Source organism: Ipomoea nil, unplaced genomic scaffold (genome assembly GCF_001879475.1).
Source record: "Ipomoea nil cultivar Tokyo-kokei standard unplaced genomic scaffold, Asagao_1.1 scaffold1110, whole genome shotgun sequence".
NCBI classification, from domain to species: Eukaryota; Viridiplantae; Streptophyta; class Magnoliopsida; order Solanales; family Convolvulaceae; genus Ipomoea; species Ipomoea nil.
Genome location: NW_017617538.1, coordinates 774,043 through 846,131, shown reverse-complemented (window position 1 = coordinate 846,131; position 72,089 = coordinate 774,043). Strand labels below are relative to the sequence as shown.

The following is a 72,089-nucleotide window of genomic DNA, read 5'->3' as shown; positions in this document are numbered from 1 at the left end:
TGTCCTGTGTGAGAGAACAAATTTGTTATTCCATTCTATACTTGCTCAATCTATTCCAATCTGTCTTCCCCACCGGAATTTAATTTTGTAACCACTTATTTGAAATAGTAATAGATGTGTGGTACAACTCTTTTAATTGTGAATGAATTTCATTGTTTCGAGCAAAAAAAAGAAAAAAAGAAAAAAGAAATGAACTTACAGCGGGTGAGGAACGAGTGCCACAACACAATGCGAATGTGATATTTGGATCGAGGGAGCCTAGACAATAGAGTGAAGGAATTGTGCTCCCCTTCTCATCTTGCTTACCCTTTACATCCCCCAAATAAATTTGACATTAATTAATCCAAAATATATATAATTAAACCCAAAAAAATGAATTTGTTAATAAATTAAAGCATTTTCCTAAATTAAGTTACCTCTTTTCCGAGTGGTTTTCTCAGAATATAATGCTCAATACCTTGAGCGTTTATTGTATGACCTCCGATGTTTAATGTCGCCTGAAATTATATATATATCCAACGAGGTTAATTGTAAAAATTCACCTCCTAAAATATATATATATAGTAAATATTCAAAAAATAATAATAATTAAAATGTACATGAATTACCTTGTTGATAAGTGATGCCAGTTTTTCTGGCGTAGAACTAGATGGAGCTCCATATTGAAGAAATCCCTGCAGGAGACAAAATGCATGGAGAATTAATTTTTTGCGAATATCTTCCTAGTCGAGCTCATGTTTTTCCGATTATTCAAAAAGGTGGAAAAAAAAAAGATTTAATCCATTATATATACATGCATGATACAAGCATTGTACATGTTGATCCAGAATGCTAACTTCTGTTGGTGTGTCAAAAACCTCAAATCCACCTTCTCTAGATTGCTCATCAAAACCCTAACAAGAAAAAAAAAAAAAAAAAAAAAAATACATAAATGAGATGTTAACTTGTTGAGGTAAAAAAAGATTTAATTTTTTTTTTTCAGTGTCCTAAGTAGGCTCTAACTGTAGGAGGCACTTTAAGGGACGAGAGTGCACGACCATTCACCCCAATCAAGCTGGTTTAAAAACAAAATTGAAATTGTGAAAGCATGGATGGATCTTAGTTAGTTAGGGTGCATACTTGAGCTTTTGGAACAAGGGAACGGAGGTGGAAGTTGAGATGCATTTGGTATCCATAGAAGTGGAGGAAAACCTAACCAAATTCTTGTAAGGGCCGATGTCTCTGGGAACAGAGTTTTCCGAGTCAAAAATGCCGTAGGGGTCCTGCTGTCTTGTTGATGAGTGTTTATTATTATTATGCATGGCCATGGGCAGAGTGGTTAGGTTGGACGACTCGGATCTGAAGCTGAGGGAGAAGTTATTGGAGCGAGCTATGGTGCCCGACGACTTCTCCATCTCCATAGCTCTGGAGGTTCGGAGCAGTCGCACGTAAATGTAGAGCAGACATTTCATGATGCTCTCCGACAGCTTGTTGGGAGGCCATCTCTGAATGGCTTCTTCCGATGAGTGCATGGGAGATGGCATCACTTTTGGGCCCACTTCTGATAGCCACGAAGTGGACATGAATTTGTGTGACATGTCCATTGACATCTCCACGTTGCGTTCTCTCTGCATGCCAAATGTTAATCATTTTAGATTTTTTTTTTTTTTTTTATGTGAAACACACCATCACTACTTGAAATTCTATACAAAGTAGATTTCGCTTGTGACACGTACTAGTCAACAAGGAGATAAACTATTTTAGGTTATTCATAGTGGATCCACTCAAATCAAGAAAGTCAATAGTCCACTTTCGCTGAAGGCCAGGTGTGCACGGGGTATGTACTTTGTTACCCTAACTTGCAAAGGACCACAAGGAGGTAAACAAGCCTAGAGTGTTTATAGTTAATTGGTTCAAACAAAAAAGGCCAATATACTCCTCAGCTCCTAGCTGAGGATCTGGTTAAACCTGCCTCGTGACCCTTACCCGCAAAGGATTACAAAGAGGTAAATCAGTGCCCGTAATTGACCGACTCAAACCAATAAGATCAATAGGCTACTAGTGCTGAGGGTGTGCACCACGACTTGTGACTCCCCCGCAAAGGACCACAATAAGGTAAACTAACTTAAGTTGTTCATAGTTGACCAACTCATACAAAGAAGGGAATTGAAAGTTCCTGGTGAGAGTTTGGCCAACTTATTATAACCTTTGTGGTTACCAAATCCATTTAAATTTTTAGTTGTGACAAAATAATTGAGATTAGAGTGGTACCCTAGGGGTGGGTTGGCGAGGCTCTCGCAACGGGGAAGCAGGTTTGATGAAGCCACTCTTCCTTGGAACCCTCTCTCCAAACGTTCTAATAACTTCTTCATGGAACTGATTCTCCTTTGAATCTTTGTGCAAGCTGGGGCTCAAAGATGCTGTCTCGTTTACATGACTGCTGAAGTTCTTGACGCCATAGTCGCCTTTGATGGCTTTGCTAATGAAGTGCAGTGCCTTGGTATCAAATGGCAACTTGTGATGAATATTATCTGTCAACCCTTTGGTCTGCAGGTTGGATATTAATGGTGGATTATTGTTTGGTGTAAGGGAAGAAGATATGTGGTGCCATTGCTTCATTCTTGCCTCTTCTTTGGCCTTGGCATCAGCTTCCATTTTGGCAAGCTCCTTCTCCTGGTTCACGTCTGCTTGGAGCTGGGTGATTTGGGTTTCTAGCCGAGTTATCTCGCTTTCCACCATGGCCAACTCGCCCAAAAGCTCCTTCATCTGCAAATTTTTTTTGCTCTATGGGGGTTATAAATCAATTAATTAAAAGGAAAATGACATATTTAGTCCCTAAGGTGTATTGCATGTATAGATTCCATCTCTTATTGTTTTATCTATTTTATATATAGAAGAAGGATATATCATATGAGAATCCATGTCTGACTTAAAAAAGTGAGGATTAGTGTCATCCATCCATATGAGTTACGTTGATCAAGAGTTGAAAATCAAGAAAAGAATGTTGTGACACTTTTGTAATTATAACGATACATTTGAAAATACTTGATAATGTATTCGCAGATAACTAATAGTGTACTTAGGTGTGTGCACTATTAATTGTTTATGAAGACACTATCAAACGTTTTCAAATGTATCATCCTAATTAGGAATGTCAATGTATTTTTTCTTCAATTTTTAACTCTTAATCAACCCAAATATATGGATCGGATGATATTAATCCTCCCTTTATCGTTAGATTTAAATGAAAAATCAATAAAAAAAATAAAAAAAAATAAAAAAATTAAAAAAAAAAAAACTTAAATAACAACCATAAACATGGAAATTTGATTTCTTCTCATATAAATATTTCAATGAGTAGATATTATGTAAGATATCTTACACATACGTGTAATAATTTTTAGTTAAAATGTAATACTTTGAATTCATATATATAAAAGTAATATTTTAACTATAAAAAACAAAATGATAATCTTACACCAGACTTGCCATTGAGTTTATTTAACAAAACTTGAGCTCCAATCTAATAGTAAACAAATGTAAGAATTAACCTTATATAGATGCTTAGAGAAGAAGGTGAATATAATTAAAATTTAATGTTTACCCTTGCCATTTAAAGATCTGCCAACTGCCATCGAAATGAACAAAAATGATCACTTCAAAAACAATTGAAGGACAAAACATAAACATGGCAATAACTAAGGAATTGAATTTATACCAGAACTCATACATATAATTCAGCGACGAATGAAATATGTCATTTTTTAATCAAATAAAAAAATATTACTCCTAAATTAAAAGATTGTATATATCCAGAATATATAGCACATAGAGTAATCGTTTAGGTTATTAGTCATTGGCATGTAACTAATTATATTAAAATATTGAAACAAATAAGCTAAGCATTCTTCAACACAACACAAATGTAAATAAGTGAAAGAAATCAAGAAATGCATACTTTTGGAGGAAGAAAATTTGGGATGCTGAGAGCTGAAGCATTCTTCCGCTGGTAAACACCATCCAGAAATTCTCGCACCTTTTGTTCATGTTCCAGCATTTTACTCAGCTCAGAAACCTTAAAATAACATAAACTTCTAGAAATTAATTTTTATCGTTTCGAGTAAAAATTATACAATTTTTTTTTTTTAGTACAACTGACTCCACTATGGCTTAAATTCATGAGCTTCATTTGAGAGAGTCACTTTATGCCATTAGACCATAATGTCATTGGCAAAAAAATATCAGAAATATAATTAAGTTGAGAATTTAATTAGTGATTGAATTGGTCACAAATTATTATGGGGACCTGGGTCCAAATGTTCACAATTTACATACTAAAAGATCACAATTTACGTTTTAAAAATTCATAATTTGTATATTACGAACACATAATGTTAATGTATATGTAATTGATTACTTTGTTTGTATTCACAAGTTCCTTTCAAATATTGCAGTCACACAGTATTAACATATTAAGATTTGATGATCCTCTATTGTATTTACAAATTCACTTTTACAGTTGTTATGTGTTTTGACTAAGAAACACAATTTATATTCTAGAAGTTTACAATTATTCCAATACTAAAAATACACAATTTATATCTCATTTAGGATCAGGATCAAGGTGGACCCTGATAGATGGTATAACAACTCTTGAATTGGTTATTAAGTGAGTTAATTTTCAGAGATGAAATGATATAAAGTGTTGGCTATTAATAGACAACATTCCAGTATGGCACTCCACACGAAAAGGCTTTAGCCTTAGCATGAGCAAAGGAATTAGCCTGGCAAAGTGGAACATTAATCCAACAATAACATAGACTAGGCTGCATATGCGACCCATCACCTATATGTATGACATTAATTACTAGATTTTAGACAGTATACGAGTATACGACATTATATTGTATTTTAGGTGATGAGAAAATTCAATTATTATTTATGTATGTTTTGTGTAAATAATACACTAGAAAGATTTGTGTGACTAGTTTAATTAATGAAAGAGTGTTGTTAAAAATTAAACTCATAATCATCCGAATACGAGAATCATATATTCATTATATTGTATTTTAAAATAAGATTTTCTAAACATACCCCATGAACACTTATCCACAAAAGTTGCTTAGGGCCCACAAGAGATCAGAGTGAAACTCGATCTCATATTATGGCGGTCAGTGTCTTTGCTCATAATCGGTCATCCAAAAATTAACTGGCTACCCGTGCAAACTACTCATTACACACTTTCAAATAGTGATTGCGAATTTTTCTCGTAAAGCAAAATATAAAACGCACAAAGCAACATTTTTGGAAGAAAAAAAATTACTTTTAGATGTAATATGATTGAAACTCGACTGAGTTATACTCATTTATTGAAATACTCCCTAACATAAGTGAAGTATGTAAAATAAATAAATAAATAAAAGCCTAGCTTTATGATGCCCATACATACCTCTCTTTGGAGTTCCTCCCTCTTTTGGTGTCCAATGATCTTCTTCTTTCTCTGGAACACAAACCGTACTGTGTCAAACGACGATCGACCGTAGTGCACCAAACAAAAAGCGGGCATAATTAACTTACAATATGCGTCGGGGTGTGAACGGCGGCTAGGTCTGCCATGAAGGCCGGCCGGGAAAGTAAAAACAGCACCTTAGCGGCCGGAGATTCAAGAAACTTTTCTGCAAAACTGGCGGCCAGCAGGGAAACCCATTAAAAGACAAGAAAAAGGGAACCCACCACCAACGCTTTCTTGATTAGTATGGCAACAATGATATAATAATAGTAATTATTATTATAATCAAAGTGTTGGTGAGTAATCTTGGACTGGAAGCAATAAAGGGTGTGGGTGTGGGTGGCTTTGGTTGAAAGCTTGTGCTGTTGAGAATTTTGTTGAAAGTGCAGCACAAGAATAGATGAGAGGGAGCTTTCAAAGTGCAGTAGTACTAGTAGTAGTAGTTGTGGTTGTCGATCTGATAGGATAGGGGGTTTTTGATTGTGCAGTGGTTAAACCCAAGAGATTAGGGTGTGGGTGTGAGTGGGACATGAACACATCATATTATGCTGCTATGCCTAACCACAGCAGCAAGAGAAGAGTAGAGGTGGCGTAGCTTGGAAAAAAGACCACTGCTCAATTTCTTATTCTTATTCTTATATTTTATTGATGGAATAATTACGGAGCCGACTCAGAGCTAAGTAATATGGAACAGATCAGACCCGACACTGAGTGGACTACGCACGCGGCATAATGGATCACCCCGGAGTCGGCTAACCATCCCGGGGTTGGTTTACCACCCGGGGTCGGCCAACATGGGATCGGCACCCCGGGGTCGGCCACGTAGGCTCGGCCACCACGGGGTCGGCTACCGTGGGCTCGACCAACCGAGGGTCGGCCACCCTTTGGGGTCGGCTTACCGCCCTGGGGTCAGTCAACATGGGCTCGGCACCCCGGGGTCGGCCCACGTAGGCTCGCCCACCACGGGATCCGTCAGCGCGGGCTTGGCCACCGGGGTCGGCTCGGCCGAAGACGAGGTCTCCGCATTGTTCAAGTCATGCGGCGCTTGTTGCGGTCCAAGGCGGTTGGGGGCATCTCCAACGATTTCTCCGCGATTATTATGGTGGCATAGGCTATAAAATTCCTCCTTGATATCCTAATCACGGTATCTCATGTCTTAAACTTACACTTGTATTGTTATTACACACCCCGCACCTCTGTAATAGCATTTCGCATATAATTAATGTTGGTTCCGTTGGTAGAAAACACAAATAATAATCAAATTAAAATTGACTATTATTTTCTAGAAAGAAGGGAAGGAAAGATGAAGAAATTTGGCTAGTGTTTGGTGTTGGGTTTTTGCAAGAGTCGAGGGAGCACTATTTCCTTAAAACCTTATTTGCCACCTCCCAGAGATGCTAGGAGCGTTGTGGCCTAGGTTTCCCAGGATAAAACTTGCTAATGATTCAATGTTTGAGCACTCAAACAAGGAATCCGGCGAGCAAGACAATGGCTATGAACACAGTAGGCCAAGAAAGAGTAGAAGCAGAGAGGTTTTGAAGCTAAAAAAAACGAACTTTCGTGTTCTATGTTTCTGTGTGTAAAAACTCTACTGTCTCTACCCTCTCTTATATAGGGTTAAAGGAGCCAATAGCCTTTATTATGGCAATTAAAAATGACATTAAAGCTGTCTTCCAACAGTTATAACAGCAGGCCACTACCTAGGAATTGAATTCAGAATTCAAAAATTAGAATTAATAGACAATTAATTCCGTAATAGATGAATTCAATCCCCTCAACAGTCAGAACTTTCGGGTTCCAGACCGTTAGCGTACAGGGTTCGGTCTCAACTTTCGACCTCATCCAGTTTCGGCCCTTGCACCTCTCGTGGATTCTGTTGCACGAGAGTTGTCCTCTCGGTGCACCACTACACGAGAGTAGGTGGCTGTTGCACGAGAGTTATGCTCTCGGTGCACCACAACCTCTCGTGCTCTCTTGCAGGGCCGGCCCTGGGCATGTTTGCCCAGGGCCATTGCATAGGGCCCCCAATTTTTGGGGGCCCCATAAGGCCATAAATATATAATATACTACGTATATACGTTTTTTTCTTTTACAAGTGGCCCCCAAATTTTGGGGGCCCATTTGTAAAATATATATATTCTATTCATATATTATTGATTTAATTGTTATGTCGTGGAACCTTGTCCACCTTGTAAGGCGGACACGGTTCTATGTTCATAATTATTGAACTTTATATTAATAATTTTTGAACTTTATATTCACAATTAACGAACTCTATATTCACAATTTCATAATTCTATGTTCATAATTACTGAACTCTATGTTCATAATTATAAAACTATATGTTCATAATTTTTTAACTTCATATTCACAATTATTGAACTCTATATTCATAATTACAGAACTATATGTTCATAATTATAGAATTCTATGTTCATAACTCTATGTTCATAATTATAAAACTCTATGTTCATAATTTTTGAACTCTATATTCACAATTATGACAGTTTTATAACCATGTCCACATTGCAAGGTGGACACGTTTCCACGGCATAATTTGCCTTATTGAGATTATGAAGCTAGAGCAATATTTCAATAACCACGTACTTACGCAGGAACAAAATATTAGCATAATTTTCAATTATTATGATATTCTAATAATTCAATACCTAATCTCTATTTTTTCCTAATCTCTTTTCGTATTCCTTAATCTCTATTTTCCTAATATCTTGGTCAATAGGTCTCATTGAGTCTTTCCCCAAGTTCTTCATCATACATCTAGTAATTATTAATTAAAACTTATTAACTCAATTGTACATGTTATTTGATTTTTTCACAATAATTATTTATTTACATGGCTTATTGTCTTAATAATTTTAAATATTAAATAATATATTTAAGAGTTGGTTTCTTAATAAATTCCCTAAATTATTTATTGATAGAGATTCTAAACAATTTTTTCTTAGGATTTTGTAAAGATATTTTCTAGAAAATATTCATCCGGGTCTGAGAAGCATAAAAAGAAAAGATTTATTGAACAACTAACTCAATCTCCAAAGAGAGCTCTTGAAAAATTCATTACAAAAGAATATCAAATAGATGAGCACAAGAGTGATGCCAATGAAAATTTGTTACATGCTAATCTTCACAAAGAAGATCAATGTGATTGTGAGACTGGAAGAAAAATTAAATGATAGTGTGTACGACAATGATAAATATCATTGTGACGATGAAAATGATAAAAATGTTAATGGTTGTTTAGATGATGGTAGTTACAACGATAAATCAAATGATTCGTTTTTATTTGATATATATGATCTAAGAAATTGAGATGTCATTAATTCTAAATTAATATATATTATAATGAAAAGGGGCCTAAAATTCGAAGTCGCACAGGACCTCTATTTGTATTGGAACGGCCCTGCTCTCTAGTAGCACGAGAGTAGGTGCTCTCGGTTCGGTTCTGGCCGAACCAAGTGGCTATACCAGTTGGAAAATGATACCGAAGTTTGGCATAACTTAGCCCGCAAGGCCAGCCAATTTCCGGACGACATTCGACATTTGTGCCCCCAGGTGCCTTCCAGTGCATAACACCGGGGTTACTCGTATATCTACTGAGTTTACTAACCGCATAGGCAATATCCGGCCTAGTACAGCTCATAAGATACATCAAACTACCAATGACCGAGCATATTCCACTTGTGAAATACCTTATCCGTGGTTCTTGGTTAGGTGAATATTTGTATCAAATGGTGTCCTAGCCACTTGACTATCATCCTTGTTAAATTTCTCAAGGATTTTGTCAATATGATGTGATTGGCTTAACACGAGACCATCAGGTTTTCTAGTGATTCTAATCCCGAGGATTAAATCGGCCAAACCCATATCCTTCATGTCAAATCTCGCATTTAACATGTTTTTGGTAGACTTGATCATCCGATCATTACTACCAACGATGAGAATATCATCGACATATAAACAAAGGATGACGTAGCCGTCTATCGTTTCCTTAACGTAGACGCATTTGTCACTTTCGTTTATTTTAAACCCGTTAGTTAACATCGCATGGTCAAACTTCTCGTGCCACTACTTAGGCGTTTGTTTTAAACCATAAAGCGATTTAACCAACTTACACACTTTCCTTTCTTGGCCCGGAACCACGAACCCTTCGGGTTGTTCCATATAGATCTCCTCATCTAATTCGCCATTTAGGAAAACGGTTTTCACATCCATTTGATGAACTTCCAAGTTCCGCAACGCGGCTATGGCAAGTATCATTCTAATGGAGTTTATTCTCGTCACGGGAGAATACGTGTCGAAGTAATCGAGGCCCTCGCGTTGCCTGTAACCCTTGATTACAAGCCTAGCCTTATACTTCTCGATGGAACCATCCGGTTTCATCTTCCTTTTAAAGACCCACTTGGATCCTAAGGGTTTACTACCCGGAGAAAGATCAAGAGTTCCCAAGTGTGATTCTGTAGGATAGAATCCACTTCACTTTTTATAGCCTCTTTCCACATTGGTCCTTCCGTAGAAGTCACGACTTCTACATACATTCGAGGCTCGTTCTCTATCAAACAAGATAGAAAATCGGGTTCATTTTCTAATAAACAAGTTAGAGTACCCGAATCGTACTCTAACAAGTAAGTTAGAAAATCAGGACCGAATGATTTTCCAACTCTCGCCCGCTTGCTGCGTCTCGGCTCGAGCTCGGGTTCTTTCTCAGATTCCCCACTATCATTATCCATAGTTTCGTCAAATGTTCGTTTTGACGTACTTGGTTCCTCGTTGGACCTACAAGGAAATATATTCTCGAAGAAACATGCATTCCTTGATTCTATTATTGTGTTCTCGTGTACATCTGGATTATTGGACTCGTGTACTAAGAACCGATAAGCACTACTATTATGTGCATAGCCAATAAAGATACAGTCCACCGTCTTAGGACCTATCTTTACTTTCTTAGGTGTTGGCACCAAAACTTTGGCAAGACACCCCTACACTTTCAGGTACTGGTAGGAAGGTTTCCTACCGTTCCACAGCTCATAAGGAGTCTTATCGAGCTTCTTTCGGGGTACCTTATTCAAAAGGTAATTACTTGTCAAAATCGCCTCACCCCACGCATCTTGAGGTAGGCCCGAACTTATAAGCATCGCATTCATCATATCTTTCAATGTACGATTCTTTCGTTCGGCAACACCGTTCGATTGAGGTGAGTAAGGTGCAGTACGCTAGTGTATTATACCTACACTTGCACAGAAGTCACCAATAGGTGCTTCGTACTCACCACCTCTATCGCTTCTAACCTTCTTAATTCTCCGATTAAGTTGGTTTTCCACTTCATTCTTATAAAGAACGAATTTATCAACGGCTTCATCTTTGCTCTTAAGCAAATACACATAGCAGTATTGTGTGCTATCGTCGATAAATGTGATAAAATACTTATTACCACCTCTCGTTTGTATCGATCTAAAATCGCACAAATCACTATGGATTAATTCTAGTGGTTCAGTTTCCCTTTCAACCGATTTGAAAGGTACTTTAGTTAGTTTTGCCTCAACACAAATTTCACACTTGTTATTTGTGTCAATTTGGAAGTTAGGAATATGGTCCATGCTAATTAATCTACGCATAGAATTAAAATTAACATGACCTAGTCTACCATGCCATAAATTGGAAGACTCAAGCAAGTAAACAGAATTAACTTTGCTTTTATTGATAACATGAATTACACTGAGCTTAAAGAGCCCATCAGTTACATATCCTTTACCAACAAACATTCCTAACTTGGACAAAACTACTTTATCTGACTCGAACACCATGCGAAAGCCATGCTTGTTCAACAGAGAGCCAGACACAAGATTCTTCCTTAGCTCAGGAACATACAGCACGTTGTTCAATGTTAGTTCTTTCCCGGAAGTCATCTTCAGAACCACCTTGCCCATGCCTTCCACAGCAGACTGAGCAGAGTTTCCCATCCACACCTTTTCACCCTCAATGGTCTCAGGTGTTGAACATCTCTCGGTTGCAACACAAGTGCCTGGTTGCACCGATATCAATGAACCACTCACGAGGGTTTGAGCCCACGAGGTTCACTTCGGTCACCATAGCCGAAAGGCTAATCTCGACCTCTTTCTGACTGCTATCTCCAACAACATTGGCTTCAGAACTCTTGTTCTTCTTCCTTGGAGCCTTGCATTCAGATGCTCTGTGGCCATGCTTGCCACAATTGTAGCATTCACCAGGAAACTTGTTCTTGGTAACGCCACCTTTCGGACCTAGCTTTCGCTTGTCCTTCTTGTTCCTCTTGGAGCTCTTACCGTGCTCCACAACGTTGGCCTTAGCGCCAACAACGATAGGAGCCTTCCTATCATTCGTCCTGTTCCCTTCCTCAATCCTGAGTCGCTGGATCAGGTCCTCCAGATTCATCTCCTTTCGCTTATGCTTAAGGTAGTTCTTGAAGTCCTTCCAACCTGGAGGCAACAAATGGATCACAGATCCCACTTGGAAGGCTTCACTTAGCACCATGCCCTCGTCACGGATCTCATCAAAGATTAATTACAAATCTTCTACCTGACTGAGCACGGTCTTTGAATCAACCATTTCGAAGTCGAGGAATCGGCCAACTCCAAATTTCTTTGAGCCGGCATCCTCACTTCGGTATTTATGATCCAAAGCTTCCCACAACGTTTTTGATGTGCTTATCTTTCGATATACATCATATAGCGTGTCACACAATCCATTCAGGATGTAGTTTCGGCAAAGGAAGTCCGAATCCTTCCAATAGCCAACTGTCATCACGGATTGTGCATCTTGTTCCTTTAACTCGGGAACCTTCTCGGACAAGAACCTCGCCAAGCTGAGAGTTGCTAGGTAGAACAACATTTTCTGTTGCCACCTCTTGAAGTTCGAACCAACACCGGTGAACTTCTCCGGCTTTTCAGTCGAACCACTCGGTACCGAAGGTACCCGAGACATAGGAATATATCCCTCAGTGCTCCCACCATCTTGTGAACCAACGTTCACTGGTGTAGCTTGGGAATTAGCAACATTGTTGCCATTCCCTCCACTGTTATCCGCAACAACGTTATTGTTGTCGTTTCTTCCATTGTTGTCCGCAACAACATTATCCTCCCCATCGATTGGCAGTACGGGATGCTCCATTTTCTTCAAGGAAATTCGGAGAAAACAACCAACGGGAAAATGAAGAGTAAGGTTTTAAGACTGTTGGTTCCGTTGGTAGAAAACACAAATAATAATCAAATTAAAATTGACTATTATTTTCTAGAAAGAAGGGAAGGAAAGATGAAGAAATTTGGCTACTGTTTGGTGTTGGGTTTTTGCAAGAGTCGAGTGAGCACTCTTTCCTTAAAACCTTATTTGCCACCTCCCAAAGATGCTAGGAGCGTTGTGGCCTAGGCTTCCCAGGATAAAACTTGCTAATGATTCAATGTTTGAGCACTCAAACAAGGAATCCGGCGAGCAAGACAATGGCTATGAACACAGTAGGCCAAGAAAGAGTAGAAGCAGAGAGGTTTTGAAGCTAAAAAAAACGAACTTTCGTGTTCTATGTTTCTGTGTGTAAAAACTCTACTGTCTCTACCCTCTCTTATATAGGGTTGAAGGAGCCAATAGCCTTTATTATGGCAATTAAAAATGACATTAAAGCTGCCTTCCAACAGCTATAACAGCAGGCCACTACCTGTTGGAATTAATAGACAATTAATTCCGTAACAGATGAATTCAATCCCCTCAACAGGGTTCCAGTTTCGGCCCTTGCACCTCTCGTGGACTCTGTTGCACGAGAGTTGTCCTCTCGGTGCACCACTACACGAAAGGCCAGCCAATTTCTGGACGACATTCGTGCCCCCAGGTGCCGGCGCACACGAGCTCGGGCTTGAATCAAGCTCTGCTAGTTGGAATTTGATTTGCACCCCCCCCCCCCCCCGCGCGAGAGAGCCTCTATGCTATACAATTCTACAAGCTTCAAAAGAGCTCTTGTATATAAGGGGGGGGGGGGGGGGGGAAATCTTAATTCCAAAGCAATGTGGGACAAAAGCTCACTTTTTCCCTTCATTTTCCAACTCAAATGGGTCTACTTTGAGAATCAATATCTCATTCACCCATTATCCGTTTTGAGCGTACAATATATCGATCTCTTCGTCTCACTACGAAGAATCCGAATCCACTTTAACCCGACCCAAATCGGAAGTGGACCCCACTGATAATTGTACCACAAAATAGCCACTTAACATGCCACTTTATGCCATTTTAAGCTATTTTTTCCAACAATTAATACAATATCAGTCTCCGTGACTATATTCGTACCAATATTTACACCCATATTATCGTTTAATCTTAATACTTGCCACGTTTATTCATTTGTTCGGGTTAATTGATCCGGACCCTGAGTTAATTAATTCCATCACTTATATATAACAAAAACCCGCAATAAATTAAGCTATTTAAAGGATAGGATGCACTTTAAGTTTAACCCCGAGTAATCATTATACGGTATATCATGATGATTAGAGCAGTTAAAATGGACTTTGTTTGTCGTGTCGGCCCGCTTCGTTTCTTACTTAGGTAGGGAATGGATTTCGAATTTAGCACCCCGGCCTGGCCCTCGGGGCGAGGCATATATATATATATATATATATATATATATATATATATATATATATATATATATATATATATATATATATATATATATATATATAATCAAATGAGACCCCCTATCTAGGTGAGATCGTGAGGCTACATCTGGTTCGTTCATTTGCAATTTTTAACAGTTTAGATCTGGGTCATTTATGCACATGTTTTGTTCAAATTATTATGTAATTAGGGGTGTTTTGGTATTTTTCTCATTGATATTATTACTTGCCATTTATTTCTTCCGGTCATTATGGTTATTTTTTTGGAAGGCTGAAATATTTAGTTTTTATTCATTTTTCTTCTTGCGTGGCTTTTCAGTTTTTTTCCTATCAGAACACCTCATTCTCTCTCCGTGACTCTTCAATTCCAGTCGATTCCGCTTCTCTTCTCGGCGAAGCTAGGGTTTGCTGCTCTCCGGTGTGCCGGTCTCGTCGTCGTCGGTGCGGTTGTTCCCTCGTCGGCTGGTGGTTAATATGGCTAGTTCGTCTACAAGGAGTTCTAAGCAGCGAAAGGGGGTGAGTCCAGTTCTTCTCCAGCTAATTCATTGTTCTAATCGGTTTTGTGCGTTAGGTTTTTTTTTTTTTTTTTTTTTGTATGTTTGATATAAGGTTTTCATTTCTGGCATGGGTTAGTGTTTCCGGGGTCGGGTTTTTTTGCATGGTGTTTTTGTGGGTTGTCGGGGGGGGGGGGGGGGGGGTGTTTTCGCGGCGGACGGCGTAGAGGTATTTCGGCCGGAACCCTTTTTGTTTTTTGTTTTTTGTTTTTTTTTTTTGGGTTGCAAACGCGATTGTTTGTCTGCTGCTGAAATGTGATGTTTTCGTGGTGTGTGCGTACACCCTCCTCAATATGTGCATAGTGATATAATGGGGGGTATTGGCATGACGATGGTATTATAATGTATTTTTTTCTCGTATTTGATGAGAAATCTTTGTTTCTCAGAGTGAGCATAGATTTGTCACGTATTTCTATATTCATTGTAGTTTTGGAATGCAAAATATTCCACTTTGTGATTTTCTGACTCTGGTTTGTGCGTAGTTGTATGTTAGCTTGTGCATTTTACTGAACCTTTTATTATTTGGGGTCCGAGTTGTATAGTCGCGTTTCACCATATTATGCGCGTGGTCTGTCTTTGGTGTGTCCATTTTTCTGTGTAAATATATACTATTTGGTTGGGGATTTTGGAGGGTGGTTTCTGCACTATTTTTTTTTTGCAGAGCATAAGGTTGTTAGTGTACATGTGCTTTTTTTTTTTTTTTTGTTTGTCGCTGAAATGAGTGGTTATCGTGGTGTGTGCGTGCACCTCCCTTAGTATGTGCATAGTGCTGTAACTGGGTATTAGCATGACTATGGTATTATAATGTATTTTCCTTGTATTTGGTTAGAAATCTTTGGTTCTCAGAGTGAGCATGGGTTTTCACGTATTTCTAAAATCCTTTTGTTTCGAGATCAAATATTTATATCCATTGTATTTTTGGAATGCAAAATATTCGACTGCGTGTTTTTTTACTCTGGTTTGTGCGTAGTTGTATGTACGCTTGTGCACTTTACTGTATAACTTTTTATTTCCTGGTTCCCGAGGTGTATAGTCGCGTTTCAGCATACTCTGTGCATGGTCGATTTATGGTCTGTGCATTTTACTGTGTAACTACATACTGTTTGGTTGGGGATTTTGGAGGGTGGTTTTTTCATGTGCGTTTGTTATTGTTTGTTGGTGCATACTAATTCATATGTCCATATATTAAATTCTCCATTTTACTACTCGCCTTTATTTAGTAATAGTTGGATTCTAACATTGTAGACTGTTGATGAGATTTTTGCTGACTGCGGCGTGTTTGCTATGTGTCACATGGAGTCGTATGTCGGACAGTCGTACGCTTCATGGGACTGCGGGCTTCGTAGGGGTGACGCACGGGCCATGCTTACCCTACGCGTGCGCTTTTCGTGCGAAATTCTACTGTTTCAAGCTAACACATATCGGGTATCGAATATCAGTTGTGTTGTGGGTTCTGGGGGCAGTGCTCGTTGACACCTTATATGCTGCTTAAAAATACTTTATGTTTGTCTCTTCATTTTTATTACGATGACTTTTGACGTATTCCATTTATTTTAGTTAATTTGAACCATTTTTTTTAATCAACTCTGCGTAATACAATTTCCCCTCTCGTCGTATTCATTTTTTAACAATTTGCTTGTGTTATTCTATTCCATGTTAATGTTCATATTTGCAGACGCACATGCTTCTCCAAGCATACGCCCATTCTTATGCAATCACACACACACACCAATTACACGTACACCAATTACACGCACATGCCTACAACTATAAAGCTGCTTGCAAAGACTATTATCCACGATCGCACACACGTGGAACCCTTCAAAAACACGTTCACACATACGCGCACACACCTTCACACATACGCGCACACACCAACATGTATAAAAAAACCCGTGGCATAGCAAATCAACCAAATAAATACCCATACGGGTCTAATTCAATCTTAATGAACTAACAATATCCTTCCACGCACACACCTAATAATAATTTTGGATACAAAATGAAGGACAAACCAATTCCAAACCCCCCTTATAGGACCAAATAGTGGGTGCACAGTTCTGTATTGACGTGTGCATGTTACTAGTTTTATGGTCTGTGCTTAGAATACCATCAGCTTGTGCATTGTACTGTCACACGTGTTTTTGGTGCATCGATAGTATAGTATTGTTTATGTTTTTTAGTTTGATTAGGGATCTTTGGTGCTTACAGTGAGCATGAGTTTTAATCGATTTTCCAGATTCATTTTATCTCAGGGATCCAATGTTTTGCTTTTTAAAACTCACGGTATGCGAGTATTTTTAATTGGGGATGTGTTGACACTGGTTTGTGCGCAGTTGAATGTTGGCGTGTGCATTTTACTGTTTGTGCGCTTTAATCGGGTACGTTGCACAAACCTACCAACATACACGCACACACCAGTGTCTATAAAAAATACGTTTCATAGCAGACCAACCAAATAATACCCATATCGTCTAATTCATTAAAAATGAACTAACAATATCATTACACGCACACCCCTTTATAATAATTATTTTGGATACAAAATGAAGAACAAACAAATTCCAAACCCCCTTAATCTACAACATGCACACGCTAATTTAAACACACGCACACACCAATAATCTACCCATTACCCAACTGCTTTTGCATTCTTCTTTTTAATAAAAAACATAAACAAAAACCCCAAAATTGCTTCGTGTTCCCGTTACATATTAATTGTTCAAAACACATCAACAAAACACAATAACAATGTTCGTACGCAAACGCCGTAGGTCCACAATGCACAAACTGACGTTCAAAATAAATTTAAAATTCAAAACAGCAGCACCTACTCGTGTTAGTTCTCGTCATCTTCAACCTCTGGACTGTTTGTGCACTTCAACACACAGTGTTCACGGTTTGACTGGTACACCTACTAACAACAATGGATTACTACTGCTTTTCATTAATTTTGTGGTCTTTCATTATGTCAAAGATTCCAATCTATTTCTAACTAAAATTAACACATTAATAGAATTACTTTTTAACCCTTCTAATTAAAATATGGCCTTATTTACACAATATTTCTCATTCAATCTCATCCTTCCATTACAAATGTATAAATGAATGGGATGTGATCTCATGATCTCATTTAATATAGGGGTGTCATGGGATCCGCACTACACACACACATATATATATATATATATATATATATATATATATATATATATATATATATATATATATATATATATATATGCGAGTTTTGGTGCGGCAGTGTCTTATGGTGCGGCGATTTCTTACGGTGCGGCAACACCAATAGTTCAACAAATATGCACCATCAACATTAGGAAAATATACCACACAAAACAGAGTAAACAGAGCCCTGCATCACCAAACACACACCATTAGGTGTGAGTAAAAACACCATAGACTGTTCGGAAATACACCACTGGGGGTGGTGAGTTATATGGTGTATTTTTTTTAGTCTGTTGTGTATTTTGTAATGTTTTATTACATTTCATTGTGGTGTGTTTTTATTATACTGTTGGTGCATATTGTTAACACTGTTGGTGTATTCTGAAATTTCGCCGCACCGCCGCACGGTAAGACCCCGCCGCATATGAGCGTTCATATATATATATATATATATATATATATATATATATATATATATATATATATATATATATATATATATATATATATATACACACACACACACACACTAATAAGAGCACAAGAGAGTTAGGCTTATAATGGGAAAAAATGGCGGTCAATTTTTTTAATCAAATGAATAGTTCAGATTGATCAGATTTTAATTTTTTCTTAACATTTCCTAATTTATCCTTAATGAATATGATTATCCGTTAACTTTTTCGTTAAATATTATCTTTTCCGTTAATTTCTGTTAGTTCACCGTTAACTTACTCATTGATTTCAATAAGAAATGTCTTAGGTTCGAACCTCATCCAAATCAAAGTTGGCATAATTAGTACTCTATTTTACTCTTATTAAAGTAAAAATAATAATTTAGTAGCTACAACAAAAAAAATAATAGATATGCATTTCTTTAATTTAGAATTATGTGTCTACAATGTCCTTATTCAAAAAAAAAAAAATTATTCATTATCAATAAATGAAATAAGAGAAATAATTTCATTAGTTATATTGTCTTTATTTTTCTCCAATATAAAAAATTTTTACATTAAAATTCATCAATTGATTATATTCGCTACATTGTCCCTACAATGTATTTATTAAAAAAAATTATTCATTATCAATAAATAAATTAAGAGGAATAATTTTATTAGTTATATTGTCTTTATTTTTCTCCAATGTAGAAATTCTTTACATTCAAATTCATCAATTGATTGTATTTACTACATTGTCTATTATCTTTTTTGTGCACTATTTTTTAATTAAATATCAAGGTTATAATACAAAATAATGTTATATATTTATTTACCAAGTATTTTATTAATACCATGAAAAAATTAAAAATATATAATTAATAAAGTCAATCATATTAACTACTTGAGGGATTTGTTGACAAAGAGAGTATTCAAATCACACAACAAATTGAAGTGAGAACTACCTTGCAATGTCCTTGTTTGACAATCAGCAGTTAACGGTTAGCGTTAGCGTTAACGGATTATATTAACGGATTTGGCCAGCGAATTATATCAACGGTTATGGTAAAAAGATATTTGAAAAAATTAGCTATTTAGATTAACATGTAAAATGATCTAAGGGTATACATATATTTAATAATAATAATAATAATAATAATAATAATAATAATAATAATAATAATAATAATAATAATAATAATAATAATTGTTTTAAAAAATTAATAATTGTTTTAAAAAAATAAAATATATATAATTAAGCTAGTCATATTAACTACTTGGTGAATTTATTGACAAAAAGAGTATTCAAATCACACAACAATTTGAAGTGGAAACTACCTCGCAATGTTCTTGTTTGGCAATCAGCAGTAAGCTCTTCAATATTAATATATATTTAATATTTTATGCCCTAATTTTTATTTTCTATCCCTTATGTCTCGTTTTGGTTTCAACTACCTATACAATTATTTTATTGACAATTATAATCAATCTTGACTATATTATCTTGCATTTGTAAACTTAGAATTACCTATTTAAATACGCAAATTCAACATTCAATTTCTATGCATGAACAATTCCAATATAATCTTGTCTTGATATACTTTAAAGTATTTATTTTAAGAAAAAAACATTGGGCATTATCACAATCGCGCAATGCGCGTAAAAGACTAGTATATATATACAACACTAGTATAATTTGGAATTTTTGATCAAGTTAATTTTGACATAATTAACAATATCAAATCAACCAAATTTCTGACTAGTTGAATCAAGCTTATATAATCGTACCCAGAATATTATTAAAATATTCAACATTTGAGCTGTGACGCTCACAATTATATAGGTATCCCAATTTTTGACAAATTGATTCTCCTTGAAATCTATATCGTTCAACATGAACTAGAGCCGAAGTTCTTACGAGATTTCAACATGTAACACACTTGTTACATTCCGTTCCCGCCGTTAAGCCATTTTAGCATTTTTCACATAATGCTACGTCATGCACTAGGCATCCATATTGAATCATTTCATACATTTAACATTATTTCATCAAATAATTCGTATGTACTATAATTCAATAACTTCAATGGAACAATTCATTTTTACTCAACAACAAAAATGTATCACAAGGATACTACAACATTTATTTAACAAATAAATAAATAGGAATATTCATTGGAAACAAATTCCTTATTCCTATCTCGTAGTAATCCTTCAAACCCGTGTGCCATGTTCCATTGTTCAACCGTCCACTCCATGAAGGGTGGTCCCATAGCGCACATCGGGGGTACCTCGGTTGTGACCTCACTCGTCCAACCATCCACATGTTTTAAACATAACGAAATTGTCCGCAACATTTTCACCAAGATGACAGTTCACTTCGTGGTGGCTGCTCACCTTCTTCCTCATAATCATCTTCAGGCCTAAACTTTCGTTTGTCTTTCCTTTGATTATCGTTGAAGACGTTGGTCACACTACAATAGTCCTCAGACTATGTAGTGATTACACCATCATAGGATCCTTCATGGCTTTTAGCCGATCCACTAGGCATCACAATAGGTACCAATTGTGTGTCGTTAGCCACTAGTCTACCGGTTCGCGAACCAAAGTTCTCCGGAGCACCATCATGTGTTTTTGCAACTCCCATGAAAATATCATTTCCAACATTGCTGCCGTCGACCGGCATCTCAAAATGTGCAACATCGTTACCGTTCCGACCATTTGAATGTGCACCATGAGCAACATTCACGGTTCCAATACTCTTGGAATCCAACGACTTGTTCATACAAAGAAGTAAGGTTTTAAGATTGTTGGAAATAATGAACTAAAGTCGATTTAATATCGCAAAATAATATTTATATATACACACGAAAGTATATAAAATATTATTCGATATATATCCGATATATATATATATATATATATATATATATATATATATATATATATATATATATATATATATATATATATATATATATATAGGCGCACACACACACACAAATATATATAAATCAGACCCCCGCGGTTATATACATCTATATCTACGAAAAAGATATATGTATATCAACCAAAATGGAATTTATAATCTTCAGATTATAATTCCAACAAAAAGAAAACAAGTGTAGTACAAGGATTTTAGCTTAGAAGCATAATCACGAAACCGGAGAAGAAAGAAGAGTGGCTTGTGTTTGGTGTAGGATTTTTAGCACAAGTTGAGCGATCACTCCCTCTTTAAAACCTTATTTGCCACCTCCCAAAAGTGCGAGCAATCCTGGTACACATGCATCGCTTTGTAACCTCCGGTAGACATGAATCACAAATTTAGGCTTGAATCAAGCCTTTTCGATCTCAACTTGGGATTCAATTTGCACCCCTGCCCCTAGGCGCAAGAGAGAGCCTCTATGCTATACAATTCAATAAGCCTAAAAAGGGCTCTTGTATAAATAGTTGGGCAAATCCTCTTCCCAAACCAATGTGAGACAAAAGCTTCACTTTTTCCTTCATTTTTCTAACTTAATGGGTCTACTTTGAGAATCAATATCTCATTCACCCATTATCCGTTTTGAGCGTACTATATATCAATATCTTCGTCTCACTACGAAGAACCCGAATCCACTTTCACCCGACCCAAATCAAAAGTGGACCCCACTAATAATTGTACCACAAAATAACTACTTAAAATACCATTTTAATGCTACTTTTCCAACACCCTTAAAATGCAAACGTGTGGACACGCTATATTAAACATCACACCCCATTCCCCAGCCTGCGGATTAGTATTCACTATTTTCATAAACCTAGGCTACACCCAGGCTAATATGCATTACTTTTGACCCCCCAAAAAATTTAAACATACAAATTTCACAATGTTCATAATTAGTCAAACGAATTACAGTAATATTGCTCATTTCTACGGCGTAATTACCTGGGTTTACACCGCCCATAAAGTCTGGGTAAGAATCGTAATTGCTTGGGTTTGCGTCGTCCATGGTGTTTCTGTTCGCTTCGTCCATCGTAATTGCGTCGGCCGTAGTGTTTCTGTTCACTTCGTCCATTGTAATTGCGTCATCCGTGACTATATATATCCCCTTTTTGGTCTTTAGTTTGAATCAAACCTTGTACCATGTTTTTTTTTAGCAAAGTAAACCTATTAACTTATTTTAATTTTAATAGTATTTTTTAGGAATAATTTCACCGAAGGTCCCTTGTCTTTTGTGGCAATTCCATATTTAGTCGCAGACTATCGTTTTTGCCATTTAACATCCCAGACTATTGTTTTTTGGACACTTTTAATCCTTTTCATGATTTTTCCTATTTTTAGTAAGAACATTTTTGTCTCTTCATATTTTTCTTTCGTTATTTTTCTGATTTCAACCGGTTTAATTAGTTTAGGACTTTAGTAAAAACCGGTTGAAAAATATAGTTACTAAAAATCAGAGGTTACCTAAAGTTCTAAACCAATTAAATCGGTTAAAATCGAAAAAATAACAAAATAAAAATATGAAGAGACAAAAATGCCCTTACTAAATTTATTTATTTATTTATTTTTTAAAAATGTCCTTACTAAAAATAGGAAAAATCATAAAAAGAACTAAAAAGTGTCCAAAAAAACAATAATCTGGAATGTTAAATCGTAAAAACGATAGTTTGAAACTAAATTTAGAATTACCACCAAAGACAAGGGACCTCTGGTTGAATTAACTATATTTTCTGTCTATATATTTATATAGAATAATAATTTTAATCTATCAAGGGTTAACGACTTAACGTGAGACTCATTGGTCTTTCAAATTTTTACAATTTTTACAATCTAACAATTTCACTAATAATACCATTAAAGTCTGTCATCTTTGTATTAGATATGTGGAGTTCAATTATTAGTCAATATAATTACAAACCTAAATTCTAAAGCATTAAGATTTTTTGTTAATATGTTAAAGAACCAAAATATAATCCTCACCTTGTGCACATATGGCACCCGGGTTTAGCTCTTTGTACAGTAGGTTGAGAAAATAGTTATGAACAGATACTACATTGTAATAGAGTCAGTAGGATTCAAATATATATATATATATATATATATATATATATATATATATATATATATATATATATATATAGGCGAGTTCAGGTGCGGCAGTGTCTTACGGTGCGGCGGTGCGGCAACACCAATAGTTCAATAAATATGCATCATCAACGTTATGAAAATACACCACAAAAACAGAGTAAACAGAGCCCCGTATCACCAAACACACACCATTAGGTGTGAGTAAAAACACCATACACTGTTCGGAAATACACCATTGGGGGTGGTGAGTTATATGGTGTATTTTTTTGAGTCTGTTGTGTATTTTGTGATGTTTTATTGCATTTCATTGTGGTGTGTTTTTCTTACACTGTTGGTGTATTCTGGAATTCCGCCGCACGGGAAGACCCCGCCGCATTTGAACTTTATTCTATATATATATATATAATCCTCACCTTGTAACAAGGACAAAAACCACCATCTTATGAAAAATTGAATGGTTAATTACCAATACTTACATCGACACACATAGTGATTAAATAGTTATTTTGTATAAATACAATGAAAGAAAAAGCTATTTGTCCTAATCTAAAATAAAATGGCATTTTTAGTTTGTCAACAAAATATTGATTTAGTTGTATGTATGAGTAATTCAGTTGGTTCCTGATAAATTATAGGTAAAGATGCATGATTGAGTCTTGACAACCACAAAGTGAAATTTACACTCAATTTGGTGGCTTCAGCCTTGTGGGCCGCAAATTATGCTGTGAAAACGTGTTCACCATGCGCATGGTGAACACAGGGGTAGATCCATAATTTCTATGCTGTAGATTCATAATTTTGTTTTTCATTTGTTGTTAACGACGTTTCTCTCTTCGCAATCGCATTATTTCGTCTTCGCAGTACATATATTATGAATCCATAGTACAGAAATTATGAATCTACAGTATAGAAATTATGAATCTACAGTATAGAAATTACGAATCTAGAAATTATGAATCTACAATATAGATATTATGAATCTACAGTATAGAAATTATGAATCTACAACTTAGAAATTATGGATCTATCTCATGTTCACCATGCGCATGGTGAACAATATTCCACGACATAACTATTGCTTGTTGGCACAAACCACTTATCCTCTCATATATTAGGCCGTTGAGTCATCTTAATTTACCACCTCCACACAGGGCCGGTTTTAGATTTTTGTGGCCCTGTTCGGATAAATAAATAAGGCCCTACCAAAATTAAAATCTATAAAACTAATACCGTAATTTTATAATCTAAATATATAACCAAAAAAATTATCCGAGGGGTGCATCGCACGCGCACTGCACGGATAATTGGGCAATTATTTGCTCGAATTTAAGCAAGGATAACATTAAAAAACATAATCGATACAACCCATTTCATCAATTACACTATATAATATTCGTTGTTATAATTTAAAGATTATAACAAATCTTTTCCGTGCAACGCATAGGTAAAAGTAGACATATTATGGAATAATAATAATAGTGTGCACAAGTTTTGAACCTTAGACCTCAAATAAAACACAATAAATACATGTTCCTACCATTTCTTTATAAAGCACTTTAAGTTTAATTAAAAAATTTTAATTTTTATTTCTAAACTAACTAGGTAAAAATAAAATATTGAACTTCTAAAATTTTGGGCCCCTTTAAAATTTGGAGCTCTGTGCGGTAACCCAACTTGCAATGCCCAAAATCCGGACATGTCCTCTTCCTCCCCTCCCCCGCCAACTTGGGGATCATTTTATCTCTCGTTGTTTTGGCTGTCAGGCTATTGTATAGTTAACCCGGCAGGCTGTCTACCTAATAAAATGAAAGAAAATTTTACCATTCACGGCCTTTGGCCACAAACTACTCAACAATCAAGTGCACCGGCATATGATGATGGATTGGTAAATATATTATTATTATTATTATTATTATTATTATTATTATTATTATTATTATTATTATTATTAACACAGTAATTTAAAAAAAAAAATTGACATTTACAGATTAATCAAGACTCGCAGAACAGATTAGACATCTACTGGCAAAACCTTGAAATGGATCCCAATTATTTGTTCTGCAAACACGAATGGAATAAACATGGGAAGATTTCAAATAGTCTAATAGGTGAAGTAGACTATTTTGAAAGAACGATACAATTATACCTTGCAACGAATGTGACAACTATTCTTGCAAATTATCATATTTTACCATCTGACAATTCTCACACCACCCTTGCAAGTGTTTTGCAGGCTTTCGGGAGTACTATTCCAATTGTCGTATGCGTCCAAGATTTCATTACTAATAGAATGTATATAACATAAATTAGGCTTTGCTATGATGCAACTGCATTTAATTTAATGTCATATACTCAAGCCCAATTGTCATGCGATTCCAGCACGCAAGGCCGGTTTTTAAATTTTTGTGGCCCTGTTCGGGTAAATAAATAAGGCCCTACTAAAATTAAAATCTTTAAAATTAATACCGTAATTTTATTATTTAAATATATAACAAAAAAAAAATTATACATTGCACGCGCATTGCACGGATAATTGGGCAATTATTTGCTCGAATTCAAACAATGATAACATTAAAAAAACATAATTGATACAACCCATTTCATCAATTGCACTATATAATATTCGTTGTTACAATTGCACTATATAATATTCGTTGTTATAATTTAAAGATTATAACAAATCTTTTCCGTGCAACGCACACGTAAAAATATACATATTATGGAATAATAATAATAGTGTGCACAAGTTTTGAACCTTAGACCCCAAAGTAAAAATACAATAAATACATGTTCCTACCATTTCTTTATAAAGCATTCTAAGTTTAATTTTAAAAAAAAAAATTATTTTTATTTCTAAACTCACTAGGTAAAAATAAAATATTGAGCTTCTAAAATCACGGCTGGAAAATAGCGAATTTTCGACCACTTTTCCGACCACAACAAAAAAGGGTCGGTAAAAGTGACATTTTCTCATTTTTCCGGCGAATGTATGCCCTGGTCCGAGAGTGGTCGGAAATTCCGACCACAATCTGTTGGTGGTCGGAAATTCCGACCCCCCAGCTGTGGGTGGTCGGAAAGTGTTTGGGAGTTTAAATTTTAAACTCCTTTTTCCCGACCACGAACAAAGGTGGTCGGAAATACCGTTATCTCTGCAGATTTCTAGACCATTTTTTACTTATTTTTAAATCTCTTTTTACTCATTTTTTCATTGTTGCAGGTTTTCTATCAGCATATCTTCCATCATATTGTTAAAATCAAGTTATAGTACATCATATTAAGCTAAGGTATGTGTGTATATTCTTAGATCTACCTTTTAATAAGACTTTTTTTTTAAAGATCTAGCTTTAATTTTTAAAAATATATTTTTGTGAATACTTATTTAGATTATTTATTTTATGTATGAATAATGTGTAGTGTGCATATATGTATGGGTTGATTACAGTATATTTTCAAACAAATAATTACCCAGAGTATCGGATTATCGATCCATAGGGAAGCGGGGCGTATCAATCACTAGTTAATAATTTATTTTTGTGAAGCTAATCCTAACGAAAATCATAGATGGTTGTTTAATCATAAAACTAATTAAAATAGCAAAGTAGCAGATTTGTGAAAACAATAGAGAGAGAATGAGATTCATGGGATTCAAGATTTAATCACATAGTACCAACCTTATGCACAATATTAAAATTGGGTTTAAACAAGTGTGAGAATGCAAAGATGGTATAGAGTTACTCCTGTAATCTCTAACCCTAGTGAATATTCACTCCCGTGATATAAATACCCAAAAATATAAGAACAAGCATTCATAACAAATCTCTAACTACTACGTACCATCTCCCGATGTGCAATAATCAATAATTAAACTCCTCAACTAAATTGCCCTCCCCCAAGGTGCAACGATTAAATGCAATCGTGTGTACTCTCAGTTATGTCTAACTCTCGTTATGACATAAATAAAGCTATGAAACAAGTAATTACGGTTGTTAACTACTAGCAACAAACAATATAATCACAATTGCAACACAAGTAGAAAACTCAAATATTAATATATTATAAATTAGAGAAAATTACACTTTTGGTCCTGCGACTATAATGGGCGTGTTAATTTCAGCACTCGACTTTAAAAACTAATAATTTAGCCCCGTAACTATACGATTTTTAACACAATTGATCCTCCCGACCAAATCACTGGCCAAATGTCGCCGAAAAAATGTAAATCTGTTTAAATTATTTACTCATTGGGGCAAAATGGTCATTTTCTTCTTCCCCTTCCTTCACATATTGGCCGGAATTGCAGCTAGACACCTGGATTTGTTCTCGTCGTTTCTCCCACCATCGCCGCCGCCACCCTCCGCCTTTTCTTCCATAACTGCTTCGTCGACAAACTCCCAGAATTTGGACTAGATTTTTCTAAAGCGATTGACAAACCGATGATTCCGGCACCGATTATCACAACATCAAAGGAGCTGGGCGCGGAACTCTGCTTCGAACCGGCAACACAAAGCGACACGTATCCAGTCCTCCGAGTTTTCTCGGTTGAAGTCAAAAATAAGAGCGGTTCATAATCGACGGCAAGTTTGTGTCCAAACAAGTTTGAATTCGAAGGTACAAGACAAGACCGTAGAATCTTATTTCGAGGAACCAAATAGACGCCATTACGGTTATGTTTGACGCCATTACTGTTATGTGATTTTGAAAAATTCAGTCCAAATTCTGGGAGTTTGTCAAGCCCGCCTCTGCCTCCGCTGGACTACCTCGCTGGAAGCCAAGCTCGACTCCGACTCTATTGATTTATTAGAATTTAGATATCATAACATGCATATTAGACTACAATTTTAATAATTTTGTCGTTCTGTGTAGTCCATTGATAAATGAAAAGAAGACTAGATCTGTACTTTAAAGTACAAATCCAGGTGCGTGTGTTTCTTCGCTCATAATTGTCATTTTTCTAGGTGGCGGAGCATTCAATTCTGAAACAGGTGCAAGGAAGGAGAAGAATGACCATTTTGCCCCCATAAATAAATAATTTAAAAGATTTATTTTTTTCCGGCGATATTTGGCCGGATGGACCAAATGTGTTAGAAATTAAATAGTTACAGGACTAAGTTGTTAGTGTTTAAAATTGAGTACTGAAATTAACAAGACTTCAATAGTTTAAGGACCAAAAATGTAATTTTTTCTTATGAATTATAAGAACTAGACACAAATGTTCATAAAATACTTTAACCCAAGAATCTCTAAGGTGTTTAGCTGAGCATGACTAAATTAGACTTCATAATAAAAATAAAGAGATTACAAATAATGGAAGAGTACAAGAATTAATTAACCAAGCAAAAAAAAAAAAAAAAAATCATAATGCAAAATGTACGAAAATTTCACCCTAGTTTATTAAAATTGGGCGCCATTCTGAATTTAGCCTCAATTTTTTCGCCAATCTTCATTCTCCCTCCACTCCACTTCTCCCTCCACTCCACTTCTCCCTCCTATCCCCAATCTCCCATTCTAAATTTTTTCCCCAAAATTTTGTCAACCCTTCACTCCCCCATGTCCCATTCTCAGACTTTGCCCACAATTTTACCCCAATTTTTTGACTTCCTGCTTCTATCTCTCATTCGGCCTTCCTCCTTCACGCCTCCGGCACCGTTAGAAACGCAGGACCCACCAACGGCAGCAACCCACCGGCACCATCACCTTCATTAGCAAACCACCAGCACCGCCGTCCTTCACGTAAGCCATGTTTTTGTTTTTGTTTTTTATTTTCGGCTGTTTTTGTTATCGAGTGGGTATCTTGTTCATCTATTGTCAAGATGATGCTTTAGATTGAGGAACGATGATGCTTTAGATTATGTTCTGAACTTCTGATAAGGAAATTTCTCAGTATTCTCCAAAATTATTTGCATGCATTTAGCTTTACTTGCTTTTAATATTGTAACATATTTGTTGTCTGTTTTGTGCTTCTGTGGCCATTGTGTGTGAATAAAACAAAGGAAAACAATTCTCGGTAGTTAAATCATACTGAGTATAAAGTTAGAATGCATAGAAGAACAAGTCCAGTTGCTAAGTATATGACATTTTTCATGAGTTGCTCACACAGATATTTGCTGAAACATTAAATTAAACCAGACAGAAGAGTATTGGTTTGATTATTTATCTTACACCACCAATTTTCTTGGTCTTCAATGATGAAAGGAGAAAATAACAGGTGCTTGAATTCAGAGCTATGGCATGCAGGTGCTGGTCCTCGGGTGTGTCTTCCAATAGTGGGGAACCGTGTGGTTTACTTCCCTCAGGGTCATAGTGAGCAGGTCCCATTTTGTCTAGCCGTTGTTGCTTTCTTGTTCACAATAATATATGTAGGAGATAGATGATGCCAGTTGTTATATTAATTTAGATAACTGGATGGTCCTGTGCTGAATTGATTGGCAGGTTTCAGCCACTACTAATAAAGAAGTTGATGCTCACATACCCAATTACCCAAATCTGCCTCCACAGTTTATCTGCCAACTTCATAATGTTACAATGCATGTAGGTTTTATTATATTCCTTCAATGATATCTTTCTTAGCTCTTTATAAATGAATGTACTTTGCTCAGTTTGGTGTTGATGTTCTATTAAGCCTAATAAAGAGTTGTTAATTTGTGGACTTTCAGGCAGATGTTGGAACAGATGAAGTGTATGCTCAATTGACATTGCAGCCCCTGACTCTAGTACTTATTCATCTTAAAACTCTTTCTTAGCTACCAAGAGGGTTCTTTCTCTAGAGTGGGTGGCTAAAATTGTTTTTTTTTTTTTTTTTTTTTTTTTTTTTTTTTTTTTTTTTTTATTTCTGTTTTTCAGCAAGAACAAAAATATGCATATCTTCCTCGCTGTAGAGAAAGTTTTTCCCGCCCCTGGTAATAACTGCTTTAGTACCCTATTCTCACAGCAGTTTTTTTTTTCTAACGGCGCGATGACATTTTCACTTTTGTATTGCTTCCTTCAGGATTTCACACAGAGACCACCTGCCCAAGAACTCATTGCAAGGGATCTGCATGATGTTGAATGGACACAAAAAGTTTTGAAAAAATTTAAAACTAATGGGAAGAAGAGTTTTTGTGATTGAGTGAGATAGTGGATGTTGGGGCCCACAAAAATGGGGAAGAACCCCCCCCCCCCCAACTATTGATGCCCTAATAGATAGATGTATATATTATATTAAAAGAGTTAATACCCATTTTGGTCCTTTGACTATTAGATAATACGCAATTTAGTCCCAACCTATTAAAAGTATCCAATTTAGTCATCTAACTTGTAAAATCATACACAATTTGGTCATCCGTTACAATTGTCATATATCCACCGTTATAGAGAGGGACAAAAATGTTATTTTATCTATAGTCGAGGGACCAAAATGGGTTTTATCTATAGTCTAGGGACAATACCCATTTTGGTCCCTCAACTATAGATAAAACCCATTTTGGTCCTTCGACTATAGATAAAATGACCTTTATGCCCCACTCTATAAAGGTTGATGGATGATAATTGTAACGGAAGACTAAATTGGGTATGATTTTACAAGTTATAGGACTAAATTGAATACTTTTAATATGTTGGGACTAAATTGCGTATTACCTAATAGTCGAGGGACCAAAATGGCTATTAACTCTATATTAAAATTTTATAAATTAATTAATGGGAAAAGGGTCAAATAGGCCTTAAACATTATTCAAAAAGTCAATTAGGTTCTTAAACTTTCAAAGGTTGCAGTTAAGCCTTTAAACATATTATTTTAGAGCATTATATTGAGACCCAAAAATTAGTTAGTGTCCGGTAATTACAAGTCACTAGGGTTCCAGCAAATCTCCGGCGAGATTCCACCATATTCCGGCAAAAAACACCGGCAAAATGGTCGTCGATGTTGTTCGGTTGCCTTCTCCGGCGAAACCAGTTGATCTGCCTTCTCCTTTGTCGGAGAAGGCAACCAAACGACACCGGCGACCGTTTCGTCGGTGTTTTTTGCCGAAATATAGTCGGAATCGTTGAAGGTTCGTCGAAACCCTTTTGACCTGTAATTACCGGATGAGAAAAGGATCAAATAGACCCTTAAATTTTATTCAAAAGGGCAATTAGGCCCCTGAACTTTATAAAAGAGCAATTAAACACTTGAACTTGTCATTTTAAAGCATCTAAGCCACGTAGCCGGTTATTTACCTGAAATAACAGGTCATTTAAAATTCCGGCGATATTCCGCCGGCGGTCAAATATAAATTCTGGCGGTCAACGACAGTAATTTACTGGTAAATTGGACTTATTTGACTCAAAATGATAAGTTTAAGTGTTTAATTGCACTTTTTTTTTTTTTTTTTTAAGTTCAAGGGCCTAATTGCCCTTTTGAGTAAAGTTCAAGGGTCTATTTGACCCTTTTCTCTTACTGGACACTAACTAATTTTTGGGTCTCAATGCCCTAAAATAATATGTTTAAGGGTAATTACAACCTTTGAAAGTTTAAGGACATAATTGACTTATTGAGTAATATTTAGGAGCTTATTTGACCCTTTTTCATAAATTAATTAATACTCCATACTCCGTAATATGTATTATAATTGAAGGGAGTTAATTTGATTTTTGTTAATTAATTCCTTTTATATCTTTTATTTTATTTTTATGTATTTATATATTTTGTTAAATATGTATACGGAATTGCATGCATAACTACACATCCATAACTTCATAACTATACATTCAGAATTGCATAATTACACATTCATAACTTCATAATTATACATTCAGAATGTAAATTATAACTTCATAACTATACATTCATAATTGCATGCATAACTATACATCCATAACTTCATAACTATACATTCATAATTGCATGCATAACTATACATCCATAACTTCATAACTATACATTCATAATTGCATGCATAACTATACATCCATAACTTCATAACTATACATTCATAATTGCATGCATAACTATACATCCATAACTTCATAACTATACATTCAAAATGTGAAATTATAAAATTATGAACATATGTTTACGTACCTAACGGCAATCGAAAATAATTTTTTATTTTTTAAATAAAACAACACCGTTTTTACAATCGTATACACGATGCATAGTGCACACGGTTACATAGCATAATTTGCCAAACATATTATGACCGTAATTCATGAAAATGATGAGCCCAAACATATTATGACCTTCCTCCCTTGAAGGCTTGAAGCCCATCACCTTTTTTCTTCGAGTTACACAGTGCCCGCCCCATTTTCCCTCCCCGTCATACCTTTACTGCTCACTCAACTTTCAAGTAAACAGATACTTAGCTAGTAATAGCAACAGAAGAAGAAGAAGAAGAAGAAGAAGAAGAAGAGAAGAAGCAGCAGCCAAACATCCATGGCTTCTCTTTTCCATTACATTTCAAAATCCCAACGCGTATGCATCTCACTATTTAGACTTCCAACAAGCTTCATTAGCTCTTTCTCTGCCCCATCCTTCAATTCATACCCTTCCACCTTTACACGCCCATTCCAAGGTAACCTTTTTCTTGTTCATGTACTGTAATAATTATGGATTATACTTTTAAGTTAGTGTTTGATAAGATTTTTCTTTCAGTAATTTCCTCAAACATGTCTATATACTATTGTTGGATAGTGTGCCCTGGGGGTTAGCCGGATTATGAAAATTGAAGTTTGGGTGTCTTTGAATTTTTTTTTTATTATTATTTTTTTAAAGTGAAAATTTACTGTGAGAGATCAAAATGTGAGCAATTGGGTCATTTATTTAGGAAATATTTCTGAAAGTTGGAGAAATATGGTAACTTTTACTGACATTATATTTGGAGTGATTACATAGTAGAAATCCTCATTCTTCCTAACTGCTGTATACAACTAGGAGCATTATGTATGAGATTATAAAGTATATATTTATATTGCTTGATAGATTGTTTGAGTTTTTTAGTCTTACACTTGAGAAAGCAGCATACTCACAAGAGTAATTAGTGAGTCATCAGTGATGGTTAAAGCTTATATATATCCTTGTGCCCTTGTGGTAGTGGCATACATTGCTTCTCTTGCTGAAACGGCCACCGGATTTGATGACATGGTTTCTGGCACCAAACGCAAATACTTCATGTTGGGTGGGAAGGGAGGAGTTGGGAAAACGAGTTGCGCCGCATCTCTTGCTGTAAAGTTTGCAAACCATGGCCATCCAACTATTGTAGTCAGTACTGACCCTGCTCACTCATTGAGTCATTCCTTTGATCAGGTCCAACATTTGGTTGTCACTTCCTTATCTACAACTATGACACCTAATTTTTGGTCTTTAATGAAAAGACTTTGAAGCAATGACATTTTCCACGTAATATCTAGGATTTGACTGGAGGGACTCTCGTTCCAGTTCAAGGAGTGGATTCTCCATTATATGCACTGGAGGTATATCTCTCATTCTGTGCTTCGGGTTTTGGTACTTGTGCTAGGATATCTACATTTCTTTCGTTCTAGTGTTCAACTCACCCTCGGTTTTTAAGTAGATAAACCCTGACAAAACAAGAGAAGAATTCCGTGCAGTGAACCAGGATGATGGTGTCAAAGATTTTATGAATAGCATGGGAGTGGGAACATTGGCTGAGCAGGTGAAACTGCATCCATGTTTTGTTCTCGTCACTGTTCTCCATTTCATGTTGCTCTGTAATTCAATTTTTTACTGTTTTGCACACTGTTGAACAAAATGCGTATTAAATATGTAAAGAACTCTTCATATTTTTAGGAATGACTTTTTTTATATTTCTAGTAGCCTCTTGGCTTTTTATATTTCGACTCTTCCACTAAGCTTTTTGAAATCCTCAAATGACTCAACTGTTTGACTTTTTCTCTTATATCTTATCATAGTTGGGGGACCTAAAATTTACAGAGCTGTTAGACACCCTTCCACCTGGTGTAGATGAAGTTGTTGCGATTTCTAAGGCATGTATAGCAAAATCGAGGTTTCTTTTTAATTTTGATTGATGAGACTCTATCTATACAAATATGGAGTTTGCATTCTTAATCATATAGTGACTTTGCAGGTTATTCAATTTGTTGAGTCTAAAGAGTACAGTAACTTCACTCGGATAGTTTTTGACACAGCTCCCACTGTGAGTAGAAACCTGCATTTTATTTGAATAGTGTCTCTGGCTGGCGTTCACACCCGTTATTCTATAGGGTCATACACTTTGGCTTTTGTCATTGCCAGAAGTCATGGATGCATCAATTGGTAAGATGATGAAGGTTTGTATTCATATACATACAAAAGAATGCTTTAATCTAGCCCTTCCAATCTTTGAATAAGTAATTGTGTCCAATGACATCATACCTACAAAAACAACAAATAAGCATGTTAGGCTATTTGGATTTTCGGCCCCAAGGCTTGGCATTCTCATATTTTGTTTTGAAACTCGTGTCAAATTGGGAAGAAAGTTGGATGATGTTTATTCACACCTTTGATCACAATTTATATAAGAGTTTACATTATTACATATTTACGGAACTAAATCTCTCTCACTATCTAAAAAATTCTCCCTAAATCCTAATCAATTAAAATAAATGTTGATCCATTAGAGAGGAATCAGCAACTAATTACACTGAGGATATGAAACTAATCCTATTACTTTGATTTTGTATCTTATATTACGATCTGAGTGATTCTCCTCGTCATTCTGTGTTATACAGCTAAAGAAAAAAATAGCTTCTGCAAACTCAGCAATTAAATCTGTTTTCGGGAAAGAGAGCCCTCGACAAGATGACACCGTAAGCATTGAGTTGTTTATACCAGTTTTGCACTCGGCTGTTACTAAAAATTTGCCTGTTTGTTTGGGTCCAGAATGACACTCTACAGCAGCTAAGGAGCAGGATGGCCGAAGTCCGAGATCTGTTTCATGATACCGAAGCTACAGAGTTTATCATTGTTACAATTCCCTCGGTAATGCCAACAACTCCGCTACTGTTTTAGTTTTAAAAGCACGGGTACTTGGCTGATCACTGGTGATATGTTCACGAGATATACTTCTCGTTATGGGCCTATGAGAGACAGAGTTTGAACGATTGGTTCTGTTCTTCCCAATCGTGAAGAAGGGAAAACGGAATGAGAGAAGAGAGAGTTGGGGAGAAGTTGGAGGAAGAAACTTCCTTTTGACTTTATTCAATTTCCAACTTGTCTTTCAATCATATATTGCTGTCCTATTTAAGGACTACCAACATAATTAACTAAGGAAGGAAAGATAATTACCAACTATAAAGAAATTCTGAAATAATACTAATTGAGATAAAAAAGTAAAGAGAATAAATCAGATTGCTTAAATCGAGGGCGCCAATCTGTGAGATTTGCGCCCTTTTGCAGTAGTACTGTTGACCAACGAATGCATCAACTGGTTTGAATTTTATCATCAATCATAAGCTATGATCTTCTAGCACCCTTGTTACTTCTTTCCTCCCGGCATCATTTTCTTTGCAGTTATTGCTCTCAGCTTTTGATTTTATGATACCAATCTTAATGGTGTTAGCAAATGTACTTTATATTTCTTAAGTCCGTCAATGACAGATTGCCATGATTTCTGGTCACGTTTATATATGAGCTAAATTTTATTTTACTTGGTTTATTGCTAAAAGTTTTTTTTTTTTAATGGACAGAGTCATTTTAACTGTCAAACTTTTTTGCTCTGATTTTCTGAAACTCTTTTTGTGCATTTTAACTTGAAATATCTAAAATGTCAACCTTTGTATTTTTAATGGCCTATTTTATACCAGTAAACAACTTCATGATGTGATGTTTTATTTTAATGAAGGCTATGGCTGTAAGTGAATCTTCACGGTTGTGTAAATTCTTGAAGAAAGAAAAAGTTGCGGTAAGAAGGCTTGTCGTTAATCAAGTGCTATCACCATCTGCCTCAAACTGCAAGTTGTGTGACATGAGGAGGAAGGTATCAATTCATTAATGCTATTATGCAGAGTTTAACTTTTAACTCGTCTGAACAGTGGTGAGTTGGGAGAATTGTCTGAACCGTTTTCTACACCTTCATCTTATCTGTAACGTAACTAACAGAAACAAAACCCGAGGTTTTCTTAGTGATTTGATTGGTACTTTCTATAGTTGCATGTTTTAGTGCTACAAGTTAAGCATCTGTTGCAGGATCAGAGTCGGGTTCTTGATTTGATTGGTAAAGATCCAGATTTGGGAAGGTTGATGTTACTCCAGGCACCCCTGTTTGATGCAGAGATAAGAGGTGCACCTGCGCTTAAATTCATGGGCGATACGGTTTGGAAATGAATAATGTCCATCCATATAGGTGAGTGACTAAATCATCGATTTTCCTCCTCCCTATCACCATCATCTAGCTAAAACTTGTTTGCTAAGAAATACTTGCTTGTTCTGTTATAAAACAATTATAGAAAATGCAAAACATATTGTACAACTTTGTCAAGCATATAACACTATTACATATGACAGCATAGAAATTCCCGAGCTTATTAGTTTGGTTCTTCTTTCTCTTTATTAAGACATTCTTCTTGCTAATTGTTTTTCAAATCACCTTTTCTCTATACATAATATTATTTCAGGAATATGGATGTTGACATTAAAGAAGAAGCTACTTGCACTTGAGGCAACTGGATGACGAGGTAATAAAGAGTATATTAGAATTGACTTAAAAGTTATTGTTGTAACTCAATAGATGGATCATTAACTTGAAAGAAGATTACCTGAATCCTTGGCCCGGATTGTTTGCAAGGATGGATGGGTATTTTTTTGCAGACAGCAGAGTGAATGTAAGTTAAAGAATCAAAATTATCATTATCATCAAGTGTGAACATCAATACCTCTAAATTGTTTGTGCTGCCTGGAAAAAATGATTCCTACCGGTCAAATAATATAAAAGTAAATAGAGAAGCAAAACAAGATTTTAGTGGCTTCACTACTATATCATGAGAATACCAGAACCAGGTATCACTGGACTGGTGCTGGAAGGAACACTATGACAGCAAACCAGTTTACTTGAGCATGCTACGTCAAACTTCAATGACATCAGCCATTTTTGGCAGATGATAATTCTTCCATGGACTCTCATTTACTCTGGAAAGTGATTAAGCAGAAGAAGGCTATAATGCGACTGAGTATGCCTGTTAGAATGAGGCAACCCAGGCAAGAATACCAATCTAAAAGAGCGAAACCTCTTTGTTTTAGGACTCCACATCTTGTGATCAGCCACACTCCAGAGTACCTGAAAGATTAAAAATTTAAAACAAATTTCTAAATTGTCATCAGTGCCTTTTGTACTTGGTACAACCAAGCATGGTTACACTATCTATCGTGGGGACAATATCCAGTACAATCCAATCCAAAACAGCATCGTAGAAAAGCTGCCCATTTGGCACATACATTGTGAGTCACAAGTCCCTACCCTACATAAAGTTGAAGGTAATCTCACCTTCTAGCATTTGCTATCAAAAATGCTTCCAAAGTCCATTTAGTATAGCAAAAATCTCCTATTCCTGCCAGAAATGAGTCACTTTTCTGGTTTGCAACTAGAGTCAAGACAACTGGAAGCAAAACTGACCACTGCAGTAAAACACAATAGTTTTTTTTTTTTTTTGAGTTGAAAAGTTGACATCAATATTATATTTATTTCATAGATCAGTAATTTGAATGCTCACCAGCTGAGCTTGTCCAGGTTCAAAACAGATGGCAAGCACATAGGCTATTCCAGTAGCTGAGTATATGAGACAAAACAGGACAATGTAGTTATCCAGAATCGAGGATCTTGGATTGTTGAAGAAATAGAACATTGATAGATAAACTGCTGGCTTTATAATGATATTTAACTGATCAATTGTATCCTTTGCCATGAAATAAGCCAAGCTGCTCATGCCAGAAGCACTCTCTCTCCAGTAGTGTAATTTATCCAGAGAAAATGATCTGAGAGCTGCAATCTTGCTAAGTAGAGCTGCAAATCAACTTATTAGCAGACTACTAGCTAGGATGAATAATAATAAACTAGTGTAATTCTTTTACTTACAGACTGCAATGACAGTGTAAAGATATCCCATGGACCCAAAGCTTTCATCACTCACTTTAGCAAGTGTTCCTAAACAAATTCCAGCAAGTAATAGAATAAGGTAATCTACTGCCTGTACCCTAGCTTCTCGCAATCGCTGCTTGCCAATCCTACACAAATTGCATTACCAATATGGGCATTATCATCATATTTTTAGACTAATTCAATTCATAGGAATATGAAACAACTGAAAGTTTAGTTGTTACCTTCCAAGAAAGTACTTATACTGTACCAATAAACCTGGAGTATTCCTATTGGACGAGTCCTTTAAGGTCAAGAAGTAATGCTTCACTTGGTCCCTCTTCTGTTCCACATTAGATTTGAGATCCTCCCACAGGTTTGCAAACAGAGGTCCATCAGGCTCCTCAGATGCAGGATTTGATTCATGACCTGGACTTTCGCCATTCGCTGCTGCTAACCCAACAGGGCTTAGCATGTCTGGTGGCACAGTATAACCGTTATGAAGCATCCATTTTAGAGGAAGATCCTTGTAGTTAAATCCTATATCTGGGCTCAGTTTTTCAATTCCCTCCAAAATGTCAATGAAAAAATCAGGGGGATTAACACGCTCGGGGACATGAATCCCAAGCCCTGCAAAATATTCTTCAACTTTCTTCACTGGTCCATGGTATACGACAAGACCACCCTTGGCAAGAAGTATAAAATCATCGAACATATTGAACAATGTGTAGCTGAAGCAGGAAATCCACTACTTAGAGGAACATAAACAGATTTTTACTTGGAACAATTACTAATCTTTATACTATATATCTAAAAACGAACTGTAAATTAACTGGAGATCAAGACTTTGGCAGAACACTCTCTCTGTCTTACACACTCACTCAGCAAAAATTGTTATATCAACCAATATGATGCAACTTCTTGATGAATAAAGAGTAATAACTCCCAAAAATAAATATATCTTACTTTTCTGTAATAAACATTTTAAGGTTATATTTATATGCCATCCTTGTCTCTACCAAAGTTGGAAAAGGTTTTCAAAATTACCTTGGTTGGTGAAGCACCATGCATATATTTACTCCTTCAAGAGCCTCACGGCGAAGTGCTTTAAGTAATAACTGAGAAGAAGAGCTGTCCAAACCAGAGGTGGGTTCATCTAAGATCAATAATGAAGGTTCCATTACCATTTCCAGCCCAACATTTACTCGCTTCCTTTGACCACCAGATATTCCCCTTTTCTCCACAGTACCCACAAGGGAATCTCTCACATTTTGCAATCCCAGGGATTCAATTACTCGTTCTACAACTAAAACCTTTTCTGCTTTTACAAGTTTTGCTGGCAACCTGGAAAAGTTCAAAAATATATATATATATGAGTAAACTGAAATGAATAATGTGAATCTTAATCATTAATTGCTCCACCTTTTACATCACTAAGTAAGCTAGTTAGTTGTTGATTCATGCCTCCTTTGCTGAGCACTACATGTCTTGAACTCAGCTTTAGAAATAATAGAGTAAAGGAAAGAGACAAAACAAAATTTTCATGGGTCTTGTAGCATAATGCATGTTATAATTCAGAAAAAGGAAAACAAGTGTAATCTCTGGAACAAAATATTCAGAAAACAGTATAATTTCTTAATAATAGACTTACCCTTGATCTGTAACATATAAGTGTTGATTGTTTTTAACTTTCCGATTTACCAGTTCATTTTGTCTTTATAGATGATGAAGTCAAATAAAAATAACACTATGAATAAGCAAGCCACAATCTTGGCACTTGAAATCAAATGATTAAAATCCAGCTTGATGAGTAAAGAAGGACCAATTACTCCATGCAGATTTGGTATTCCATATTAACTTAGAGCCTCTGTGTAGGATGATAAACTACGGAAGTATTGTAACATGCCTGCATATAGCGCTAAACCAGAGATTTTCTTCCACAGTCAAGTTTCCATGCACAATATCATCTTGTGGGACAAAGCCAATAATTTTCTTGTATGACTGCACTGTTTCAGCCTTGCCATTTATAAGAATCACACCACTCATGGTACATGCTGTGGCTTTTCCAGTCAAAGCAGAGAGGAATGTTGTCTTTCCAGCCCCGGATGGACCCATGACAGCAGAAACACGACCAGGCGATAATTTCCCCGATACACACCTCAACAGATGCTTCTTTTTACCGGTTAAACTAAGTGTCAGATCTTTAAAAACAACCTCAATAGGAGGTCTGGTGATAACTTTAGTATCAGATGCCAATGAGATGACACCAGAGTAGCTCAGATTTGGGCTATTCTCCTGACGTGCTTTTTCTTTCTCAATTTCACCATAAGCATATCTAAACATTTCACTGCGAGTATGCATGTGCTTAGTCTTAGTAGGTTTCTTCTTCAAATTTTTGTTTTCGATCTCAATGTCGTTGAAATCATCATAACTCTCAGAGTTCTCTTCAGAAGGGGAAGATAAGAAGGAAACATCCATTACAGGACTAGCTTGGCCTATACTATTCGTCTCCTCCCTCACTGACTTTTTACGGGAAAATGTCCGTGATAACTGTGTCTGAAGTCCAGTTGCATGCTTTTTAGCAATATCCTTTGTAGCTTTCCATGTTTGTGCTTGTACTGTTTCCCGAACAGTTTTCACAGCAGCTTCTCTGGACTTTGCTTGCCTTTTCTCTCTAGTGCTCAGAACTCGGTCTGAGCAACTGTATATAACAAGAAGTATGAGCATGATTCCAGCCTAGTCAACCAATGAAGAGGGAAATTAAGGAAGGCTTACACAAAACATATATCAACATATGCTGGAAAACAAAAATAACCATGTTTGAGGTTGAATCATATCACCCGATATCTAGAAAGATGAATTGGGTCAATAAGTCTTAGATGAGACTTGATAGGGTAAGGATGAAGATTATTTTTTGAAATACAAAAAGAAAAAGGTTAGCAATTAAGTTCAATCAAATCCCTCTCCTTCCACCCTCTTTCAAATGAAGCATACTCAAAGAACATGTTTTCTCAAAGGTGCATCTGAATATAATTATGCAAATGACATTTATAAATTTTACAAGTGACACTATGACTTACAACAAAAAGGGCACCATACGCCGTAATGTTTTGATTTTCTGTTTGGGGGTCACAAGTAGCCAACCGGTAACATTCTGCAAATTTATCACTGTTGCATCAGTAAAACAACATTCGTACTTTATCATATGAGAGGCATGTTAAACATGCTTACATGCAGAAACCTGAGGAGAAAACACAAATACCTTTCTTTTCTATTCATTAACACACCCCTTCAACTTTATTTCACCTATATTTATGTATAGCTACTACAATATTGTTGATCATGGCAATAATAATACATATTAGTACTTCAAAAAGCTAGGAAGTGGGTAAAAGGTTCCTATAAACAAGTTCAGAGTGAAATGGAATTCCTGGAATACACTGAATACCACATTCTACATCTAACCAGAATAGTGACGCCTAACATAATTTCAATGCTTCGTATAATACAGGTCTATGTGTACATCTCAAATACTATATTTTAATAAGCTTGTATTACTAAAATGGAATTAAAATATTAATGTTAGTCTAGGACATTGTCAACACACTGAACAATGATGTGACAATTATCTTATTTATTTATTTTTGAGGACTATATTTATTGAGATGCAAGAAAGAGAAACCACCATACAAGAGAAACACATACTTGATTGGGTTGTTGAGCCAGTTCTGCAGTAATGTCTGGAAAAACATAAATGAATAATGTGAGTAACAGGGTACTGCTAAAAGCTTGGAACTGAGTTAAGCTATGCACCAAGTGTGCAAAAATAGCATATGCAGCCTAAACATGCAGGGTTGGAAAGGAGAAAGAAACTCGAAATAAAAAATTGGGATGAGATGGATGCAGTAAAGGTTGGGCTAAAATCAATACCCGCTATCACAGGGAAATTTACGGATAGTAGATGGACAGTAAGATCCTGCAGGGCAGAATAGATCGTTGCCAGTAATAATATCAGCCCACATATCTGCTCCACCGCACGTTTGATTACTATTACTAGGTTGCACTTGATAATTATACCTGCAATGTATCAACAGAGAATATAGCTTTATGACAAATGCAAGAACAAGCTAGCTCAAGAAAAAGTATTATACTTACGGATCACATCCTGCTGTAGCTTCATTGAGTTTTGCTACAGGGCAATAAGAGCCTAATGGGCAGGCTTCATTCACCAGGAGACACAAGGGAAAAATCAGAATAATAAACTAAAAATGTGCAACTTAATACTGATTGATTAGCAGGATATGCCATATTGAGAACAGAACCAGCTATAGATGTAAGTTATTCCTTCATACATTCTTAACTAAATCGATAGATCAATCCAACTGCAGAGTGGTGTAAGGTTAAACAATTAAAAATAGAATGCATGTGTCAAACTAATAATCTCTTCCTGGAAATCCCCTTAAAAATTGCTTACAGAATGCATCAAGCAAATGTTATCACACTCTCCAGATTAGTTTCAACTGTGATCATGAAAGTGATCAACCTATTGGATTTTAACTTAACTCTTACATCATCATTTTTTATCTTTTTCACTTTTTTCCTGGTCAGAAGGGGCAACTGTTTTTGTTTAGCATCATAAAGCAGTCAAACTCAGAATCATAGAGTATGAATGTGGTAAAGATATTCTGAAATAATTTTGAAAGAATTGAACAATTCCCAACTTTTGGGAGAAAATTAAACCCATGTGTCATTAAGCAGAGTTCTATGCTTTCTCCTTCTCATCGAGAGGTTTTATCTAAGGAGATGCATGATAACTCTTCCAGCTAGCAAAATATTCAGACTATCCAACTTAATATGGGAACAAGGATAACTCCATAAATGAGAAAGAGTAAGAAGCATGGTAGATATTGTTGCAAATTTTATTTTTTCTGACCATACCATATCTTTTTTAGGCTTATCTTCTCTTGAAAGATGTTCAGAAAAGATAAAAGCAGGGAAAGTGATGGCTTCTGAAAGAGATGGTTGTTTTTTTTTTTTAATGGAAACACTTACCTAGTTAGGAAACTCAATCAAAAAGCTTGATGATATAAAATGGGAATCTTCCAAAACTGATACCCTTCTCATTTGATCATCCTTATATACCCAGAATGGCTAGACTATCCCATGACAAGTTTCCTCTGACGGTAACTATTAGAATATCCCATATACTGGCTAAATGTCTGCTCAATATTATTATTTCTCTTTTTAAAATTTTTTCCTTTATAATGTGTGTGAATTAGGTGCAAGGATGAAGAGAAACAAAAATGGAGAAGCTTACGTAACATGCAGGTGAGACCATGAGGACAAAAGAAGCCTTCACAACATGGTTGACAATCATCAGTTCTCGCTGGGATTTCCTTTATATTTTTAAGATCAACAGATACATTTTTTCCAACGCCACAAGCCCATCCTGGGTCACAACCAGCACCCCAAGATGATAAATTACAGTTCTTGTTAAGTGTCACAAAGTTGGTACTCTTTCTTGCCAGAGCACCCATCATTATATTAGCTGCATAAAACTGAATTTCTGAAGCTGTACACAAGCGCTGCATCATATCCCCTGTTAATCCATGAAAACGAAATGTCAGATTACTAATCAAGACAAAAGAATTAAAGCAAATTATTTACATCCCATTTGGTGAACACTCATTAACAACTCTAAAATACTGATTGAGCACAAAAAATATGTTTTGAACCTCAAAATATTCCTTTTACAGACTTGGGACATCCCATTATTTGTGGGAGAAGAAAGAAGGTTATGGATATTGTATAAAGGTGCTGGAAAGAAAGGTATATTGTTATCATTTGGGTGAAAAGCTATCCTTGTCAAGCATGTCTTCCAATCAATCCTGACTAATGTTTTAGCTGCCATTAGATATCCAAAACATTTCTTCAAGCTTTTGAGCAGGTTCTTTGCAAAATTCTTTTGGGGTGACCTTTAGGAGACTCAAAGAACATTTTGGCTAGTTAGGAAAACATGGCCTATCCTACATAAAAAAAAAAAAAAGAAAAAAAAAGAAAAAAAAAAGTGGATAACCGGTTCCCTGTTATGGTACCATTTCAACTAGTTCATTAGATTACACATTAATATTTTATATATTAGAGGTTGTTCCGGTGAGAACGGGTTGCCCAAGAGAGAACTAAGAACCACTCACATCTGTCCACGTGTTCAGATCTAATGGATCAGAAACACTGATTTTTTTTAATGCGGTGGCATTTAATAATTGAACATTGAAGTGCAAGTAAATTGTGTTAAAAATGCAAGTAACAGTTTCATATATTGCACCTAAGTGCAAGTAAAATATATTAAAAATGCAAGTAAAATGTATTAAAAATGCAACAAATAATGTACACTGACCATCAATACTAAGTGCACATAACATTATCATTAGTTACACCAAACGTTATCATTAAGTGCACCAATCATTAGGTGTATCAATGTTAACTTGCACTATTTAGTGAAAATAGTTGCACTTGTAAGTGATTTTACTTGCACTTTTTATTTGCAAATTTGAACCAGTTACTTGCACTTTTAACACATTTTACATGCACCAAAGCTCAAGTTATTTACGAAAATGACACCAAGTTGATTTCTAAAATTATTTGATTCGTTAAATCTGGACGCGTGGACGAGTGTGATTGATTCTTAGTTTTGGAGCGGTGGTTTTAATAGTACGCGATCGCACAGAAAATTGTGGAGTGGAAGCTAAATTTTCATTTGCGATAGAAATCATAGAATTAAAGGAGTTGGCTTTATGGGGTAACTCAACATACCTTTTGTTCTCTTGACGCAGTTGGACAAAAACTCTTTGTCACTGAAATCAAAAGCCCTTTTCCACTCAGCCTCCCTGCAAAACAGCACAGCACAGGGCAAATTGATTAAAAAATGAAATTAAAAAGGCACAGATCGATAGCGTCGTGATGGTAAGCTAGTTATACATATATAGAGGGAAATGATGATTTTGAAACTTCTTCAGAAAATTTCAGACCTATTTCACTAGACTACAAAATCATTTTCAGGCAAGAGGCTGTAACCTAAAGGATAATCCTGGTAAGCTAGCTGTAAGCACAAGAAGCAATAAATATATGCAGATTTCCCGTAAAAAAAAATAAATTATAGATTAGTTTTGACAGAATTTGAGCAATCGCTCTTCTATAAGCTGTCATGCAAATCGTTGTTTACAGATTGGAAGGGGCGAAAGCGACATACACATCGTAGATGCAGAAGCCCAATTCTTCGGCAACTTTATTGCCGAACAAGGCGGTGAAATTCTTCAACTGGTTAGAGACGTTATGCGTCAGGAGCCGCACCTCCTCCGGATTATTGACGTCCACGGCGGCGTAGCTCCGGCGCGTGGCGGGAGGGGCCAGGAGGAACACGGAAACGCAGATGAAGCTGAGAAGGACGGCATTGTTATTTCTGTGGCAGAGGTTCCCATCTTTCTGCCTGTGCATTTTCTCGCAGCACAGACGAAAGAAAGGAAAGCTTTGCGGTGACTCCGTCGTCGAGTTTTGGGATGTGAAAATGCCGGCAGAATGGTGTTCTTTTTTTGAGGGAAACAATGGCGGGGAGAGAAAGATGGAGCCATCACCCATGGAGGGAGAGAGGGAGGAAGATCTCAGCTTTGTATTTGGACCGTCGGATTCAAGAAAAAGTAAACGGTCGTCAAATCTGTAATAAGATTTCGTTAACTGCCTTAACTTCTGGGTCCACACATAATAAATCATTTAAATCTATTTTGTGATTTAGTTCACTAATTAACTTACATTTATTAAAAAAATATTCTTTTTTCTATTATAAATTTGAAGTCTCTCCCATCCTAAAAGTTGATAGAGAAAATAAATTGAGATGTATGTTTCAACTTGTTTACAAGTCTCTAAAAAATGTTTTTATTATCACTTTTCTATTATGTATCATGTTAATGCACCTTATCATTATTTTTTTATTTTTTTAAAAAGAGTATAATATCAACAAAAAAAAAAAATAAAATTGCACAATAAAAATAAATGGTGATAATATTTTTCTATTTATATTAAAAATATTTTACAATAGATAAAGAAAGAGCGATGATTATGTTATTTATACTCTTCTTTCTATTCAAATTATATATAGATTGCGTTTTAATGATTACACTTTTTTTTTAACACATATTGTTCCTTAATAAATTTTAATTAAGTATTTTTAATACATTTATTTATTTTTTAATGGTGGTATTTTAGTTATTGGAAATTAAATTAAAGTGATAAAATTATAAAAATTAGAAGGAGCTTTCAATGTTGGCATTTTGTACTATGAACAAATGTCTACGTTTAGACTTTGAAGTTGTATTCTTTTTTCTTTTGGCGCCAAATAATACGGAGTATATATATAAGTTGATCTTACAAGTTCTACTTAATTTTAAATAACAATTAACTTTTCTTTAATTAAGATTGTTTTCTTTATATAGAAAGAACGAAATAAAAGCACAAGATAAGAAAGTAGAATTAGGGACACAAATTGATAACAACAGCTCGAAGTAAAACTCCTACGTCTGCGGAGCAATTCACGTCAATCCAATTCACTAAATGATCACTAAAGATTACAAGGTTGGTAAGACTTATTCATACATACTATGGGGCATAACCTAGTGATGATTAAGATATAAATTGATGAGGTAATCAGCACTGTAATGATTAGGACATAATGGATTAATAAATGTTGTGATGCAATTTAGAACAATTCGCCAGTCGTCACCCTACCTGCAGCATGCCTTCACGCCTCAATGTATAGTAGAAAAATGATAACCAATTAAACTAATAATGTGCTGCTAGAATTCCTCCATCCATTCAAAAATATTGTCTAAGTACTTGTTAGATAAAATTATTGATCGGAAAGTACTTGTTCAAACCAATCGAAATTTATTAGATAAAATTATTGATAATTCCAATCACGCGTTGACACTGTTTCAGAAACCACGGAGAATGATTCAGATTGAAATACGGTCCAACCAAGACAAAATAAAATATCCTAAATTTTGACAAATAATATAGTCAAATTAATTAGAATAAAAATATGTATCATTTGCGCGTGCGCGTGCGCGCGCGCGCACACGCACACATATATATAAGAAAATACTACCTGCTTTGGGGTAAGAAAATATTACATGCACTCTAATTTTTTACTCCCAACTTGTACTCTCCCTCACAAATACTTGATGTAGACATTTCCTTGGGACCCACATGATGAAAATAGTCAATCTTTGTTGCCATGTCATAGAGTACAACTGAAGGAGTAAAATTTGAAAGTACATGTAGTAAAACTCATATATATATATATATATATATATATATATATATATATATATATATATATATATATATATGATTATATTCAAATACAAACAATCCTTAAAATACAAACATGTGGATTGATTAGGATCGTTGGATTTTAGAATTGGATGGATAGGATTGATTTAATTATTTATGGAGATTTTAATTTACTATGCGCCTGTTTTTATGTTAGGGAGGGTAATTTTGATTTTTTACTATTGATGCAATCGGATCAAATTCTACAATCACGCCTCAATTCTCTCTCTCTCTCTCTCTATCTTCAGCGTACGTTGGCCGAACGACTCTCCCATGGCCGAACGACTCTCCCACGCCGTTGGATTCGCCTTCTTCATCAACAAGCCAAGCGCCAGGGACCATCAGTTCTTGGTGTCGGCGAGGTACTTTATTCCGTTGTTTTCAATTTTTTGCATTTTTTTTTCTGGTGTTCTTGTGTATTGGTGCTCGTGTTGTTCCTTTTTGGTGTTTTTCGTGACTGTCGTCATCTTAGAGTGCTTGTGCGGGGGGTGGGGGTGTCGATGGGCGACAGATTTTGGTCCGGATTTAGGACGAAGGGTTTCGTTTTTGTTGGCTGATAAATCCATTAGGATTTTGGTTAGGTCTCTATATCTTTGTTTCTGTGTTCATGGGTCTGGGTTTCCGGGTGTGACCGGAATTGTATCCACTCTCACCACGGTTAGTCTCTACATCTTTACATCATATGTTATTATGTAATCTCTATGGTATTGATTTGATTCAATTACATTGCTCGTGCAGCTTAATACTGTTGTGGATACCTCTTAAGATCGGGATAAGCGGATTGCTTTGTTTGTGGACAGACTGGTGGAGGACTTTGAGATGACGCCATACAATGACATTAGTAAAGTTGACATTAGTAAATTTGGCACTAGATTTAGATATATGGGTATAAATGCGTCCATTGCTCGTGTGCATATTGGTGTTGATATGTGTGCACGCATATTTAAATACCATTCATCTTCCGTACTAATATTTGTACCAGTTAGACGCTAATGTGCGCACACTAGTGTATACTCCTTAATAACTTCGTGTCCCTTTCTATTATAAGTATTATTATTCTAGAGTTATGGTAAATGAAACTCCCTGGATGTGTACACACTGTTGTTGATATGTGTGCATGCATATCTAAATAAAGTTCACTTTACGTACTAATATTCCAAAGAGTTAGACGTTCACGTGTGAACTCTAGTGTATGTGTCTGTGCTCCTTAATAACTCCGTGCCCCTTTCTAGTACAAGTATTATTATTCTAATTTTATGGTAAATGAAACTCGTCGGACGTGTCCACATTGTTGTTGATATGTGTGCATGCATGACTAAATAACATTCAATTTACGTACTAATATTCCTACTAGTTAGACGTTCATGTGTGCACTCCAGTTTGTGCGTCTGTGCTCCTTAATAACTATGTACCCCTCACTAGTACAAATATTATTATTCTAATTTTATGGTAAATGAAACTCGCGGGATGTGTACACATTGTTTTTGATGTGTGCATGCATGTCTAAATAACATTCAATTTATGTACTAATATTCCTACCAATTAGACGTTCACGTGTGCACACTAGTGTATGTGTGTGTGATCCTTACTTATTATCTCCGTGTCCAATATGGTGGTTTCAAGAAATGGATGTAGGCATACGTTTCTTAAAGCATATGATTTGTAATTACTTAACCAGCTTGATACTATAATAATAATAATAATAATAATAATAATAATAATAATAATAATAATAATAATAATAATAATAATAATAATAATAATAATAATAACAATAGTAACTATTGTTATTATTATTATTATTATTATTATTATTATTATTATTATTATTATTATTTTCAGATTCCAAACGTGATGTTGTTTTGCGCAATCCTATGAATATGTCTTGGAAATAAGCGGGTATCCACGATGCCCGCACCTCGTATAGTTTATCAAACCACCTGTTCTTCCAAATTTTGTCACGCGGCATCTCGGACCACATGTGTGCCACCCGACGAAATGCGTGTGCAAATGTCGCACATGTGTCGTGGCTACAACTTAATATAATCTAACTAGCATAGGATTACCAAATTACCAAATTTGTTAGTCTGTAACATGAAGAATCTTGGAGCACCCATTACCAAATTTTTTAGATGAAACTGTAATTTAGAAAATTTAGGCATAAAGAAAAATGTATGCACACCCGACAAATTACGTGTGCACATGCTATGCAAAGCGTCCCACTACCTTCCCTATCATGCAGATTCGTATTCACCATTTTCATAAACCAGTGCCATATGCATTACGTTTGACCCAAAAAAAAAAAAATTAAATTTATGCATACAAATCGCACAGTGTTCATAATTAGCCAATCAAATTACAATAATAGTGCTCAGTTCTACTGCGTAATTACCTGTCCATGGAGTCTGGGTTGGCATCGTAATTTCTTGAGTTTGCATCTTCTATGGTGTCTGTGTTTGCTTTGATGATTGCACGACGGAAAAGATTGTCCGGATTTCTTTCGTAAAAGGAGATGCGTTGCCAGGGATGTATTCAAGTCCTACCATGTTTAAACCTCCTTAATTCTTGCTTAATATACTAATCATATCTATTCCTTATTTACGTTGTATAACCATTCCCATTATTGCCCTTATTTACACTAAATTAGAATCTCCAATTAATTACTCTCCTTGCATCTAATCCATCCATCTAAACACATCCTATGGCTAGATTTTGTCCTCAAGTTTGTATTTTAAGGGAGTTTGCATGTGAATGCAACCCTATATATATATATATATATATATATATATATATATATTGTTTGAAAGTGTCGACTTGTAATTTAAAGTTATGCATAACTGACAAACTCAATTTCCAATAATAATCAAATTTAAAATATTGTGATTATTAAATTAAATTAACAATCTGATTAACTTAATTAGGATTGTACCCTTAAATTATATTCGATACTATTAATCTTGTTTTCTTGATACCACTCCCTATGACAATCCCACAAGTATATATGTCGTATTCGATGCATAACCCCACAAGTATTTATGATTTGTACTTTAGAATTTTTATAAGAAATTATGGACAAATTGATTATATACAAATTCTAGATTTTGAAATAATATCTAAAATCACAATAGTCCATAATATCTTTTTAACATTGATTCATATGCAAATATTATAGTGAGTACATACTAGGTTCAAAATCGTGACTTGTAGTTGTGGTCAAGTCAAACTGTGTCAACAAAAACATATAATAACACAGCAGGCCCACAAACATTCACATATATCCAAAATGGGCCCCAAAAACTTTCCAAATTCTGTTTACCCTCAATAATCACCCATTTCTTGTTTCACAACAAAATCCCCTTTCTCCGCCTGCATCAGCAGAGCCGTAAACGACGTCGGTCCGACCGCATCCTGGTCTGTCTCCGGCACCGCCGCCGGAATCTGAGGGTAGTAAGGCGGCGAGAGGTCCTCCGTGGCGCTGCTGGGGGAGTCCACGGCGGTGGCCGCGTAGCTAGAGGGGAAAACAGAGGGGTGGACGTGGCGGAGGAGCCACTCCACGGTCTGGCCGTCGGTGCGGTGGCCGAGCTCCCGCGTGAGCTGGAAAATCCTGGCGGCGCAGAGGGGAGGGAGGCGGACGCGCCGCCCGCTACCCTTCCCTCTCTTCTTGGTGACGGGGCGAGCGGGAGCGAGCGGAGCAGGCGTTGAGGATGATAATGGCGGCGGCGATGGGCGTGGATATGGAGATGGTAAGACGACGAAAGTTTCATCTTCTTGACGTGTAGCATTGTACCGATAAGGCTCCATTGATAGCTAGGGTTTATCCTTTGCCGGGGAGGAGGTGGTGAATGAAAGAAGAGCTGTGAGAATGAGAGAGAGAGAGAGAGAGGGAATTGAAAAAATGGGGCTGCCATAAAACATTTTCCAAGAAAGTATTAACTCTCCCCAAGTCTGAAAAAGGAGGATGATAATTTATTACGGAGTATTACAGTCTACCACTCTCCTTGATTTGATGGTACATCGGCCAGTTTTAAAACAATAGTGCGCTTGGTTCACGAAATGTTAGATTAATTTAGAGAATGTTAAGTTACTGTGAGAGGTCGTTTCGTTCATAGAATGTTAAATTGTTAGATTATTTTAATGAATGTTAGATTACTGTGAGAGGTCGTTTCGTTCACATAATGTTAAATTGTTGGGATTATTAGATTTCTGTGTTTGGTTAAAATTGAGGTATGTAATATAATCATGATGTTAAATTGTTAGATTATTTTAGGGAATGTTTTTTTTGAAAGTCAACCATTGGGTTGTATTTATAGATGAATCAAAATAGAGTCAGGACATTGTCCCAGTACATCGGTACTGTATAATTAAAAGCAGCTGCTGCTAAAGTATGAGCTAAGGTATTTTGCGATCTAGAGATAAAATTAACCGAACAATAATCAAGCATATTTAAATAGTTTCTGCAGTCTTCCAGGGCGTAACCAAGATAGGATCGTGCCTGGATAGTAGCTGACGACAAATAGGAGAGTAGTGTCTGACAATCTGTGAAGAGGTTAACTGATTGTTCCCCCCGGTTCTTGAGCCACGATAATACTTCTTTGCATGCCATAGCATCCGCCATAAGTGGTGAGAAGCAACTTTGCGGAGGTGCACAAAAAGCTGATATATAATTGCCAGTGTGGGTGAACAACACTGCTCCAGCGGTGGCCGTCATGGTCGACGGGTGATATCCGGCATCGGTGTGACACCGTCTTGGTTGGGGTAGATGGTCTTCGGCATGTTGCGGTGGCGGCTGTTGTTGCATCAACACGGCAGAGCTGGCCGGTATTGTAACATGCGGCAGTAGCGTGGGATGTTGGTGAGCAGCACTCGGTTGGTCGGTAGTGGCATGTAAACGCTGCCATGCCTTCATAACGGCTAAGGCCGTGGCTAGGACTTTCTTGGGCATTGGTAGATAAGCATTCCACACCGCTTCGTTCCGGGCCCTCCAAATATTGTATAATATCGCAGCTGCAAACAATATTGCATCAGAATCTAGAACATCTAACAATGTTCCAAACCATTCATTAAAAACATTTGTCACAATTTGGGGAATTGGAAGGCTAGATTGGCTCCATATGGCTTTTACATAGTCACACAACACTAATGAGTGCATTATATCCTCATGCCTTAAACCGCACATTGCACATGTCAGATCAATTTCCACCCTCTTTATAAGTAAGTTAGTAGTGGTGGGTAATATATTACTCATAGCTCTCCATAGGACATTTTCCATTTTGGTGGTATCTTGAGGTGCCATAGGGTGTTCCATTTATCAAAACCCATGTTAGTATTATAGGTACCCACTATAAGCCTGTATCCATTCTTCACCGAGTAGCATCCATTAGGATCTCCATACCAATACCAATTATCCTCATAATCCGGGGAGATGGGGATCTTTAAGATTCTAGGTATATCATTTGGATGAAAAATATCTGCTAAAATGCGGGGATCCCATGACCCAGTTGTTTGGTCAATCAACCCTGCAACCTTAGCATCTGCTAATTGTAGTGGCATCTCAGTTTGGACCATAGGATCCAACTCATCCTGGAGCCAAGGATCCTTCCATATTGAAGTCGATTCACCATTCCCAATACGTCGTCGCACCCCACTGGTAATTAATTCTTTAGCAGCCATAATACTCCTCCAGCAGTAGCTAGGATTATTCCCTATACTTGCCTCAGAAAAAGATAGTTTAGGGTAATACCTAGCTTTGTACACACACCAATGAGTCAGTATTTGTTAGGAAACGCCAAGCCTGTTTCCCCAACATAGCCAAATTAAATGCCTTCAGATCCTTGAAACCTAGGCATCCATATTTCTTGGGTGCACACAATTTATCCCATGCCTTCCAATGAATACCCCTGTCAGTTCCTGATCCCCACCAATATCGATTCATTGTTCGTTCAATAGCCGCACAGACCGATACAGGCAATAGAAAAACACTCATTGAGAAAGTAGGCATTGCCTGGGCTACACTTTTCAATAATACCTCTTTACCTGCCTGCGTTAAGAGTTTCTTATTCCACGAGCTGATTCTTTGCCTGATCTTATCCTCAATATATGCAAAAGCAGCCTTTTTATTCCTCCCTACAAAAGCCGGTAATCCCAGATATTTTCCAAAATTCGGAGCTTGGGCAACACCTAGGATCTGCGCCACCATCTCCCTATCCCCACTGCATGTGTTCTTGCTATAACAAATACTAGATTTATGGTAATTGACCATTTGTCCTGAGAAGGTTTCATACCTGGCCAAACAATTTTTAATCTCAACTGCCTCATATTGATTAGCTTTAAAAAACAAAAGGCTGTCATCTGCGAAGAATAAATGAGAAATCGGTGGTGCTCCTCGTGCCACTCTGCAGCCATGAATTAACCATTATCCTGTGCCTGTTGAAGTAGTAGGGAAAGCCCTTCTGCACATATAATAAAAAGATATGGTGACAACGGATCGCCCTGCCTGAGACCACGTGTAGGCGTGACTGGGTCACTAGGAGAGACATTTATCAAAAACCTATAAGACACTGTAGTCACGCATAACATAATTAGTTCCACCCATCTCTCATCAAATCCCAAAGCTTTTAACATCCCTTGTAGGAAAGGCCATTCCATTCGGTCATACGCCTTTGCCATATCTAACTTTAAAGCTCCCCAGCCAACCGTTCCACATTGTTTCCTGTTCAGAAAGTGGCCCACTTCCGCTGCTATCAAAATATTGTCAGTAATGAGCCTATCCGGTATAAATGCACTCTGTGTACCAGATATAATACTATCCATCAAGGGCTTCATTCTCTGTGTAATCATTTTCGCCATTACCCTATAAACAACATTACTTAGGGCTATGGGTCTTAAATCTGTTACCAGCTCAGGCATATCCTTTTTTGGTATCAACACAACATTCGTTTCATTTAATGCAGAGGGAAAAGCTCGAGTATTAAGGCATTCAACAATATAATTCGCCAGATCCCCACCTACCACATCCCAAAAGTGCTGATAGAAGCCAGGGTTCATCCCATCTGGACCTGGTGCCTTATCAGGAAACATTGCAAAAAGAGCACTCCTAACCTCATCCACCCTAAAGGGTTGTAATAATGCATTATTATGCTCCTGTGTGACTTTCGGTGTAACTTTCTCAAATAAATCATGTCCATCCTCGGGGTTACTAGAGCAAAAGATATTGGCAAAATAGTCTAATATTACATCATTCATCGCCTCCCCTTCCACCCAATCCCCAGTATTATCCATAATTCTAGTTAGAAAGTTTTTCTTTTTACGGTGAGAAACATACCTATGATAGAATCTTGTATTGGCATTAGCATTTTTCAACTAGTGTTGTTTTGCTCTTTGTTTCCAGTATGCATCCTCCTGGACCTCAACACGGCTCAACTCCTCCTCCAATCGCTGGAATTCAGTCAACGATTCTGAGTCCGTTTGCCCCCTCAACCGTAACTGGTCACCCCGGAACTGCTTAATACGTTCACCAAACTTATGATAGCGATCACCCCCCCAACGAGATAATCGTTTCCCACAATATGTAATGCACTCGTGTAGCCCCTCATGCCTTTTCTCATTCCATGACTCCTCCACCACAGCCCTACATCCCTCATCATAAACCCATGCGATCTCAAACCGGAACTGTTTTCTTCGTACCCTCCCCCTCCCTATCGGGTCATGAATCCCCAGAAAGAGAAAGGAATGGTCCGATCTTCTGGTCAGAATATTAGTCACTCTTGCCCCAGGGACACTATCACGCCAGGTATTTGTGGCCAACGCTTTGTCCAGTCTCTCTTCCATCCACCGATCTGTGCCCTTCCCTTTCTCCCATGTAAACTGATATCCCTCCATCGACAGCTGAGTCATACCACAATACTCAATGGCCTCCCCAAATCCCCGTAAAAGGTAATTAGGATGTGGATTACCTCCCATCTTCTCATGCTGAAATAAGAGATCATTAAAATCTCCTATCATAACCCATGGTAGACTGGACTGAACCTTTAATGACTTAATGAGATTCCATGCCTCTCTTCTTCTACTTCGGAGTGGATAACCGTAATAGCAAGTCATCCGCCAGTTCGGGAAACCAGCTATGCTAATTTCCAAATCAATATAAATTTTTGAGTAACTTATCAGTCTTGCCGTATTGTTCTTCCTCCATAACAAAGCCAAACCACCACCCATTCTTACAGGATCAACATAAAATAACCCTTCAAACCCAAGCTTCACTCGTAACCTCTTAGCATTGTCTCGTCCTACTTTAGTTTCCATCAGAAAAACAAAATCAGGCTTCTTTCGGGACACCATGCCCTCTATTTCACGAACTGTACGTGGATTGCCCAAGCCACGACAGTTCCAGCTTAGCGTACTCATTGGGTCGGGCGGGCCTGTGAAACAAGACCCGCCGCATGCAAGTTTTTTGAACCCGTATTGGTTGCCACCTCATCACCCAACACCATACCCGCCCCCTCCACTTCGGATGTATCAGCACGACGTCGTTTGGATGATGCCGTAACATCCTCCTCCGAGACAGTACGCTGCTGCGCCATATCAACCTCCTCCATGGCTTCCATTTCACCCCCTTTGCCGCCTGCCTCCATCGGTTCTATTCCACCAATCGGTGGCAACAACCATGAAGCACCTACCGGTCTCGGTCCTCTGACTTTCCCAGCCCTCATCCACGGCCCGTACGGGTACAAATCAGGCATAATACCGGACACCCGAGCCTTCACACAGAACTTATCAAGATGGCCTAATAATCCACAACAAAAGCATAAATTATGGAGTCGTTCGTACTTCAGATTTACCCATCCCCAAGACTTATCTCTGCGTATCAGTTTCATTCTCCGCTTTAGAGGCTTGTCCACCGGTACCGACACACGCACACGATAAAACGTTTTCCAGGGGCCACCCACTTTACGATCATCACACCGAATGAACGTCCCCACAAAATTTCCAACCTGTTCCAATATTGCATTTGATGTATACCCCATCGGCAAATCATAAGCCTGCACCCACATATCCACGGTGTCTAGCTTAACTTCCCCCGGCAAAAAACCATCACAGACTTGTCGACATACAAGTGTATGATTTTCAAACGACCACGGTCCCTCTTCTAATACCCGCTTCATATCCGTGATGTGATAGAAGGCGAATAAGAACAAATTAGACTGCAGTTCCGTGACTCGCATCCCCATAACCGGCATCCATGCCGAGGCCATCACTTGTCGCATGTATTCAACCTTAATCAATTTAGCCGTGAGGAATCGTCCCACAACCGAATAAACCTTCTTGCCCTCCTCGTCGACCGGCTGGTAAAGGCCGCCAGCCTCAACGCCACTTTCTTCGTCCTCCAGCTCCATATCACCCCACCGTTCGGTTATCCTCTCCATTCCTTCGTTCAGATCCTGCTGCGATGCTGCTGCCATGGTATCTAGTTGTGATTTGTCCGTCGAAGCCAAGCTATGTTACTCCGAACAGTTGCCGTTCTTTGAAAAATATCGAAACCCTAACTTGGGAGAGAGAGAGAGAGAAAAAACCCTAACTTGGGAGAGAAAAAACCCTAACTTGGAAAAAATATTATTTTAGGGAATGTTAGATTACTGTGAGAGGTCGTTTTGTTCACATAATGTTAAATTGTTGGGATTATTAGATTTCTGTGTTTGGTTAAAATTGAGGTATGTAATATAATCATGCTGTTAAATTGTTAGATTATTTTAGGGAATGTTAGATTACTGTGAGAGGTCGTCGTGTCGTGTCGTTGGGATTAAATGTTAGATTACTGTGAGAGGTCGTCGTGTCGTTGGGATTATTAGATTTCTGTGTTTGGTTAAATGAGAAGATTACTGTGAGAGGTCGTCGTGTCGTGTCGTTGGGATTAAATGTTAGATTACTGTGAGAGGTCGTCGTGTCGTTGGGATTATTAGATTTCTGTGTTTGGTTAAATGAGATTGGCTTGAAGCGATCACTCTTTCCCAGAAGAGTGCTAAGAGTGCTTGAGGCACCTTTGCACCCCATGCACGCAAGAAAAGGCCTCTATGTTATACAATTCAATAAACTTAAAAAGAGCTCTTGTATAAATAGTGGGACAAATCCTCTTCCCATACCAATGTGGGACAAAAGCTCATTTTTTCCCCTTCATTTTTCCAACTTAATGGGTCTACTTTGAGAATCAATATCTCATTCACCTATTATTCGTTTTGAACGTACAATATATCAATCTCTTCGTCTCACTACAAGAATCCGAATCAACTTTGACTCGACCCAAATCGGAAGTGGACCCCACTTATAATTGTACCACAAAATAGCCACTTAACATGTCATTTTATGCCATTTTAAGCTATTTTTTCTAACAATCCCCCACATAAATGAAAACTTGATTTTCAGGGTATTTTGAAATCGGAAACAACTGTGTTCAAACGGTCGATCCCTGCATAGGATAGGTAGGGGGTACCACACCCTTTGAACCTTCCCTTGTGAAGACATGTTTACTCTACTGGTTGTACGGTAAAACGCGATGTCTTTGAACCGACTGCCGTTTGTGTAGACGACAACATATCTCACATAGGAACCTCCCAACCATGCTCTGTTCTCATGAGTGTGCCCGTTATGGTCGTGGGTCACCGTTCCTGGTTCTGCGAGAGTTTCTAAAGAATTGTGCCCAGAATTTGAAGCAACCCTCACTTCTCTCTTACATAGGTGATTCTTTCTCGAGTATCCCACATACTCACATATGTCAGTCGACATTCGAATCATTAAAGCATTAACATGCTAGCCTCGTGCGGGAGTCACTATTTCAACGAGGAGTGGTAGAGAGTCCGAGACACCCACAGTGACACGCTCCATTTCATAATTTAGTTGTCCCATTGAACCTAGGTGCCAGCTAGGTTGGGTATCCACTATAAAACTTTTTAGTCCAAGGGCTTTAGACCCATTCCTCGTGTCAACTTCTCCACAATTTCTTTGCCTAACCCTTTTGTAACACCCCTAATTTTTAAAATAATTGAAGCTTATATAAATAACGCAAACTATCATTAATTATCCCAAACAAAGCATAAAACTATCCATAAGAGTCGGGGTGCTATGCCACACCTAGGTTTGAGAACCTAGATGCACAGGCTAAACTAATCAAGCACATTTAATCCGTAAATCAATATTCAAATACAATCCAAGAAACGCAGGCCATCTACTATGCTAAAGCTAATTAAGCTAAGTCCAAGGTTCTGACTAGTGCGCTCCGAAGCTAATGCTCATCACCTGAAAAACATTCGGTGTAACAACCGTCAGTGAATAATGCTGGTAACCCACTCCAACGCGTTAAGTACAATATAGGTAGATATAAGAAATTCATTTTGAAACTGGAATACATATATACTTTATGAGACTCTAGTTTAAATCCAAGATCAAGACTCAAGATACATTAACAGACTCAACAGTATATAATAATCATAAAGACTAACATGCGTCCTAAGAGCATGATACAAGACATGACAGACAGATGAGCATATAAATAGCAATTAGGGACAACAAAGGCATTCAAGACGATCAAGCAAGTAATCAACAAGGCACACAGTCCATCTTTCAACCTTATACCAAGTTCCAACCTTGTAGCTCCCCTCCGTCCTTATATCAGTTCCAACCTATACCTCTAGGCCACCCTTATATCACCACCCCTTATTCCTCCGGGCAACTACATGCCCCCACCGACAAATCACCTATCAACCACCAACATATCAAGATGGTGCCGCAGTGTCATTCACATGATCCGCACCTCTAGTGCCAATATCAAGGGGTTAGCGCATATAGCTCTAACATGACATCGCAGCACTTATAACCTGACTCATGCTCAACGGTAAGCTAGTCGAAGGAGGGTTTGTGCCTTTAGCACAGTAACCGCTATGGCCTGTACCTTAGTACAATGACCGGGCACAAGTGGTGCCAACCGCCGACAATTCATTTCCACCAATCACAATCTCATCATCATCATCATCATCATCATTCATACCGGCCATTGCGCAATGACCACGATACTCATCACCATTTAATCAATCAACACATAATCAAATAACAATCAGGACACAACAACAATGACACGTACTACACATAAATTCCTAGAACGGTATTCAAAACATCAAACGAGACTCATACACGATAAACGGGGTACAACGGGACATTGGGAAACATTAAATGGGGAAAAACATCACGCCGCAGATCAAGTTTCCAGTGGGTGGGCGGCGGGTGGAGGACCACCCGCCGGCGGCGATCACACTTTCCAGCGGGTGCCCGGCGGGCAGTCGCCCGCTGGAAAGAAACTTGGGGATGCCCGTCACCTATCCCCCACTGACTCACAGGCAACTTTCGGTCCTGGGATCTCTCGTGGAACCCGAAACCATGTCTAGACACATTCAAACACATAACGACAACACCACGTATTCAATTAACGGGATTAAATCAAGAATCATACCAAATACGTTCTAACACGATTCCTAAACATGCCAAGACCTAACATTAATCATATAACGGTTCAGGAGCATCCAGGACTGCAAGAATATCAAGAAATCTATATGCAAGGTCCTAAACACAAGTTCTAGGCTAGACTCAACACCGATCATGCATAATCCCTCCCAAATATACCAAGAACATCATAATACGAAATTCACGATATAAACCCTAGGGCTCTAGACATAATTAAAATACAAGATCATACATATAATCAATCACAATATCAAGAACATCAAGATTATCAAATAAGCATAATATAAATCCTATGCAAGGGCTCTATCAAGACTCAATCACAGAATTACACATACGATCATCAAATGAGCCAATAAATAAGATATAGCAAAGAAAATAGGTTTTGTCGAGACATGGGTTACCTCGTAGCCTCAATTAATCCTCCCTTGGCTATTAAGGTTCTTCTCTAAGATTTCCCTCCGATTGATCTCCCTAGGCTTGGTGGTGGGGAATTTTCCGGGGAATAATTTCGTGTAATACAACTATGGGTGGTAAGGGTTCTAATTGCTTTCTAATCCCCCATTTATAGAGTTGGCAATCCTGATTAGAGTCTGAATAGCAAAGACTTATGTCCTACTCCTAATAGGTTTATACGTCCAGGATCCTTAATTAGAATCTAATTGGTGAAACGTCTACTCTCTTTATTCCTGATAGGCTTAAGACTCCAGTTTAGGCAAAGGTCCACGATCCATGGTGGACCACACTAATTAGTTAAAGGGACTCATAATTAAATTAAATCCTTTCTACTTATTATTAACGGAATTAATTAAATAATTAATCAGGATTAAAGGCCGTAACACGGGGTTTACACCTTTGGTCAGCGGATCTGCTATATTGTCTTTTGACTTTATGTAGTCAATTGAGACAACACCAGTTGTGAGCAGTTGTCTAATGGTATTATGTTTAAGACACATATGTCTAGACTTACCATTATACATATGACTCTGTACTCTCCCAATTGTGGCTTGACTATCGAAATGCACACATATTGGAGGTACTGGTCTTTCCCAATTAGGAATATCCTCTAGAAAATGGAGTAGCCATTCAGCTTCTTCACAACCTTTGTCCAAGGCTATCAGCTCAGATTCCATCGTGGATCTAGCTATCATGGTTTGCTTAGAGGATTTCCACGCAACGGCTGCACCGGCTAGTGTAAACACGTAGCCACTCCTGGACTTAGAGTCCTTAATATCAGATATCCAGTTCGCGTCGCTATACCCTTCAATTACAGCGGGATATCTCCCGTAGTGCAGTCCAAGATCACGAGTATACCTCAAGTATCTCATAACCTTTACTATCGCCTTCCAGTGCATAGCACCGGGGTTACTCGTATATCTACTGAGTTTACTAACCACAAAGGCAATATCTAGCCTAGTACATCTCATAAGATACATCAAACTACTAATAACCTGAGCATATTCCACTTGTGAAATACCTTTTCCGTGGTTCTTGGTTAGATGAATGTTTGTATCAAACTGTGTTCTAGCCAAATGATCATCATCCTTGTTAAACTTTGCAAGGATTTTGTCAATATAATGTGATTGGCTCAACATAAGACCATCAGGTCTTCTAATGATTCTAATCCCAAGGATTAAATCAGCCAAACTCATATCCTTCATGTCAAATCTCGCATTTAACATGTTTTTGGTAGACTTGATCATCCGATCATTACTACCAACGATGAGAATATCATCGACATATAAACAAAGAATGACGTAGTCGTCTATCGTTTCCTTAACGTAGACACATTTGTCACTTTCGTTTATTTTAAACCCGTTAGTTAACATCGCATGGTCAAACTTCTCATGCCACTGCTTAGGCGCTTGTTTTGAACCATAGAGCGATTTAACCAACTTACACACTTTCCTTTCTTGGCCCAGAATGACGAACACTTCGGGTTGTTCCATATAGATTTCCTCATCTAATTCGCCATTTAGGAAAGCGGTTTTAGCGTCCATTTGATGAACTTCCAAGTTCCACAGCGCGACTATGGCAAGTATCATCCTAATGGAGTTTATTCTCGTCATGGGAGAATACATGTCGAAGTAATCAAGGCACTCACGTTGCTTGTAACCCTTGATTACAATCCTAGCCTTATACTTCTCGATGGAACCATCAGGTTTCATCTTCCTTTTAAAGACCCACTTGGACTCTAAGGGTTTACTACCAGGAGGAAGATCAACAAGTTCCCAAGTGTAATTCTGTAGGATAGAATCTACTTCACTTTTTATAGCCTCTTTCCACATTAGTCTTTCCGTAGAAGTCACGGCCTTCTACATACGTTCGAGGCTCGTTCTCTATCAAACAAGATAGAAAATCGGGTTTGTTTTCTAATAAACAAGTTAGAGTACCCGAATCATACTCTAACAAGTAAGTTAGAAAATCAGGACCAAATGATTTTTCAACTCTTTCCCGCTTACTGCGTCTCGGCTCGAGCTTGGGTTCTTTCTCAGATTCCCCACTATCATTCTCCATAGTTTCGTCAAATGTCCATTTTGACGTACTCGGTCCCTCATTGGACCTACAAGGAAATATATTTTCAAAGAAATATGCATTCCTTGATTCTATTATCGTGTTCTCATGTACGTCCGGATTATGGGACTCGTGTACTAAGAATCGATAGGCAATACTGTTATGTGCATAGCCAATAAAGATACAGTCCACCGTCTTAGGACCTATCTTTACTTTCTTGGGTGTTGGCACCAAAACTTTGGCAAGACACCCCCACACTTTCAGGTATTGGTAGGAAGGTTTCTTACTGTTCCACAGTTCATAAGGAGTCTTATCGAGCTTCTTGCGGGGTACCTTATTTAAGAGGTAATTACTTGTCAAAATCTCCTGGTGAGCTGTCGTAGGCTCCCAAATTAAAACCTTACAAACGTAGTAGCGGGAGTAAAGATCGATCCCACGAGGAGTAACTAGTTTAATGTATGTGCTCAAATTAAAGTAAAGGGGGGTTTGGTATGAAGATGATAATCAAAGAAAATAAACGAATAAAGCGATGAAAACAATATATTGAAAGCACCTATAAAAGAAAACCTTGGTTAGTAAAGATCCACCACCGGAATTTAACACTGATCGTTGATTCAAAAGGTAATTAGTATGCAATTGAATATTTGTCGTGAAATTATTTCATTTCTGTTTTCCCTTAGTTGTAGGTAAATAAAGCACAAGCGGTTTAATTACCCCTAACTACTAAATAACCTAAGACAAGCGCTATAGATTTAATTTAATAGCAGCAATAGGAACTAGGAAAACCAACAAACTAAATAACACAAGCACAAGTGGTTGCATTTAATTTAGAGAAATATTCTTCCTGAAATAAATTATCACTAAGCCGTCAATAATTAACCTCAGTTGCTACTGAATATTAGAATAATTTGTAGCACAACATTATCTAATATAGCAAATAATTATATCAAATAACTTAGAAGAATATTTAATACCCAAATGCATAAAAATTATATAATAAAATAAATAAATAATCTTACAGCATAATCAATTCCGGGGCTTCAATTCACTAAACCAAACTAAAGAAATTAGCCACGAATGGACATTGACAACAACTTTAAAGAATAATCGAGAGCGAAAGAATGAACGTTTTACAATAAAAAACTTCTACTATTTATATATTTCCTAAATTAATTTCTACCACCCAATTCTTATTGTTTCTCGCCGCATGACAAATTCCTCCGCTGCTGCCGCATGACTCGGTCGACCATCTCCACAAATTAAAGTGGACCAAAAATCATACTTAGTTTTGTCTTTCTGCTAATTATGATGCTTCTATATGTTTTGTCTTTTTGCTATGAAATGGTCCAAAGATCATACTTAGTTTTATTTGAGGATTCATAATATATGTATTTATAATGCATATATAGATATATACTTGTACAGTACGTAGTACGTATTCTTATTATATATTATATAAGAATAGATTATATATTATATAAAATGAACTAATTATTAGATAACATTAAATAATTAATGCAAAATTATTATAAAAATGTATCTAAAATATGAGTGTAAAATATGCCTATCAAATTCCCCCACACTAAAACATTTGCTTGTCCCCAAGCAAAAATATTATTTGCGAAGTAAATGGAAATGAAATTCCCAGAACTCATAATATATCATGAACAATAATCTGAAGCAACCTACAATTAATAAGTTAGCACCCTTGTCTGAAAATTGATAGAGCTAAATAAGTAAGCCCTCACAGGAATATCACTCATCACTCAAGTGTTTGATGGGTATAAATTTCACTCAAGTTCATTCCTATAAAATTTCTCTACCATAGGCTTATCTTCTCAATTACCACTACAAGAGTCATGCATGACACAAATCATAAGGACTTTTCACAGGTTGTAATGGGGCTAGGGTTAAGGTAGGGAATATTTAGGTAAGTAGCTTAAGCATAAGCTTCAAACTAGAGGAGCAAATAAGTACAAATAATCCAACACCCTCAATTTTCATTCAAAGCATTTCTCATTGACACTTCAACTATCATTCTAAAAAATAAAGACTTCTTCAATATTACCAGAAATTCCCCTTGCTTCATTTATTTAGAGGTAACTTCAGATTCAGAAGAAACTGCTGATTCTTTCTCATTTTTCATATAAATTTTCAGCAACATCTTTATTTTTTTTCAAACATATATTCTCCATTTTTTCCATTTCATTCTTTCAAATTTCCATACCTTTTTTTTTTTTTTTTTTTTTTTTTTTTTGAATCATGAACTGTTTTCATTTTCTTTTTCATAGAAGACCAACGACAAATTGGCAATGAAGATACAACCTGCCTCATTCTCAATCATATTAACAAAAGTAAGTGATCTCCCTCACACTTATTCTTCACAAACTCACGCAGATTTCAAGCATAATCCAAAATTTGCTCCACTAGTTATTCAGCTGGGTGAAGGCATTATTTTTAGATATAAAAGGCTTGTAATGTGGTTCAAAATAAAGAAAAGAATGGCCATAAAGCTCAAAGTGGTTAACAAGGGGAAATAAATCATAGGACAAACCGGTTATTTGGCTAGTGAGGCTCAAAAATCAAATAATGGCCTTAATCACACTTGAATCATGCATGGTCTAATTAGCTTTAAAAGAACAAGTTATAGAGAAACAAAATTATGGAAGAAATCGCACAATAGAAAGAAAATAAGACCGAAGTGTCAGTCAATGTCTCAAAACACTCACAGGTTTATTGCTTACTTAATATAGTCATTACATATCAAACGGGAAATGCTAACAAACTAATCACAATTTGCCAAATTATTTATTCAATCATGTTATGAATTCCAAGAAAGGAAAAATAAAATAATTTTTGGAAAAAAAAGAATAATTTTTTGAAAGTAATACTTATTTTGCATAAAATACTAGTAAAATATTTGTGAAAATTGTGACATAAGCAAACAAATAATAATAAACGTAAATCCCCTCCCCCACACTAATTACCAACATTGTCCCCAATGTTGAATAAAAAAGCATAGAAAAAGGTTATTAAATGTAACATAAAGATTAAGAAAAAAAAATAATAGAACAAACTCCCCTTCTAGTTGTTCATATTATTCAAAATAGCTGGGATCTTCAAGAAGTATGTCGGCAATATATTCAACTTGAGCTCCTTCATGGTAAGGTTTAAGCCGATGGCCATTAACCTTGAATATCTTTGAAGTCTGTAAACTTTGAATCTCTATCGCCCCGTGAGGAAAAATATTAGTGATAATAAATGGACCAACCCAACGAGAACGTAACTTACCTGGGAATAGCCGAAGACGTGACTGGAAGAGGAGGACTTTTTGTCCAATTGAAAATTCCTTTCTCAAAAGCATCTTGTCATGGAATGCTTTTGTCTTTTCTTTGTAGATTCTTGAATTATATTCTCGTAGGCCTCATTGCGAATCTCCTCCAACTCAGAAAGTTGCAACTTCCGGTGTAGGCCACTTTCATCAATGTTCATATTAAAGCTCTTGACAGCCCAATAGGCTCTGTGCTCCAACTCAACGGGAAGGTGACAAGCTTTCCCAAACACAATGCGATAAGGGTACATACCAATAGGTGTTTTGTATGCGGTTCTATACGCCCACAATGCATCATCTAATCGCAAACTCCAATCCTTTCTGTTTGGGTGGACTGTCTTCTCAAAGATTGACTTCACCTCTCGGTTGGACACCTCTGCCTGCCCATTAGTCTGTGGGTGGTAGGCAGTTGACACCTTATGGGTGACATGGTACTTCTTAAGCAATGCTTCGATGGTGCGATTACAAAAGTGAGTACCCTGATCACTTATTATAGCTCTTGGAATGCCAAACCTGGAAAAGATGTTAGATTTGATAAAATCTGCAACAGCTTTAGAGTCATCAGTCCTGGTAGCTCTAGCTTCTACCCACTTCGAAACATAATCAACAGCAAGTAAAATATAGACAAAACCAAAAGAGGCAGGAAATGGGCCCATAAAATCAATACCCCAAACATCAAAGACCTCACAAAATAGGACCGGAGTTTGTGGCATTTCATTTCTCCGGGATAAATTACCTGACTTTTGGCAAGCATCACAACACTTGCAAAATGAGTATGAATCTTTAAATAAAGTTGACCAATAAAACCTAGACTCCAACACTTTCCTTGCTGTTCTCTTAGCACCAAAGTGGCCGCCACAAGCATAAGAATGACAAAAGGCAAGGATTGATGCAATTTCGCTATCAGGTACACACCGCCTTACCACTTGGTCAGCACAATGTTTCCAGAGGTACGGGTCATCCCATACATAGTACTTGGAGTTACTCCTGATTTTATCTTTTTGGGCTTTAGACGAATTATGAGGAAACTTGTTGGCAACCAAAAAGTTGACTACGTTAGCATACCAAGGTAAAACCACAGTCGCAGCCAATAAGTGCTCATCAGGGAATGCGTCTTGCAACGGAGGTTCAGGTTCAATGTGTACCAACCGACTCAAATGATCGGCCACAAGATTCTCTGACCCCTTCTTATCTTTGATCTCCACATCAAACTCACTTAAGAGGAGTATCCATCTTATCAATCTTGGTTTGGCTTCCTGCTTTTTCATCAAGTAGCAAAGAGCTGCATGGTCAGAATAAACGATAACTTTGGTGCCTAGCAAATAGGACCAAAATTTTTCTAAAGCAAAAACAATGGCTAAAAGTTCTTTTTCTGTAGTAGAATAGTTTTTCTGAGCATCATTTAAAGTCCTAGAAGCATAATAAATAACATGGGATGATTTCCCGATCTTTTGGCCCAACACAGCTCCTACTGCGTGATCACTTGCATCACACATAATCTCAAATGGGTAGTTCCAGTTAGGTGGCTGAATGATTGGCGCAGATGTCAACAACTCCTTCAATTCGTCAAATGCTCCCTTACACTCTTTGTCAAACTCAAAGGATGTCTCTTTCTGCAACAATTTGCATAAGGGTAGTGCTATTTTCGAGAAGTCTTTGATAAACCTTCGGTAAAAACCTGCATGTCCAAGAAAAGAGCGGACTTCCCGCACATTAGTAGGATACGGAAGAGACTCTATAATATCAACTTTGGCTTTATCAACCACAATCCCACTAGATGAAATAACATGCCCCAAAACATTACCTTGATTAACCATAAAATGACATTTTTCAGAATTTAACACAAGATTACTCTCTATGCATCTTTTCGAAATAAGTGAAAGGTTATGTAAGCAGGAGTCAAAAGAGTCGCCATAAACTGTAAAATCATCCATGAAAGCTTCAATCATATGCTCAACATAATCAGAAAATATGCTAACCATACACCTCTGAAAGGTACCCAGGGCATTACAGAGGCCAAACGGCATGCGTCAATATGCAAAAGTGCCGAAGGGACATGTAAAAGTCGTCTTTTCCTGGTCTTCCGGAGCGATTGGAATCTGGAAATAACCTGAATAACCATCAAGAAAACAAAAATAAGAGCGACCGGTCAACCTTTCTAGCATTTGGTTAATAAACGGTAAAGGGAAGTGATCTTTTCTTGTAACACCATTCAACTTCCTATAGTCTATACAAACTCGCCACCCATTTTGAATACGAGTGGGGACAAGTTCATTATTTTGATTTCTGACAACTGTAATCCCTGTTTTCTTAGGAACCACTTGAGTTGGGCTAACCCATTTGCTGTCTGAAATATGATAGATTATCCCAGCTCCAAGGAGTTTGAGGACCTCTTCCTTGACTACTTCCATCATGGGCGGGTTTAGCCTTCTTTGTGGTTGACGAGATGGTTTTGCTCCTTCCTCTAGAAGAATTCGGTGCATGCAAGTGGATGGACTTATCCCTTTGATATCTGCAATTGTCCACCCAATGGCAGTTTTGTGTTCTTTTAACACTTGGACAAGTTTTTCCTCTTCTATTGCAGAGAGTTTAGTTGAAATTATGACTGGCAATGTTTTATTTTCTCCTAAGAAAGCATATTTAAGATGGTTGGGAAGAGGCTTCAACTCAGGGATAGGTGCCTGCACGACAGATGGTAACAATTGTTTGATAGAGATAGGTAAAGTCATATAAGAAACATTATTTTTTTGGTGCAATTTGGGACAATGATTCAATGATGCAATAACTTCATGTAAATTGGCACTCAGAGAAAACTCATTATTTCCTTTTTCAAGGTGTTCACAAATAACAACTTCTAATTTATCTTCACCATTAAATTCAAAAACTTTTTCAACCAATGAATCAATAATATCAACAGAATAAGCAGAGTTATCACCCCCAGGGTATTTCATAGCATCATAAATATTGAATGTAACAACATTACCATCAAATTCCATAGTAAGTGTACCACTGTGAATATCAATTTTTGTTTTTGCAGTTTTTAAAAATGGTCTTCCTAACAGAATAGGTGCAGAATGATCATTATTTTCCATATCTAGCACATAGAAATCAGTAGGGAAGATTAAATTATTAACTTGCAACAATACATCTTCAATTACACCCTTGGGGTATGCATTAGACCTATCAGCCAACTGGATAACTACACTAGTTTCATTCAAAGGTCCAAGTTTTAAAGAGGCATACACAGAATATGGCATAACATTAATAGATGCTCCTAAGTCTAGCATGACTTTCTCAAGTTTAGTATCGCCTATCATACAAGGAATAGTAAAAATACATGGATCCTTGCATTTTTCAGGAAGCTTGCTTTGAATCACAGCAGAAACATTCTTACCCATTAGCACTTTCTCACCTTTTTTTGACTTTTGTGTCCTTTTTGTTGTACACAACTCCTTTAAGAATTTAGCATATCTAGGAACTTGTTTTATTGCATCAAGTAATGGAATATTCACTTCACAATTTTTGAAAGTTTCATATAACTCTTCATCTTTCGTTCCTTTTATAGATTCTGACAAAGCTTGAGGGAATGGGGAACTGGTTCATAATTCGAAAGATTGGGAGACTTACCTTGAGAATTTTCATTGTTGCTAGTTCCCTCTTTTTCTTGGTTCACTGATGGGGTAGCAATCGCAGGGCCTTCAATTTCCTTACCACTCCTCAACACAATTGCACTTGCATTTTCTCTTGGATTAACCACTGTTTGAGAGGGTAGTTTGCCAGAACTCTGTGCTTCCAACCGACTAACCGTAGTTGCTAGTTGGCCCATTTGTCTTTCCAAGTTTTGAATACTAGCATTTGTTTCTTGAATACTAGCTCTTGTACCTTGTTGGAATAGTTGTGTTTCTTGTTGAAACTGCAAAGTGTTAGTAGCAAGAGATTTAACAATATCTTCTAGATTCATACTTGAGCTAGAGCCTTGGGTCGGTTGTTGTCTTGAAGGAAATGGTTGTCTATACTGCTGAAAATTAGAACGATTCTGAACAAACTGGTTCCCTTGTGAGTTCCCATAGCTAAGGTTTGGGTGATCCCTCCATCCAGGATTATATGTATTGGAAAAAGGATCATACTTACCTTGAGGTCGTCCAGGAAAACCTCCAGCCATGTTGACTTGTTCAACAGGTTCTTCTTGAAGAGTTGGGCAGGCATCAGTTTGGTGCCCAACTACCGAGAAAATTCCACACGCTTTTACAGTTTGCATATTGCTTACTGCTAATTGACGGACAAGAGTAGTTAAACCAGAAATTTGTTGTTCAAGAGCAGAAATATTTACCTCATTCACTTGCTTAGACGGTTGGACAAATCTATTGCCAAACTGTTGAGAATTTGCAGCCATGTTTGCAATTAGAGTTCTTGCATCGTCTGGTGGCTTGTCAACTAAAGCACCACCGCTTGCGGCATCAATCATGCTTCTATCCATTGGAAAAAGTCCTTCATAAAAGTATTGAATGAGTAATTGATCACTAATTTGATGATGTGGGCAACTTGCACATAGTTTCTTGAAACGCTCCCAATATTCATACAGGGACTCTCCATTGTTTTGCCTTATACCACAGATTTCCTTTCTAATGTTGGCCGCCCTTGAAGCTGGGAAATATTTTTCAAGGAATAGTGTCTTTAAGTTATTCCATGTGGTGATGCTTCCGGAAGGTAAATAATATAGCCAATCCTTCGCTGAATCTTTCAAAGGAAATGGGAAGGCTCTCAACTTGATTTGTTCTTCAGTAACCCCTGTGGGTTTCATACTTGAACACACCACATGGAATTCCTTCAAGTGCTTGTGAGGGTCTTCACCTGCAAGTCCATGAAAAGAAGGCAAAAGATGAATTAATCCAGATTTTAATTCAAATTGGACATTAGCATCCAGAGCAGGAAAAGTAATGCATATAGGTTGTTGATCCAAATTTGAAGCTCCAAGCTCTTTTAAAGTTCGATTTTGAGCCATGAGTTCCTCTTCTAAATCAGAATTGGCAGAATTGGTAGCCAGATCACTAAACTCCAATTTGCTCAAAGCTTGTTTCCTCCACCTGCGTATAGTTCTTTTAATTTCTGGATAGTACGGCAAGATTTTTTTATTAGCAGATCGAGTTATAGGCATAAAAAAAGAAAAGAAAATATATTGCCGCATTTATGCAAAAGTAACGAAAGAAAAGATTTTTTTAAAATTCTTTTTTTTTGGACAAATGAAAAAACAAATAAACAAATAAAGAAATAAATAATTAAATAAACACAAAATAAGCTAGAAAATCTCCCCGGCAACGGCGCCAAAATTTGGTGAGCTGTCGTAGGCTCCCAAATTAAAACCTTACAAACGTAGTAGCGGGAGTAAGGATCGATCCCACGAGGAGTAACTAGTTTAATGTATGTGCTCAAATTAAAGTAAAGGGGGGTTTGGTATGAAGATGACAATCAAAGAAAATAAACGAATAAAGCGATGAAAACAATATATTGAAAGCACCTATAAAAGAAAACCTTGGTTAGTAAAGATCCACCACCGGAATTTAACACTGATCGTTGATTCAAAAGGTAATTAGTATGCAATTGAATATTTGTCGTGAAATTATTTCATTTCTGTTTTTCCTTAGTTGTAGGTAAATAAAGCACAAGCGGTTTAATTACCCCTAACTACTAAATAACCTAAGACAAGCGCTATAGATTTAATTTAATAGCAGCAATAGGAACTAGGAAAACCAACAAACTAAATAACACAAGCACAAGCGGTTGCATTTAATTTAGGAAAATATTCTTCCTGAAATCAATTATCACTAAGCCGTCAATAATTAACCTCAGTTGCTACTGAATATTAGAATAATTTGTAGCACATCATTATCTAATATAGCAAATAATTATATCAAATAACTTAGAAGAATATTTAATACC

General features: G+C 36.9%; 7 protein-coding genes across 10 annotated transcripts in view; 2 read left to right on the top strand and 5 right to left on the bottom strand.

Moving 5' to 3' along the window:
- Positions 1-5,739, bottom strand: part of LOC109183317 — a 6,506-nt gene extending 767 nt beyond the window's left edge. Inside the window, exons 1-10 of one of the 2 annotated variants that reach the window (XM_019333408.1) lie at positions 5,557-5,739; positions 5,429-5,479; positions 3,938-4,054; positions 2,598-2,745; positions 2,251-2,543; positions 1,120-1,607; positions 794-893; positions 609-674; positions 417-497; positions 200-307 (exon numbers count right to left, since the gene is read on the bottom strand). In XM_019333408.1, the coding sequence (XP_019188953.1) occupies positions 200-307; positions 417-497; positions 609-674; positions 794-893; positions 1,120-1,607; positions 2,251-2,543; positions 2,598-2,745; positions 3,938-4,054; positions 5,429-5,479; positions 5,557-5,595 (1,491 nt within the window). In that variant the 5' untranslated portion in view covers positions 5,596-5,739. Of the gene's footprint in view, positions 1-199; positions 308-416; positions 498-608; positions 675-793; positions 894-1,119; positions 1,608-2,250; positions 2,746-3,937; positions 4,055-5,428; positions 5,480-5,556 lie in introns of both variants that reach the window. The other variant, XM_019333407.1, reaches the window with a different exon arrangement.
- A 23,129-nt stretch (positions 5,740-28,868) lies between these two features.
- Positions 28,869-30,505, top strand: LOC109183349 (auxin response factor 12-like). Of its 2 annotated transcripts, XR_002054525.1 has the most exons (6): positions 28,869-29,117; positions 29,580-29,695; positions 29,817-29,915; positions 30,041-30,097; positions 30,228-30,283; positions 30,373-30,505. XR_002054525.1 is itself a non-coding variant. In XM_019333432.1 (5 exons), the coding sequence occupies exons 1-5, from the start codon at positions 29,570-29,572 to the stop codon at positions 30,449-30,451; spliced, it is 417 nt and encodes a 138-aa protein (XP_019188977.1). In that variant the 5' UTR covers positions 29,175-29,569; the 3' UTR covers positions 30,452-30,505. The 2 variants fall into 2 exon arrangements, 1 of the variants encoding a protein (XP_019188977.1); XM_019333432.1 differs by lacking the exon at positions 28,869-29,117 and having other exon boundaries at positions 29,175-29,695.
- A 2,104-nt stretch (positions 30,506-32,609) lies between these two features.
- Positions 32,610-37,226, top strand: LOC109183315 (ATPase ASNA1 homolog). Of its 2 annotated transcripts, none has more exons than XM_019333404.1 (12): positions 32,610-32,914; positions 33,434-33,645; positions 33,750-33,812; positions 33,911-34,012; positions 34,269-34,343; positions 34,445-34,513; positions 34,581-34,646; positions 35,088-35,165; positions 35,239-35,337; positions 36,200-36,334; positions 36,544-36,683; positions 36,970-37,226. In XM_019333404.1, exons 1-11 carry the CDS (start codon positions 32,776-32,778, stop codon positions 36,679-36,681), a joined length of 1,176 nt encoding a protein of 391 aa, XP_019188949.1. In that variant the 5' UTR covers positions 32,610-32,775; the 3' UTR covers positions 36,682-36,683; positions 36,970-37,226. The 2 variants fall into 2 exon arrangements, with proteins under 2 accessions (XP_019188949.1, XP_019188948.1); XM_019333403.1 differs by having other exon boundaries at positions 36,544-36,700; positions 36,972-37,226.
- Positions 37,227-37,331: 105 nt separating this feature from the next.
- LOC109183314 (ABC transporter G family member 28-like) lies at positions 37,332-45,960 on the bottom strand. Its single transcript, XM_019333401.1, has 14 exons — positions 45,675-45,960; positions 45,239-45,312; positions 43,743-44,024; positions 42,581-42,644; positions 42,356-42,502; positions 42,131-42,165; positions 41,506-41,579; positions 40,332-41,161; positions 39,473-39,769; positions 38,671-39,156; positions 38,426-38,574; positions 38,064-38,353; positions 37,838-37,968; positions 37,332-37,630 (listed from the first exon to the last, which is right to left on the bottom strand). Exons 1-14 carry the CDS (start codon positions 45,917-45,919, stop codon positions 37,474-37,476), a joined length of 3,261 nt encoding a protein of 1,086 aa, XP_019188946.1. The 5' UTR covers positions 45,920-45,960; the 3' UTR covers positions 37,332-37,473.
- Positions 45,961-51,127: 5,167 nt separating this feature from the next.
- LOC109183343 (transcription factor PCF1-like) lies at positions 51,128-51,610 on the bottom strand. Its single transcript, XM_019333427.1, has one exon. The coding sequence runs from the start codon at positions 51,608-51,610 to the stop codon at positions 51,128-51,130; it is 483 nt and encodes a 160-aa protein (XP_019188972.1).
- Positions 51,611-52,124: 514 nt separating this feature from the next.
- Positions 52,125-53,054, bottom strand: LOC109183341. Its single transcript, XM_019333426.1, has one exon. The coding sequence runs from the start codon at positions 53,052-53,054 to the stop codon at positions 52,125-52,127; it is 930 nt and encodes a 309-aa protein (XP_019188971.1).
- A 495-nt stretch (positions 53,055-53,549) lies between these two features.
- Positions 53,550-54,068, bottom strand: LOC109183340. Its single transcript, XM_019333425.1, has one exon. It carries the CDS (start codon positions 54,066-54,068, stop codon positions 53,550-53,552), a length of 519 nt encoding a protein of 172 aa, XP_019188970.1.
- Between the last annotated feature and the right edge of the window lie 18,021 nt (positions 54,069-72,089).

Coding starts and splice junctions, on each gene's coding strand:
- LOC109183349 (XM_019333432.1), top strand. CDS start 29,570: ATGATGAAAGGAGAAAATAACAGGTGCTTGAATTCAGAGCTATGGCAT. Junction 30,098..30,227: donor CATTGCAGCCCCTGACTCTA/GTACTTATTCAT, acceptor TCTGTTTTTCAG/CAAGAACAAAAATATGCATA. Junction 30,284..30,372: donor GAAAGTTTTTCCCGCCCCTG/GTAATAACTGCT, acceptor TGCTTCCTTCAG/GATTTCACACAGAGACCACC.
- LOC109183315 (XM_019333404.1), top strand. CDS start 32,776: ATGGCTTCTCTTTTCCATTACATTTCAAAATCCCAACGCGTATGCATC. Junction 32,915..33,433: donor CTTTACACGCCCATTCCAAG/GTAACCTTTTTC, acceptor CCCTTGTGGTAG/TGGCATACATTGCTTCTCTT. Junction 34,647..35,087: donor CAATTGGTAAGATGATGAAG/GTTTGTATTCAT, acceptor TGTGTTATACAG/CTAAAGAAAAAAATAGCTTC.
- LOC109183314 (XM_019333401.1), bottom strand. CDS start 45,919: ATGCACAGGCAGAAAGATGGGAACCTCTGCCACAGAAATAACAATGCC. Junction 42,503..42,580: donor GCTACAGCAGGATGTGATCC/GTAAGTATAATA, acceptor GATACATTGCAG/GTATAATTATCAAGTGCAAC. Junction 42,166..42,355: donor AAATTTCCCTGTGATAGCGG/GTATTGATTTTA, acceptor ATGTTTTTCCAG/ACATTACTGCAGAACTGGCT.
- LOC109183343 (XM_019333427.1), bottom strand. CDS start 51,610: ATGGAGCCTTATCGGTACAATGCTACACGTCAAGAAGATGAAACTTTC.
- LOC109183341 (XM_019333426.1), bottom strand. CDS start 53,054: ATGAGTAATATATTACCCACCACTACTAACTTACTTATAAAGAGGGTG.
- LOC109183340 (XM_019333425.1), bottom strand. CDS start 54,068: ATGGTCAATTACCATAAATCTAGTATTTGTTATAGCAAGAACACATGC.